The sequence below is a fragment of the Diadema setosum genome, chromosome 21, assembly GCF_964275005.1.
Source record: "Diadema setosum chromosome 21, eeDiaSeto1, whole genome shotgun sequence".
In the NCBI taxonomy this organism is placed as follows: domain Eukaryota; kingdom Metazoa; phylum Echinodermata; class Echinoidea; order Diadematoida; family Diadematidae; genus Diadema; species Diadema setosum.
The window spans coordinates 24,325,428-24,397,516 of NC_092705.1; the positions used below are offsets into that span (position 1 = coordinate 24,325,428).

Here is a 72,089-nt window from a genome sequence, read left to right on the forward strand (position 1 = left end):
TTATATTGGTCACTACAATATAAAGGTACATTTTTGAAGTTATGGTCAAAAGAAGCAAACATTTTCTTATTATTCTCTCTATTTTTCTTAACATTTAATCGAAATTATCTCCATTTGGCAAATATGGACTTATCGGTGTTTGCAAACAAACTCTTCAAATTTTCTAAACAACCCCTTATAGATTTAGGCCTTCGTCTCACCCCAACGCCCGTCTCTCCCCCCCCCCCCCCCCCTCCGGCTTGTTGTCTTTAGTAGTTACCCTAGGGATGCGGTAGATATATATCCCGCGTTTGGTGAAAATATGTCATTTTTTTTAACGAAGATGCTGAAAGTGTAAACATTCTTCCCGGGCATTCCCCACATGCCCCCCCCCCCCCCCCCTTAGCAGGGCACCCCTGGATCAGCCATAATTAGACATGAAATTTCAGTCATAAAAGTTTTCACAACACTAACTTAGCGATGTCTTTTTTTTTTTCGGTTCGACAAAATAAATAAGAAGCTTAAAAAAGAACAATCAAGTTTAGCGAATGGGAGACTTCAATCCCCCCCCCCCAAATAAAAAACCGGCCTCAATCTTCGAGGGGGGGGGGGGGGGGGGCTCATTTTTCAAATTAAGATTGTATCACCATAAAGATGCTATCTGTCAATTTTGGTGAAAATTCGTCATAGGTTTTCAAAAAGATGGAAAAATTTGGAAAAGAATTCAGTCATTTATAATATGTCTGCATAGCATAGTCATATTATGTCTGCATTGTTATAGCATTAACGTAGTTCTATCTTTTTCGGTTCGACAAAGTAAATTTATACATTCCAGAGAACTCCCCCCGGGGGTGGGGGTGGGGCTCATTTTAACAAGTTAAAATCTTATCACCGTAAAGATGCTATTTGCCAAGTTTGGTTAAAGATCTTATTAAGAAAATATTAATGGTGGAGGCTCATTGCGCAGTTTTGACATGGAATTATTATCTACCATCTTTATACACAGTATCAAGTTCAAGTTCAAGTTCAAGTTTATTCAAAGTAAAATCAAATGATTTGCACATTTCCCGGCAAAATTGAACTTTTGCACATTTCCCGTTGATGAAATTTGCACATTTCCCGGCGAGACATTTGCACATTTCCCGGCGTTTGCACATTATTTTCCCGGCGTTTGCACATTTCCAGGCTCCAAAGCCCTACTCAGCGTGCAAATTCTCTGGATATCGCCACCAAGCGGCGAGGAAAGTACAGGCGTCGTGTGCGAGACTGCCGTGCGTGTGCGCACATTGTGTAAAGCAAAAAGAGAAGCTTGCGCTTCACACAGTGTAAATACAGCTCTATGGATCGGAGCCTGAGGAGAACCCAATCAAAAACACCGACGTACCGCGGCGCGCCGCGCGGTACGGTCATATCAATCCAAGAGGTTCTCATCACAATCATAGTCCGGTAAACACAGCTAGCCCTGTCAGTGTAGACGTCGCTGTACACAACACACGGAGTCTGGTCGGGCCGCCGGTCGGGCTAGGTACGTCGGAACACATGAAGATGGACGCTGTTGCTTATGACCTGAAAGCTCCTACCGACGAAGGGACAGCACAGCCGCCGCGAAAGAAGAAATGTAAGAGCAAAAGTGGATCGGCGAAATACAGAAGTAAGTTTTGCGATAAATGGACGAAAAGATACCCATTCATAGTCCGAGGAGGGGACATATTTTCGTTTCACTGCAATACTTGCAACAGAAGCGTGTCGTGTGGACACATGGGTTTCGCAGACGTGGAGCGTCACATTCGCTGCAAACTCCATATTCGCAATGCAGACTGGGACGCGGCGGCGGCGGCGAAGTCACAGGACCCAACTGTCACGGACAAGGTATGTTGAGCTCATTGTCATGACATTACCTATTTAATAAAGTTTACTCAATTCTGAGTGATACACGCCATTAAAACCAAAACTACAACAACATTACTACTAGAGCGTCGACCTCTCTAACGTTAGTAGACTGTCGAGCTGTCTAAAGCCAAAGGTCAGTCCGCGAAGAAACTAGCCTGGGGATGTTTCATGAAGTCAAACTGAATTTAGTGAGTAACGTTAAAGATTGACTAAAAAGTTATGCCACTTTGTTTCTCTGTTCACCTTCAATTTCACTAGCTTAATCATCGCACACTTCAAATTATCATTAATGTTAACAGAATAATTTCATTGTTTTTAATGTCATTTATCTTATCTTGTATTTTCAATGGCTACATGACAAATGTCTCAAAATTGACAAAAATCTTCATTTTCATTAGAAAGTTATGAAAGTTTAGCAACATTGTCATTGAGGACACAGACCGCAAAGACCATATGTGGTTGGACCGGACAAGTTGTGGGACCGGACTAAAAATTTACTTCCACAAACACAATAAAATCCCATAGAATAAGCATAAAATACAATGGCTTTTGAATGAATAGTTCATACCAATTTTTGAGGTAACTTCTCTTTAAGCAGAATTCGGCGATTTGTTTCATGATATGTCAGCCAGAAGAAGCGCGCAATATTCTATCACACACGCGATGTGAAACTTGTGCGCGTGTTTGAGTCAGAACCAACAAACTTCACTTCAGTGTTAATCCATTCCCATAGTCCTAGTGCTAGACAATACATGCAGGCTGGCTACACAACGTTCAAAATATATTTGCAAGGGTTTCAGTTAAGTTCTCTAATTATGACAAAAATTGATTTTGTTCGCTTTGCTTTGGAAGAACTGTTAAGTATCATTTTCAGAACCTCATCATTGTGTATTGGAATATTTTTATTGAGAATGGCAATGTGAAAAATTCATCTAAATTTCAACTTCTTAAGTGTCCGGGTACACAATCCCCCATCATACCATAATATTTAGTTGATCTTAAAATTTAAGTTCGACTTAAATTCTTTCTACTTTGTGAAACACCTGGCCGATCATTTGATGACATAAATGGCTGCCATTTTGTTGAATTATTTATTTTTTTAAAAAGGTTGTACCCTGGGTGCCAAAAAGAGGAAATTATTTTGTTGCTGGAGCTAGCGCGCGCTAGCTACTGCACTGCACTGCACTAAAGCACATGCTAGTGGTATCGCAGCTTCCATGCACGAATAGCATAACATGCAGTGGCATGGGAATGACTATGTACACGCACACACAGTGCATGCATTTTTCTCTGGCTGTCCTCGAGTGGATGTGAGGTGGCGCTACACAACGCGGTTACCCGGGGTACTACAGTACCCCGGGGTAACGCGTGATGCATCATTTATAGGGGGCTCGATCCCCTCCCCTCATTAGCATCGTCATGTGGGGGGGGGGGGGGGAGGGGTCACCAGAGGGCCAGGGCGGGGGAGCTGCTAGCTGCTCATAATTACCCCTTGTCAATCTCATATTTGGCCTAACGTTTAGATCAAGGAGGTTTGAGAAATGGAGTCCCAACAGTCTTATTCGCTTTGATCCCATGCTGGAAGCTGCCCCTCAAAAATATTTGAAGTATGTGTCAAACTGGATCTGCCACTCATATACGAAGACAATTGACTCGTGTCTCACTGCATAATCACCAGCCACTTTCCAAGGAAGATATGTCTTTGTGATGGTAATTACTTTTCGCTATCCCTATACTTTACAAACAATGGGCAGTAGACGATGGTAAAGGCACGAATAGAAATTGTTCAAATAGAATAGAAATTGCTCAAATATTGCTGAAATAGATATCAAAATTACTCGAATGTACGTGTCTGTACGCTAATCTGACATATTGATTTATAAAGAACTAGGTTAAGAGCACCAGTATTCGGTCACTTATCACTAGCCAGTAAGTTCAACTGTCACAACACACGCAAATCACATCAATTCACATACATGCACACTGCTCATTCACAACAGGAAACTCCCTTAGCCCCCTCCAAAAATCCATCCAAAATCCCAAATTTTACCGTCAAAAGTGCAGAATCGGTGCTACTTTCCAAAAGTGTGCGTGATTAAGGCCCAGTTTTAAGAGTATGGGTCGCCAAAAAAGCACTAAAAATCGAGAAATAGGCCATTCTCTCGCGGGATTTTTTGCTTATAAATCACAAGCTTGGAGTGTGATGGTATCCTCAAAAATGCAGAAGAAAAGCAAAATTTCCGTACGTGCCGATACAGTGTCTCAATGTACAAGGGTTGAATGCAAGTGCCGATTCCCCAGTGTTCGGTCACCAACAGGTGCCGCAACGTCCCCGATGCAATTTTGCGCCAACAAGGTATATTTCACATGCATTGCTGTAGATGATGTATGTATGTATTATTTTAGTTTGAAAAATATTGCTAAAAAGCTTAACTGACCGCATACTTGGGATGTTACCCTATACTTGAAGATGATACCATATTAGTTTCATTTTGCAGAAATAAGGAGAAAAGTGATAAAACCGGCTTTCCATGAGAGTAAAATTTCAAACACTTTCACAAAATACAGCTCAGATTTACACTTTTGCACATATTTTCAAATGGAATTGACTTTTGTTTTATATGCTTTATCATTAGGTGAAATTTCATTGTATTTGATAATATAAACGAGCAGCATATACCCGATATGATGTTAGCGTTAAAAATGAATCTTCAGATTGCTCAGAAAGATGGTGGCTTCAAGCATCGAACATCAAAGGCCCAAATGCACCTGTGGAATTCTTTTGTCCATCCATAGAAAACTGACAGCTGATTGAATAATTATAGTCAGTTGTAACTCCATCTCTCGAACCTCCTTGGTTAGATCTATACAGTGTACAGCATTGTTGTAGACACTCTATATAGTATAAACTGTGTGGTAGTGTTGCGTGATGATTTTTCTTTTTTTTTAACTCGGATGTCCACATGTGCACACTCGATGATCAAAAGTAAACAAATTTGTGAACAAGTAAACTTTACTACAGCTAGTGTGTGCTTTTTTGGGGGAAAAAAAATGAGTTTTACTCTTAATCAATTGCTACAGTTTGTATGCAGTGACCCACTGCAGTTGGGTGCCAGTGGGTATACTAGTTTTGCTCAATGCTGGGCTGCAGCATGCATAAGATTTTCAGTGCTTTTATTTATTTATTTATTTATTTATTTATTTTTTGGCGAAGCGCACCTGCACCTCTCCATGCACGGATAACAAGCCCTGTGAAACTGAAGTCTGACATCTAATAAGAACTACTCTTAACTCTTTATGTGCCATGGTGAAACCCCCCTTTGTGCCACGTTATTCCGAGCCACGAAGGTAGTCATGCTTTGAGAAAGAATTCTGTTTTTCTAATTTGTATAACCTCTACAAATTTCTGTTAAGATGGGCATAATAGTAGGCAAAGTCAAAGAGGAATGCCAAACTTTGTTTCGATATAAATTTTATGACGAATCTATTTTCAATTTCTCTTTCGAATGACCAGTTGTACATTACTGTAAAGGCATGACTTTTGCACATAAAACCCTGACAGAAACTTAGAATGTACGAGCAAATCTACGGTAGTTGGGAACACCACTTGATAATCAATTACCACATAGAATGCAAGCCGTATATGAGAGGAACAAAAGAACGCTTTCATCGTGCCGCGGGATTAGCAGTGATTAGCGATTTATCGATCGGTTTTGGCGGCTTTGTTTGTTGAGCAGAATATGCGAAGTTGGCACGCAGTCGACTGAGCCGGACGTGCGAACGTGGCACATAAAGAGTTAAAGAAAAGATTAAAACAAGGACTTCACGAGTTCACTCCCTTCATGGATTCTGCCATCCATCAATCTTTGGGCACTTTTCCTGCAATTTACCCTGCAGCATCCAGTGCAGACAGTGCATCAGCTGTGGGACTTTCAGATTTTGTTGAAAATGAAAATAAAAACAAATACATGTAGACCTCTATACCCCCATCTATGGTTGGAGAGGTGGGGGAATGCACAAAAAGCAGGATATAGCAATTATGACAATGTTTTTATAATATCTGAAGGGATTTATATTAAGAGATTTTATTATCAATACACGTTGTACATTTAAGGATTCCATAGGAGATCTAGAGAAAGGTGGGCTTGCTATCCTCAATCCTAATTCGTCATGTCGTTTATTCCCTGTGAATTCAGTTTCATGTGTGATTAATTCTTCTACCCGTGTAACATGCTGTGCACAGTTCAAGATGAACGCCTTTCTTCAGAGGAAGGAAAGTCCAAGTACATGTAGAAGGAAGAAATACAGGAGCAAGTTTTGCGAAGCATGGACAAGAAGATACCCCTTCATCACAAAAGGAGATGACATGTTTACGTTTCACTGCCACATTTGCGACAAGAGCATGTCATGTGGACACATGGGGATTGCAGATGTGGAACGTCACGTTAGTGGTAAGCAGCACAGACTTAAAGCCAACAGGATGAAGTCTCAGGAGCCGCTTCATCGAGACCAAACAGTCACAGACAAGGTACATCTTATGCTCAGCTCATTGTCATGACACTGATACATGGAACAAAATGAACAAAAAACAACAACAACAAACAAACAACCAAACAGCTATTTGTGGTGTCTGTGTGTTTTTTTTTTCTCCTATGAATTTTATCTCATTCAAGCCATCTTTGCGATTGAGTGCTACAGCTGTACAAATTTACACTTTTCACCAGAAAGGCAGAGGACTCTACCCACTGTCCCAACATTCACATTGGTCCCCCATGTTGAAGGGAAAGTCCCATGCCACTTTCCCTTCCAAACCATAGTTTAGAGGCTCATCAGGAATTATCCCCTTGTCCCCGCGAAGTTAGTCAGGTCCTGGGACCATTTCAGCTTTTTCGAAGTCCTACAGTAAGTTTTGTATAGCAGTGTATTTTGTGTGTGTGTGTGTGTGTTTTTTTTTTTTTTTTTTATGGGGATGTTGGGCAATGAAATATGAAGAAGCAGATAGGAACTGTTTCTGATTTAAATTCCTCACTGCCCTTCATGGCCTTGTTTTGGTTGGCCGGATCCTGGCTGTCACATTTGAAATAAGCTGTTGTGCTGGCTGTTATGCTGTACCTTGTACATTAAAATGAAGCCTACATTGATGTAAAATTGTGATTATTGTTCATACCACAGGTTGGGCAAGCTGACGTGAAAGTTGCCACATTACTCAGTCAGAACAACATTCCCCTCGACTTGGCAGATGAGCTCACACCACTGTTTCCGGACATATTTCCCGATAGCAAGATATCCAAGGACTTTTCCTCCAAGCGAACCAAGACGGCGTGCATCACTAATACAGAAGTTACTCCTTACATCGAGGGGGAGATGATTCCCAACGTGGTTCGTCACCCGTTTTCCCTTGTCATCGATGGCTCGTCAGACAATGGCATGGAGGAAATAAACCCGATGAGGGTCCGTATCTTTGACAGTGGACAAGTGAGCATGCAATTTCTGGACTTACAGTGCGTGTCTACAGAGGACACGTTACAGACTCTGTTCCTCAAGATGGATGATGCTCTGTGTAGACACCTCATTGAGTGGGAGAATTGTGTTGGAGTTGCTGTTGACAACACCTCACTGACCGTGTGCGGGGACCCCATCGAGACCCACGTTCGGGACAAAAACCCGGCGACATACATCGTGGATTGTGGGTGCCACATTGTGCACAACACTGCCAGCAAGGCTTCCGATGCCTTTGAACAGGTGGATATCATACCAATCCCTGGGACAAGCAAAATTGATTTTTTTATTTCCAAAATCATCTTCAAGTAGGGTTGAAGGGAAAGAAACACGTTAGTACAGTATGTTATGTGTGTACATTTTTATAATTTTACTGAAGGGATTTTAGCACTAAGGATTAAAGATGTATAATTTCTATTGTTTTGAATACAACTGCATATTGTTTTGGGGGGTAAGGTTTTTGTTTTTGTTTTTTGTTATGGTTATTTTTACAAAAAAGTTTTTATAAATGTGGAAGAGATAATTGGGTCAAAACTTTAACAGTTTCCTTCGATGTGCTACATCATTGTAAAAGTGGCAATTTTTGCTCGTTTTACGCAACCGAAAATAATAACAGGAGAATGAGATATGACAGAAGCAACTGGAAGCTAAAATTTGCTGTGGTAATGTCAACCAGTTTCCTTGTACCATATTATGTACTGCCAAATTCCACACCCATGCAAGGCAACAATAACCCACTGCATTTTTCTTTCCTTTGCTTATCTTTACGCTTATTTTGATGGTTTATGTTGTAACAGAATGTAAAGTGAATAGTACAAAAAAATGTCGGTATGGTGTTTCATTCCATCACTTCCTCTTCTTGAATCCTTATCCCTGAATTGAATGTCTCTCCCTTCACTTCTTGCTGCACCATGAGCACGCACTGAGTGAGCATACTCAGTGAGCCTACCTCAAATATACATGTAAAGTTGTAAAAGCAGCTTGAATTCCCTCATTTTTTGGTCTTATTCCTTAAAAAAAAAAAACAAAAAAAAAAACAAAAAAGCCACACACACACACACACACACACACACACACACAAAACAACTATCAAATAGTTAATATCAATTCCAGGATCTTTACAATGATCCGGACCACTACCAAAATTAAATCATCTCTTCCTTATCATTATCAAAACTTCCCTAAAGTTTCATCCAAATCCCTTCATAACTTATTGAGTGATTACACCTGTATGCAAACAGACAAACAAATAGAGAGACAGACAAACCAACATGGACAAAAACATAACCTCCTTGGCAGAGGTAAGTGTAGTAATTGAATTCAAAGAATACACAGAATGTAAAATGATTGCTTATTATTCCCAAAAACATTTTGTGTTGAACTTCACAGGTGTCTGGATTTAGTGTTGAGGAGATGGCCACTGACCTGTTCCACTGGTTTGACAATAGTACAAAGCAGAAGATGGATCCTGTGCAGTACCACACATTCTGTGACATCACATACCAGCAGGCCGTCAAACATGTCGACACCCGATGGCTGAATCTCGAAACGACTGTTTCACGTATCCTGCAGCAGTACGGGAGTCTTAAGAGCTACTTTCTCTCAAAAGGTTTGCATACATGTACATAATGTCATTTTAGAAGGTACAGTTAAACTCGCGTAAGTCGATCTTCTCGGGACTGAGCAAAACACATCGACTTAGGCGATTTTCGACTTGTACGTAAGTCGAAAAAAATCGACTTACAGTTTCACCACACGTACATGTATAATGTACATGTATGTTGTCTACTCTGGAGCCGAGAGCTGGAGCGGTGTGTCGCAGCACGGGTCGCCCGACAGGGCCGCGGCTAACTTTGCATGGACAGTGCATTAGTATTGGCACAGGTCCGATTACTTTACACCCTTGTTAAACCTTGGGGAAGTGAATATGAACGATATTTGAGCAGTGATTGATTCCAGTTTACCATACCGTGGCTTGAAATGCGTGTAGAGGTGCAATTCTGATTTACTCGTGCCCGTAACTTTCCCCCTACTTTCCGCTTTGAAAACTCAGCAGCTTCATCCATTATAACACTCCACTGCACAGCGCTGCAAATGCCAAGCTACACTACAAGCTCAATACTGTACATGTAAATGAACGCATGTGTACTGAACGAACGCTGTACGTAGCGCGACAGCTCACAGGGCTGTACCAGCGGACCTCAAAACACGAAGAGAGTTCAACGATCCCATGATATCGCTTTGAATTTTGATTTTAGATCTTTTTTTTTTTTGTCAACTCAAACTCATCTGACAAACAAAATAATGATTGAGTAATAAATAATGAACAATAAATGACAGTGATTTATTACACAATAAAATCTTATTCGACTTAGGCACAGTGAATTCAGTGGTTTTTCCGTGAAAGTGTTCTTGGAATTTCATCGACTTAGGCGAGTATTCGACTTACAAAATTCGACTTGTGAGTGAATTAATACACGTAAGTCAATGGGGAAAAATCGGGACTTTTTGAAATCATCGACTTACGCGATTATTCGACATATGCGACGTCGACTTAGGCGAGTTTAACTGTAGTTTCATTTTAAAGGACAAGTTCACCTTCATAGACATGTGGGTTTAGTGAATGCAGCAATATTAGTAAAACACATCAGTGAGAGTTTGAGGAAAATCGGACAATCCGTTCAAAAGTTATGATTTTTTGAACTTTCTGCTCAGTCATGACTGGATGAGAAGACTACATGTACCATGGCTTGTGATGTCACATGAGTACAACGATATGAAGAAAGAATAAAGAAAATTCAACATATTTCCATTTTTCTCGCATAACGAAAGAACACTCAACTTCTTTCTTTCTGAAGGCATGGGGAATAATATTACCCTTAACATACATCAGTAACAAGTCGAAGAAATGTGCACTTTATTCAAAAAGTAAAGTTTTGTGAAGTTCTCTTTTTATTTTCCTCATATCGTTGTACGCATGTGACATCATACACTACCGTAGTAGTCTTCTCATCCAGCAGTGACTGCGCAGATACTTCAAAAATTCATTACTTTGGAACGGATTGTCTGATTTTCCTCAAACTTTCACTGGTGTGTTCTACTAATATTACCCATGCTGCATTCTCTCAATCCTTATGTATATGAAGGTGGACTTGTCCTTTAAGGGACATGTTCAACGTCATTATTATGTAGATTGAGTGAATACAGAAATAGTTATAGAACACATCAGTGAAAGTTTGAGGAAAAACCGGACGATCTGTTTGCAAGTTATGAGTATTTAAAGTATATGTGCAGTCTGTGCTGGATGAGAAGACTACTACACGTTATGTGGAAAATATTATGAGAATTCCAAAGAAAAAGAAAAATACAAAAAACCTTCAACTTGTTACTGATATATGTTATGGGTAATATTATTCCCCCTGCTTTCCAAAAGAGGCATGACAAATGTTTGTTTTGCGAGAAAAGTAAAAAATATGTTGAATTTTCTTTATATTTTCTATTATTTTTTAGCAAATGACATCACAAGCTGTAGTACAGCTGTAGTTCCCTCATCCTGCGATGGCGGCAGGGAAACTTTGAAAATTCAGTCCACGTGTTTGTTAAGGTGAACTTGTCCTTTAATACAATGTGGTCAACATAAGATTCTGAAGATTATGATTATTTAATTATAAAAATAGCTAGTACAGCATTTCTCTTTTGTTTTCATCGCTACGCAGATGACAAGGCCCCATATTTTGGTAGGCTCCGTGTCCTGTTCGAAGACCCCATGACAGAGGTCTACCTTCTCTTCTACCAGTCCGCCTTGCAGACGTTCTTGCAGTTCAACTCGTTCCTGGAACGGGAGGATCCCGTCATCCCAATCGTGCACGCCCAGATGCAGTCCTTCCTCCAGAAGTTGGCCAGTAAATTTGTCAGGGTGCAGACCATCAAGGCAGCAAAGGGAGACTTCATGAACATGCATTACAAGGCCCCGGATGTGCAACTTCCAGGTAATACCATCGTAGAGTCTGGATTGGTAACAGAACCTTTTCTCCTTATCACGTCAGCCCTTAATTTGCCAGGGACTTTCGACAGTGTGTACAATGCTATGGGATTTTTGTATGGAAATTGTCAGTCAAAGCATGCAATAAGTTATTAAAGTGAAACAGAGCATCTTGACAAATACTGTATACATCACACATTGCATGATTTTTGTTTTTGAATATTTGTAAATTTTACAAGTTGGGTGCTATTCACAAACAAATAAACACGCAAATAGATTAATTGTGATTGTGACGTGCATGCACACATTTCTCTGTTCAGCACTGTACTTCACAGTTGCGAATTCAGCCACTCGCATATTGTTGGAAAGTCCTGATTCACAAAGAATTAGACTCACTAGATATATGGCATATACAGTATACTGTTGAGTATCAAATTGTGATTACTGATTATTTCTTTATTTTTGAGGTCCTCTTTGGACATTTTGCGTGTAATCTGAATTATTTTTTTAACATCTTGTCATTCAAAAACTGTACAACACCATCCCTTTGCCCATCATTAAGTATACTAGTTTAAAAGTTTATTAGTGGAAAGTTGAGCAAAGATAATGGGATTCCATCGGGATTCGAACCCATGACCTCCGGATTGCAAGCCCGGTGCTCTACCGACTGAGCTATAGGAAGCCCTAGTTCAGTGTTCATCTCAGAAACCCTAAATTCTCAATGCTCAGATGGTCAGAAGCTTTAGCAGTGTGTTTGTGTGTGACACACAAGTACACTTAAACCTGGCATAAACCTGAAGGATAATTCAACTTGGGGATAAATGCGAGGGGTCACCGAAGTGATGCAGCTTTTTGAGTATGTAACAAATAAAGACAGAAAAAAGCTAACCAGTTTCTGGTCAGTTTCTTCATTTGTTACTGATTATTTCTTTACTTTTGAGGTCCTCATGGGACATTTTGCATGTAATCTGATTTATTTATTTTACATCATTTTACGTCATTCAAAAAGTGTACAACACCATCACTTTGCCCATCATGAAGTATACTAGTTTAAAAGTTGTGACAGAGAAAGGCTAGTTTCTATCATTTTGATTTTAACTCTTTGCGTTATCCATTCAAAATTTTGTTCACAGACAACAGCTTGTTCATTGGGTTTGGTGCAAAAACTCTGCTGAACAAACTCCTCAATGAAGGTTCAATCTCGGGCCATCAGGCATCCAAGTTCTATGAGGGTGTTCGGGCCTTCTATTCACGTGCCTTCTCCTATACTCTGGGGCAGCTTCCCTTGGACGACAGCCTTCTGAGGAATGCGGCATTTGTCAATTTCAGGCGCAGAGAGAATGCCGCCCTCTCTGAAGTGGAATACTTCATAGACAGGTATGCACAAGCATCCGTTAAAAAAAAGAAAAAAAGTCGCCGTTCGGGCAAAGGCCTTTGCCGAAGGAAAATCCTTTGCACCAGCTTAAACTATACTAATTTTCGACATTGAGGGGGTTAATATCCTGAATAGCGAAAAAGTACTGGCAGAGGGTTTGGAAGCCAGACTAAAATTTGGCCCAGTTTGCGTTTACACTGAGAAAAGGCTGGGCTCGGCCGCTGGGCTCGGCCGCAGCCGAGACCACCTCCAGAGCGTGGCCAAATGCGAGGCCAATTTTGGCCTCGTATTTGGCCTTTTGCGCGTTTACACTGAAATGAAGGCGGGCTCGGCCGTGGCTTGGCCGCGGCCGAGCCTTGCACTGTAAACGGGGTCTAGTAGTGCCCAGGGCAATCCATCATGAATTATTAACCCTATTCTAACTAGGCGGGTCAAATTGACCCCCCCCTCGACGTTTCGCGCCACGATTTCGCAACGCGCAAAGATTTTGCCGCGTCGTTTCACGACTTTTTTCATAGAAGTCTCCCGCATATTTTGAGACCAAATTTGCGACGTTCGGGTTCACCGTTTTGAAGTTACGTAATGTTTTGCATATGCATGTCAACCAAAAAACAGCTCAAATTCATGATATCGTGTGCAAATCCAATGCAAATTGTGTTTTTTGGTTAAATTGATATAAATTAGATTATTTCAACTTTTAACCATTGAAATTAATCAATTCTAGTTTAGATAAGCCTGAAAAAGTGCCTGCAACAAATTTTGGCAAAAAAACAATAGAAAACAAAAGGTTGAAAAAACAATAAAATACATAAGAAATTAACAAAACAATAAAAAACAAAAGAAATTGATTTCGATTGTGCTAATTTTTCAAGAAAATTGTTTGATGTGTCTTGAGGAATTCTGACACAAAAATTTAGCAATCCTCCAGTCTTTTTAATTGAGTTATAGGTGAAAATATGATTTCATGCACAAATTTGCATAATTAATTTATTAAAAATAGAAAGGCAATATTTTTCTATTGTATGACCATGTTATCTTGTAGTTGACATCCAGCTCTATCTTCAGGCAAAATTTCGCGGCGATCGCACGATCGGCGGCCAAGATCTGAAGGGGGGGGGTCAAATTGACCCCCCCTCAGTAAAAACTTGGTCTCAAATAGCCCAGTTAGAATAGGGTTAATAAAGCATTCATGTGCCTTGGAGCAAGAGTCCACAAGCCTTGTCGGCAGAGCTCTGAAAAGGTGGTATTTGTGGTATTCATGTCTATTGTTCAGGGTCATTTTAAGCACACACTCACATACACATCATTGGTTCTTGTGTAAAGTTCAGAGGGTTCAAATTTGACCAAAATCTGGAACTTAATTTTAAAATTAATCATGGATTTAGGCATTGCATCAAAATTATGACCAGCAGGATCCCTCAGGATCCAGCTTGAATAAGGATCCTGAGGGATCCTGCTGGTCATAATTTTGATGCAACGTCTTAATGAAACTGATTCATGCTCTCATATTCAAATCACATCCAATAAAACTGTACACTATTCAGCTTTTACTCATATCAATGACGGTGTTACATGATGTGTAGTTTCGAACTATTAAGAATCAAAAGTGGGAAATGTTTTTTGTAACACCTAGTATTACCATATTAAGGTTCCGTAGGGAAAGTTTTGAACCGAAAGATCAAAAGTCAAATGAAAATGCTAAAACATTTATTTTCCCCCTTTGAAAATGGCTCAAAGTATGTTCATGAAACTTAGTACATATGCATACCTGACCTTGTTCCTCTTTTGAAATTTTGGGTCATGTGCTCAAAGTTCAAATGTAAACAATCAGTTTGAAATGCTAAAATTACACTTTTTGATTTGATGTTGAAATTACACTATTTTCTCCATACCAAAGAAATGACTGAGTGCATACACTTACAGGGTAATTGTCCCGGCCGAACGAGTTCGAGCAGGGGACTATGAAACGGGCTCCGTACGTGTGTGTGTCCGTCCGTCCGTCCGTCCGTCCGTCCGTGTGTCCGTCCGTGTGTCCGTGTGTGCGTCCGTGTGTGATCAAAATCTTCAATTTGCTACTTCTCTGTCATTTATGAGCCAATTTTAATTCTGTTTGCTTTATATGATAGCACTACAAGGGAGCTTTGAAACTTCTACACAGAATTTCAGTCGTGACCTTTGACCTTGACCTTTGACCTATATTGTACATTTTGCTACAAAATGCTACTCCTTCGCCATTTCTAACCCGATTTCGATTCCGTTTGCTTTATATGATGGCACTAGGTGAGGGCTTCAAAACTTCTACACAGAATTTTGACCTTTGACTTCTTTGACCTTTGACCCTGATTTTTGACCTATATTGTACATTTTGCTACAAAATGCTACTCCTTCGCCATTTCTAACCCGATTTCGATTCCGTTTGCTTTATGTGATGGCACTAGGTGAGGGCTTCAAAACTTCTACACAGAATTTTGACCTTTGCCTTCTTTGACCTTTGACCTTGATTTTTGACCTATATTGTACATTTTGCTACAAAATGCTCTTCCTTCGCCATTTCTAACCCGATTTCGATTCCGTTTGCTTTATGTGATGGCACTAGGAGAGGGCTTCAAAACTTCTACACAGAATTTTGACCTTTGCCTTCTTTGACCTTTGACCTTGATTTTTGACCTGTATTGTACATTGGCTACAAAATGCTACTCCTTCGCCATTTCTAACCCGATTTCGATTCCGTTTGCTTTATGTGATGGCACTAGGTGAGGGCTTCAAAACTTCTACACAGAATTTTGACCTTTGCCTTCTTTGACCTTTGACCTTGATTTTTGACCTGTATTGTACATTGGCTACAAAATGCTACTCCTTCGCCATTTCTAACCCGATTTCGATTCCGTTTGCTTTATGTGATGGCACTAGGTGAGGGCTTCAAAACTTCTACACAGAATTTTGACCTTTGCCTTCTTTGACCTTTGACCTTGATTTTTGACCTGTATTGTACATTGGCTACAAAATGCTACTCCTTCGCCATTTCTAACCCGATTTCGATTCCGTTTGCTTTATGTGATGGCACTAGGTGAGGGCTTCAAAACTTTACACAGAATTTTGACCTTTGACATCTTTGACCTTTGACCTTGATTTTTGACCTGTATTGCACATTTTGCTACAAAATGCTACTTCCGGCGGGGACATATATTACGCGCCGCGTAATTTCTACTTTTCCTTGTTATACTTGATATACTAACTATACACATTCTTGTCGCTCTGCTCACCACGCTGTATACAGCAGCAGGGCTGTGTAAAGTTATTAGTATGCGTGCATTACCACACAGTGAAAATACGTCTCATCCGATCTCGTTATTTTGAAAACAGCTCAAAGTGTACTCACAGAGATTGATGTGTTATTACGATAATGATTATGTGCCAACCATATTGATTGTGAAATTGTCATCTCATATCCGCAAGATGGAAAGATGTACTACCGATATACACCCATTGGGAGAGTAATGTGATATGGAGGAGGCATGCCTGTCACCATAGTAACATTTCTAGTCAAAGTTGATACACCTTGAACTTGTTCTTTCTCGAACTGTTGGTGTTCCCCCAAAGACGCTTAACTAATAAGACACGAAAGTGCGCGCTAATCCTGTACAAAACAAATGGACAGCGCGCGGTCTTCAAGCGTATACGCACATCACCTGAGACGCGCTGTCTTGACACTTGATAAACAACAGCAGCGGCTTTGGGGACAGCGCGTCTCAGGTGATGTGTGTCTTTGCCTGAGACGCGCTGTCGTTGAAGATGTTGTTTATCAAGCATTTTTGATTGTGAGATCATGTTGTTGCCAAATTTTTACCTCCACGAAATAATCCTTATTACTCTAAAATCTTGTTCTTCAAAATTATCCCCTTAATTGAAAAAAAGCTACGACTATAATTTCTCAATCTTTTTAAGATGATAAGAATACTACTACCTTTGGAAATGAATGATGTTCCTAAGTGTACTGAGTTTGTACTTAGCTCTCTTTTGTATCGTCATGTAGGGTAGCCATTTTGTGTCCATTTTTATCGTGCGCCTTCTTTCTTGTTATCTACTATCTTTGGTGTTCCCCATTTCAGGTTCAGCGCGCTTCTTCCCTTCCAGTCGCCACAAGAAATGGATAAACTGGCAGACGAGTTTTCAGCCTACCAACTGATGAATGATGAAGTCGTCCCTCAAAGTGTCTGGAGCAAGGCAAAGGTGTCTGAAGATGGACTTCATAGATTGGACGTCATCTGGCAGCATCTTTCCCTGCTCAAGGCTCCAGATAACACCCTCCTCCTTCCTCGACTCTCGAAAGTGGCAACCCTCGTCTTGGTGATCCCCCACTCAAGTAGTTGAAGGGAACAAGTATTTTCCATGGTCCAGAAAATAGAACCGCTTTCTGGCCTACCGAGGTAGTGCTACCTGAAAGAAACTCTCTGGAGCATCATCACCACCAATAAAGCATATGGGGCAATCACCCATACCTTTCAGCATTCAAGAATTCCTAAAGATTGCTAAATTGGCAACATGAAGCTACAATCAGAAGCACATCTCTAAGGAGTTAGGTGCAAGATTAGAATTTTCTTTTCTTTTCTTTTTTTCGCTCAGTATTGCGATCATTCATTGTTCAGCATCTGGCATCCCCTGTGTGTAAACTTTTTGCATTTTCAGCTTTTTCTTGAAAATGCCCCAGACCGAATATACAAATGGACAACATGGAATTTTATGCTCTTTAACACTTCATAAAGTGGTTTCTAAGTATCTTGCAAAGAGTTAAAAGCTGAATCCTCACCTCAACCAATACTATATCATCCCTTTAAGAACCATTTGAAGCAGCCAAGTGAAACCTGGCATGTATGTATACGAGTGGACAAAGCTACACCTTACCATTTTAAAGATCATGGGTCAAGGCCAAATTCTACAATTTGACGCTTTTCCCCATATCTGTGCAGTGCCCAAAGGTATTTTCATAAAACTCAATGTATCAATGTACTAGCAGACTACGAGATTCTCTATGAAAAGTTTTGTGCCATGGGATCAAAGGTGAAAAGAGCGATAGTACCATTGTCCCCTGACCCCCATCCTTAAAAAGTTCTGCAGCCCCTGAAACTCTGGTCTCACATTGTCAAGACGTAGGCCCACTGTGTAGGTGTTGGGAAAATAACGCGATGTAGCACAGGGGTATCAGTGGTCATAGCAACATTTCTACTTTTTAATCAGAATCAGTCAAATTGTTACGTTCAGTGTGCACCAGATCACATGATTTATAGTTTGAAAAATGTCAAACCTCCTTACCATGATGAGGGGGGGGGGGGGAGGGATAGGAACACCCCTCACACACTCCCTCCCCTTACCACAAAATATTAATCTTACCAGCTCCCCAACCTAGGCATCTCTGAATTATTTGCTCTGCAACAAAATAATTATTATGGAAGAGATATGTTGTTTGTCTCCACAGATAGATAGTTACTCATTATCGCATTGAAATCGCATTTTCATTTACTAATGCCTCGTTTTTGACAATGTAAAAAGGCACGGCACAGGTCATGTCAACTATATGTAAGTTGCCTGGCGAGAACAAGAAGAGACAGAAAGGGAGTTCAAGGGATACCAAGAGAGGGGGATAGAGAGAGAGAGAAAGAGAGGGAGTAAATCCCTGTATTAACAGAGAATTTCTAACCAGAGATACTACGACAACGTCCAGGCAATCTTTTTTTTTACTCTGCCTGTTAAAACTGTCCCCACAAAATGTTGCTCAGATGATGTGGTGGTAAATTTTGCCAAAGTCTACCCTAGCCAACTTGGGTAATTACCCTGATATTACCCAGACATTACCCTGACAACCCTTCTGTTAAGATGCTCTCACAGTAACATTCCTTTGATACACTGATCACCCATGCACAATAGTCCAAATAGAATGACATGCCACTCGCTGATCACATGCATGGATTGTATTCACATTCCCCTGTGTGCATGAATGGATAGGTTGTTATGGAAATCTACCTGGAGAAGGTTTTTGGTGTGTGTCTGGTTTTATTGGCCAAGGCAAGGAATTTTGTTCTCTTGGACATTGTCCCAATTTTGTCAGGGTAAGGTCTGTTAAAACTGGGCTTGAGTTTTAAATATCAATTCAAGTGTACCAGGTTTAGTACAATGTATATGCCCTACAGTAGCTGCTCCTAGCCTTTTATTTGTATACCAGCTGTGTGGGATGTACTTTGACTTGTAAAGTAAAGAATGGTAATGCTGATTGTGTGTTTTGACAATACAGTGTATATGATGGAAGATTGGGAAATGCTTATGCAAATTAGAGACAAATGAATATTCATTAGCAACAAGAAAGTTGAATGTTCCATGTTTCTCTCTCTGCTGCTCATTTATGTATTCATTCGTTTTTAATCGATTATGTAAATATTTTTTCACCTTGTTTTACAGTATTTTTATGTAGAATAGATAATGAAAGCCAAAAGGAATTTTATCTTAGATTAAAAAAAAAGTCTTCCTGACAACAATTCTTGAAAAGCCCATACATTGCAGGTACACACACACACACACACACACACACACAAAAACAAACAATTTGAATCTGTCATTTTTTAAAACATTGGGCTATTTCTCCACACCAACACCCCTGATTGTCATATGGAGGGTCTTAGAATACATCCCTTACAGTGCACTCCTATTATAACGAACACGGTTATAACAAAATTCCGGTTACAACAAAGTAAAAATTCGGGCCAAAACGCTATCCACTTTATATATTTTTATTGTTTATTTGCTCGGTTATATCAAAATTTCGATATAATAAAAGAAAACTGCCGGTCCCGAGGACTTCGTTATAACTGGAGTCCACTGTATACATGAGATGTGAAAGAAACAATTCAGAACTCTATAATGGAGAATGGGAACGAGGACCTATTGGTGTCTGGCATGCATCTATACCCTGTAATGTACAACATTTCTCAATACATGTTTTTATCCTGACTATATTTTATATGTAAAAGGAATTGATGTTTATACTTGTATATATTTTGCATAAACCTCATTGCAATTTTGGTAAATGCTCCTTAGTGTATTGTGTTTGTGATGAGGTAATCAGTACAGGATAGTCAATGAGATTAGACTTGAGGTAGGTGTTCATGGACTGAAGTTGAGAGAATTGAGGATTGATCATGGAGAATAATTACTGCAAGATAAACATGACGGGTTGGTGGTGGCGTGATTGAGATATACGAGAAATGTTTTGAGTCTAGTTGAGTGTAATTTATTTATACCTGGGTTAAAAGGCTGCTTTCAGCTGGACAGCTGTTTTTCAGCGAGACCATGTATTACTGTGAGCAACAGAGGACAGACACACTGATATTGCAAACACACTTGTGTACAATGAGCTACATCCATTGAGCAAGTTACAATGCAGAGGGGAGATATTTACAAATATCAACAAACATATTGTAATCATAAAAAAGAACAACAACAACAACAACAACAACAACAACAACAGCAACAGCAACAACAACCACCAAAAACGGGCAGGTATACTTATGTAGATGCCAGGGAGCATGTGTATGTGTGTCTGTCTGTCCGTCTGTCTGACTGTATATACAGTATTTAGAATGGATGTATCCTACTTGCGATTGCCCAAAGTGCGACTTTGCCCAAAGTTTGATTGTGTGGATCCTGATTTCCCATCCAACGATTAGATGCAACTTCTGACAGAGAAAATCGGGGCACTGATTGGCTCATAAAAGTAGCGCGTCTGCCTCCAGATCCAATTAACAGACGCAGGTTCGATTCCAGAGTCTAACTGAGCAAAATATTGTGTGTAATCATACCGTCTGGTCTTCACATAAACTGGAGTTCTGGTGTGTGAAAGCAACATCTCACGCACGTACAACATCACACTTCATTCATTCATTCATTCATCACAGAGCAGGGTGCATAAACCCAATGGTCCCTCGTCACACCCAACTGGACCCCATGGAAGACCAGTTGGTGCAGCTGAATATGGGCTATCCAGCCATCTTCTCAGATGGAAAAATGAAACAAAGAAACTAACGATTTGACAATGATAAGCAAACACAAACTGACATTGATTACCAGTTTTTCTTTATTCATATGACTTTAACAGTACCATAAGGCAAGTACTTTGTGCTTTATATCGAATATACTACTGTTAAACAATCTAGCTCACGATTTTCATCTCAAAAATCCCTGCCGTCGACACCACGAAAGGACGACATTTTGTGCTAATCTTTTTGCCGTGTTATTGCTCTGTTATGTAGGCGTCACACAGTACCAAAATTGAGCAAAGATGGAGCCATGATAAAGAAATATTGTTCACAACCGTGCACTGTAAAAAAAAAAAAAAAAAGTACTGTAAAATTACAGCAAATGTGATGACAGCAGAGTCGCCAGATAACCTAATTTATGAAAGATACAGACTGCATACAATTATCCTGAATGATAAACATACATTCCAAAACTGTAATTCATATTACAGGTCGTTAATATTATGTAACCCCGACTATCAGCTGCACTGTAAAACATTTTACATATTCTTTATGTAGAAAGACATATGTTATACATGGCTCGGCTCGTATAAAAATCAGGGTCAAGGTAGCAAACAAGTCGGCAGTCACGCTTCATCTACTTTTATACCTACCTATCGCAAACAAGAATCAACAACAACAGTGACAAATTGAACCTCGCAACGCTTCCCGGTCATATACATGTTAATCACAATCTGGGTCCTTCTTTACTATTGAATAGCTGCAGATAAGTTCATTATTCTAATCATCATATTCTTAACATTTTGATTATTACAATTGCATAATTTCAAAAGTCAAACTATATTATAAATGCATTTCTCGTCATAGAAAATCACAAAAATTCGTTGTCGTGAGTTTTCAGGCTTGTTGGACTAATTAGATTAACAACAAATTATATATTACGTCAATTAGCTGAATATGCTAATGAAGATGATTGCCCAAGCATGCCAAGGTTGGCAAGATGGCAACCAAGCTTAGTCTACCGCAAAACTAGAACAAATGTTGTACCTATCTAAAACATGAATGTACCCCCACCTCCAGAATAAAAATGCACTTGAAACTTTCCCACTTTACATACATGGTATATGGTACCATCCACTTGAACATAAGAATAATGTTGATTATAATGTTTATGCCAATGATAACATTTAAGACAGTTGCACTATCTCAAACTACACGTTGGTGTTCTATGATTCCCCATCACAGAAATCACTTAAAAATTGTATTCTTAATGTTTCAGGCTTCCTGCGATGAAAATAACAACATGCCATATTGCGCTGATTAACTGAATATGCTAATTAGGCTTACAAAATAATTGCAAAATGATTGCCTAAAGTTGCCAAGGTGTGATGGCAACCAAACTTAATAGTTCAATGCAGTTCTGGAACACGAATCAACAACAACAACAATTACAAAAGCATTGTATACTTAACAACTTTTCTGGACTAGAAGTTTTATTAAGTTATGTTGGAAATATTGGGAAAGGTACATTTAACTCTCTTTTATCTTATACGATAAAAGTCTCCATGTTTTTTTTTTCACCCCTATATGTCTCTCTTTTTTTTCACAACTTTGATGTTCATCGCCGTTGTAAGCAATAAGAATAAGTCTTGATTTTGAAGTACAAACAACAACAACAACAAACAAACAAACACGAATTAACCGTCAGTGAATTAATGTTAGATAGAATCCTTAAGTTACAAATATTCGTCACTCTTATATCAGTCATCAATAGCACACCAGTCGGAATGTTATACTAAAAGGAAATTCAAACCTGATTACGCAAGTCGCCTTGTATGAAAACAGAAAACCAAAGAATACGTTCAGTGGAACTTTGGGGGGGGGGGGGGGAAGGGGGGGGGAATCACACACACTCACATACAAAATATGCTCTGTGACAGCTTACAGCGTACAAGTATTTTACTCTAACTACCAGTTTGCTTTATACCCTCTTCAATTCTATTACAAATCATAACAATTCAATTAAATTCATTCATTTTCATTTTTTTCCACAACAAATCATAGCATAGAAATCAAATAAGGAATCATATCGTAGGCATACATTCAACTGTGTGAAAAAAAAGATAATGATAGTTAACACATAGTTTTTTTTTCGTGTATCCAATTTTCGCAAGTTTCACTGATTACCTTCTCAGTTATTTTTGTTTTCAAAGTACAAAAACAAGATATCAAGATCGAATATTTTCCTTCAAAAATGAGATGCGCATCCAGACAATGGCTTGCCTTCCTTTCCGCGAGTATACTTTATCGCCATTCCTCTCGAGTATACTTCAAATGCGACGACTCCTTGCGTCATATGTAGTGGCCCCAGGGGTTTTTGATGTTCATGAACATAGAGAACACCATTGCTGAATGAGGAAGAAAAGGTTGGTGCACGGGGAATACACAAAGAGAGAAATATATTAAACTAAAAGACGGAACTAAATATCTTAACAATTAAACTGTATTTCACAGGAACTTTTGATATCCTGAGTGGATTTTGGTGATAATAATGCGGAACAAATCTTTCCAGTTTTCATTCAAATATCCTAGTTATTGATGCGCCCGGTCTAAAAAAAATAAAAAAATAAAAAAATAAAATAAAGGGGGGTCATTCTAGTACCCATATAATCTTGTTCAAATAGGGATATGTATAATTCATTTACCTAGTTTAGCACTTGAAAGATAAATTTTTGGATTATAGGAGAGTTATTGTCTGTTGCGTATTTGTTTCTGCCTACTGTTAACAGTGAAAATAGTACTGGTTTTTGTTATCGCACTAAGTACTTACGTGCGTGCACGTCATGGCACCAACAAGTCATACAATCCACAAGTCTTATATCCCGCGAGTCATACAGCCCACGAGTCATACAGCTCATGAATCAAATACAGCTCACGAGCTAGACACAAGTAAACAAACCCACGAGTTCGACATCAATTAAATTGAATAGGCCCACAAGCTATACGGTCCATGAGATTGACATTAGGCAAATAAGGCACAAAAAGGTACACGAGCTCAACATCATGGGGGCTAATTACGTTTAGCGTCGAGCTCATGGGCCTTATTTGCTTACAGTAACTCCTGGGCATGTTCTACTTTAAATGTTTAGCTCGTGGGACTTGTTTATTTGGTGTCTATCCCGTGGTATTGAATGACTCGTGGGCTATTAGTATGACTGATGTATGGCTCGTCACACTCGTGGACATTTTCCAGTGTCTATATAGCTCGTGGCCTCGTGGGCCGTATGACACGTAGGTGTCTGGCTCGTGGGATTACCCGTAATAATTGTTGCCGAAAACATTAAAATTGACAACGAACTGCGCTGCTCACTAGGTTTGCCGTGATTTCGAATGCTGTTTTTTTTTTGTTTTTTTTTTTCGTAAAACAGAATGGCTCTTTGTCAAAGGAGTATTCACATCACCAACAACTTCAAAGAGCGCATAGCCCTCCCTGCGGGAAGCGTGTTTTTTTTAGACGGCACAGATTGGGGAAACTAAAAATTTATCGGGGACCCTATTCATTCCGTGTCTTTCTCCCTCCATACTTCCCTGTTCACACGTGACTGTAACTCACCTCCACCGGGCAGACTGCCGAGGAAAATGAATATGCCGGGCCAAGACAACAGATCTTTAATCCAACTCAACAAAAAACTTCCAATGACGCCAAAACATATCCACGAGAAGACGAAAAATGACAAATTGGACGCGAAGTGCTGTGCACCGTACGCTCTGTAAATAGGAAACGAAAAATCATAGAGAGCAGAAATAGCAGAAAGTGCAACGACACATTGATGCTTTTGTTTCTTTTTCATATTAAGGAGAATCCACTCCAAACTGTCATCGATTTCATAAGAGAAAAAAAAAATCTGCAGAACAGTGCAAAAATGATCAAAATCGGAGAAGAAAGAAAGTTATGACATTCTGAAATTTCATGGTTTTTTTTTTTCCCCCGGAAAATACTTGCTGACCAGTCGTTATTATTATCGTTATTATTAAATTATTGGAATTAGCAAGTTGACGATGTCATGCACTCATACTATCTTTTTAATTTCAGATACAGAGATGTACGGATATAAATAGATATTATCTCTGATATATTGGCATGGAAATACGCTTTTAATTGTATTAGCTAAAAATAACATTTTTTTTTTCTTGATTTCATAATAACATACATTTGTGAGGGCATGACATCATCAACTCTCATTTGAATATTCATAAGGACTGGTCAAGGAATGTTTTCGAAAAAATGTGAAATTTTAAAATGTCAAACCTTCTTTTTTTCCTATTTTTTCCCCCATTTTTTCGGATCGTTGTGTAGGGATTTTTCTCTCTCTTTCATCCGGAGTTAAATCATTTTTGGGGTGGATTTTCTCTTTGAAGTCGCAAATTTCTATGGCAGAAACGTCGATATTTCAATAAATTATACTTCTTTCTTGCACTAGCAGAACATTTTATCAATTTGCGATGAAATTGTCCTTTTATATCAGGCTTATTAAGGGCCTGAATACTTTTACGTTCATCATGTGTACAAATATTAAGCTATACACGCGTGCATCTTTTTTTTAAGGTATATTATATTGATGCTTTAATGATGACTTCTCAACTATATTATTAACTTATTAATTAACTTTATTAACTTAATTACATATTATTAACATTGATTTTGCTACAACACGCATTTCCCATAAACACTCGCCCGAGTATACTCGAAATTCGCCCAGAAAATTGTGCTGAAGACTTCCCCCCCCCCCCTTCTTCTTCTTCTTCTTCTTGTCACCCGATATAACCTCGAAGTGCCACGAGAAACGAGAAGACAAAAAATGCACGGGAGCCTTTTTTTTCGCCTGTCAGCTAACTTAACCCGGAAGTGGCACCCGAAATATTTTTTTTGCCCCCCCCCCCCCCCTTTACGGAATTTGTGGATCCGTCACTGTCATAGCATTTTAGTCTCGTCCTCTTCCCCATCTTGCGTTGGTCCACAGGCTGACTGAAGTTTATCGTAACAATACAGAAACACATCAGCCAGCCATTTTGATATTGACGGGATGTACACTGATTATACTCACATTTGCACATTTTTAATGAAGTTAATGTCACACACTTGCACACAAACAAAAGCACAACATACACACACGAGCAACTGCAAGAAGTCTAAACACTACAAACGTATATCATAATGTCTCAATTAAAATAACGACGGGATCCTCCGCAATGATAACTTTGAAAATGGTGAATCAATCCTAATACAACTTCTGGGTATGAAACTATAATCTATATTACCCACATCTTTATACAGAAAACCCCATCCGGTTTGGTTCAGTGGTCAAAGAGAAATAAGGGTCTTTGTAGAGCATGTCAGGAATCCCTTCCCTCGAAGTTCTGTCCATTGTGTTCACACATTAATATGCAGTTCCAAGAGAACCCAAGTGCTTAACTTGGAAGGATCAGACCCATGACCTGCTTACAACGATCCACATTTCTCTGTGACCACTTATCTAAACTGAATGGGGTTTTCTGCAAAAGATAGGTTTTACATTTTTAGACGCTGAAATAGCATTCAGACATTTTAATCATATTGAAAGTTAGCAATGCGGAAATTCGATTTTTTTTTTCATACTCCACAATACACCCATGCATATATACACTTAATTGATTTCAAGATTCCTAAACATAACTCATTTACCTGATAACAAATATTGGGTGTGCAGCAAAAAACACACCAATTATGAACAGGATCCCACAGTTCCATACGAAATACATCGTTTTCCCACCGTGTACAGAGGCCGAAACGGACAAGAGTAGAGCAGACAGCACGGCAGGTATGGTGGGTAGCACGTCCTGAAAAACGAGGAGGGGAAAAGACATTGCAGCATCACTCTCATTTAATCAGAACTTCATTCAGTTTAAAGGGATGGTACAGTATTGGTGGAGATGAAAATTGGGCTATTAAATTTTTGCGACATACCACTGAGGAAAACACTTATACAATACAGAGCAATACAATACAGAGCATACCATGTTAAGAGGAATTCAAAGTTTATTTGATGAAAATCGGGTTTGGAATGACTGAAACATCCAAAAACAAAGTAAAACGAAGCGATCGTAATAAAGTCTGGGTCCCACACTTTATTAGCATTGCTCTTTTTTTTTTATATATCTCAGCCATTTCAAAACCAATTTTCATCAAATTAATGTTGAATTCCTCATAGAATTACATGCTCTTTCATATTCCATAAGAGGTTTCTCATTATCTCACTAAAAATGTTAGAAACCTGAAATTAGGTCTCAACCAAAACTATACGATCTCTTTAAGTAAGTTCATTTTGATTTCATTTCTGCGTATGTCTTTTTTTCCCCAAGGAAATCATACATGAAAATGAGACCTATACAAACATAGCAAACTTGGGGGATAGTTTTCATTTGTATGTTCTATCACACTGCTGTGGGGGGAAAAACTGATAAAATAAGAAATGATAGTCATACCTGCAAATCGCGAAGTAAGGCCTGCATGTATTTGGAAATTTTGACCATGCATTTTCAAAAAGAAGATCAAAATGTAAAAAAAAAAAAAAAAAAAAATGAACCCAACTCAGTTCCGGTCCCAATTATATATAGGGCCGCCCCTATCCAGATTTATTAAATACAAATGTTCAGTGTTAAGAATTACTGTAATGATGCATTTTCTAATATATGGACTAAAAGCATTGAAATTTTTTATCATTTTCACTTGACCTGATACTCTGACCCCATGGTACAAATCTTTTCATACAGAATTATTGCGTGGTAATGTGTGCATAAATTGTAGCAAGTGTAATTAAAAGCTTAAACACAGTTCCCAGAAGCCCCCATCTTCCATTATTTAGAATTAACAGAATGATGATGATCATACATCGAGACTTAATGTATTGGAATGTCTGGCTGGTGGGATTTGCCGTGATGAGTTGCTTTTTAGTATTTTTGAGATCAATCGTGTGAAATAATAAAGGTTGGTGTACCCGACTTTATTTCTGAAGCACACTCTCCATTTAAGTAGAGAGCTCAGTGGTGTACGCGATAAGCGAATCGTGCCCTTGCGGCAGTGTTGGATAACGTGCATGCATGTTTTACCAATTATTTACTGCATATCATACACTCTCGCCGGTGATAGATACGGTTACAGCTCGTTGTTCCGAAGGTTCGTTATTCCGAAGGCTCTTTATTCCTAAGATTCGTTATTCCGAAGGTTCATTGTTCCGAATTTCATTTTCGGATTAACCAATCTTCGGAATTACGAACCTTCGGAATAACGCAACAAGTTTTCGGATTAACGAACCACTAGGTATAGGGAATTTGCGTGTTTCGGATTAACGACCCTTCGGAATAACGAACCTTCGGAATAGCGAACCTTCGAAATAACGAACAGCGCCCACATGTACTGCTATATTGCCTTAATACGTATATTGTAATCGATGTAATTGATTACAAAACATGAAGTAGCAACCACGATCGAGTATGCTCTAAGCTCGCTTTATACTTCCGGCGCACCTTTTGATGAATTCATGAAGATGATCAACAGTATTTGTATAGCGCCATATATCTGTCATAGAAACATTTATATCACTTTGGGTAATATATTTCACTTTTCGTCATTACCCAACTGCCCGACTGCAATCGTGTTATCACGGCGTAAGTTTCACACATTTCTTATGCATTTGTCTTCATTTCAGAGCAAATATCGTAAGTTTCTGCAGTCAAAAAGTAAAATCATAGTGTATACACTGAATCATTTCAAAGGTATTGTCAGAATGTTATTTGCCGACGACATTTCGCAGGGAAGGTATATAAAAAGACACTATTGCAAGGTACACCAGAAATAAAGATTTATTACTCGAATCACAAGACCAAGGAACATCACATTGTGTGGTGTATGACCTGCAACACACAAACACCCACAAATGATTAAGCATGGTTACTGATATACAATGTGAGTAGTCGGCATTAAGAGGTTGTGTATAATCATGTACTATATATTGTTTAAGATGTTAAAGAGCACTCCATATTGGGCTCATTTTGGCAATATCTACGGGCAGGTCATTATTTGAAATCCTATTTTTTCGTTTTTAATGAAACATTGAAATTTCAATAAAAGTTGAATCAATGAAGAAATATTTGTTAGTCATGCATTCTTCTCACATCATTAATCTTTTGATTTATAACTTGTGGTGATTCAACAAAAGAAATACAGTTGAAAACAGGTGTAGATAACTCCTCGAAAAAAAAGTCCTGCAATTCCAATTTGATGTATCATGTTTCTCTTAAAACTACATCATTTCATTCAAATGTGACATCATAAGAAAGCCTGATTAATTTTCTTTATAACGACAACTCACTTGTTTACATTATGTATTCCTGGAATGGACAGTATACGACTGAGTATGAGGAAAGGTCAAATGTAAAATGTTGCAAAATAGAGCAAACGTATGTCAAACAGTATAATTCCCATTTGCTTTGTCGTTTCAGGGAAGGAATGAGCTTGAAAAGAATGCATTGTGAGATTATCATTAGATTCCAGGCCTCATCCATGAATCAAAAACTGCAGTAGTATCTGCAGATTAAAATGAAACGTAAAGGTTGACCAAACAGTCATCTTTTGTTTAGGAAATGGGAGTCTATGAAAGTGCTCTCATTTCAGCATTGCTTATTCCACTGGCCTTTTTTTTTCATAAAAAACAAAACAAAACTGTACATTATCAATAGCAGAATTGTTGCGACTTTTCACTTTTGATCTGTCGCCATACTCAGCTGTTTGCACAATCCAAGAACACCCAATCATAACAAGTGAGGTATCATTTTAAAGATAATTAATCAGGCTTTCTTATGATGTCATATCTAATGAAGATAATGCCGGAATAAGAGAAGTATGATATATCAAACTTTAATTGCAGAACTTATTTTGAGGGGTTTATATAGCTAGGCATACGTTCTGAAATCATGAATGATGATGGAAGCATGCTTCATGTCAAAGCTGCAGTTTAGTCCTTCACTCAGTTCTTCATTTCCTTTCTTTTTTGTCTTTTGTTCTGTCATTTTCGCTTTTTCCCGATTTCTGCAGATTTCCAAGCCCATAAGGAACCACTACTGCAATGTGACATGCGCTCTCTCTCTCTCTCTCTCTCTATCTATATACTATACATGCGCATATATACATATATAGGCAACAAGCATTATTATTATTGTTTTATTATTATCATTATTGTTATTATTATTATTATCATCATCATCATCATTACAGGCTATCATAACTCAAATCTATAGAATAGATGCCCAATGCATAGACAAAATATCAGGATTTTAGTGAAGAATGCATTCATGAGGGTTAAGTAAAGAACGATTAGAAAATTGCGCCTATAGATCAGAAGACGTGCGATATACCTTGACGCGTAGATAGTCCATAGCAAAGCCGCCAAGGATGTGACCCATCACGTTGCAGATCGCAGAAACCGACCCAACAACCGCAAGGAACATATCGTCGTGAATAAACGTCTCACCGAAAGTCTATAAAGAGATAAAAACCGATCAAACAAAACAAATAAAAAGACCACTAGGCCTACATAGTCATAAAATACATCACAATAAACAACTTTCTCAAAACATTCGTAACGTGTTTCCTTCACCACGAGTGTTCATCGTGCTCTAGTAGATTTGAAAAGATGTCCGCCTCCTTATCAGGGCAATTACCCCCGAGGACAATTATATATTAAACATTGGTTAGTGATATTAGGTACAGGGTTAGGTTTAAGTTCAGGATAACAGGGTTAGGGTCAGGGAATGGGTCTTGGGTAATTGCCCAGGGGCTAAATGCCCTAGACCCGTCCACCGGCTCATATTGTCACAGATTTCCAAAAGTGCGATTTAATGCAATTTGATTCTGAAATCTACCTTGTGGCGCGCTAATATTGCCCTCTGACCGGACAATGTCAATCAACACGTCCGAAAAAAAAAATCAAAGTGTGTACAAGGACATGCTAGCCTACGTCGGGGGGGGGGGGGTAGGTAAAAACAGCCCACGAGTTCGACAGATACAACACGGGGCTTTGGGGGAAATCGGACAATCCGTTCAAAAGTTACAAATCTTTAAAGTATATGCACGGTCACTGCTGGATGAGAAGACTACTACCGCGTATGATGTCACATGCGTACAGCGCTATAAGGAAAATATAAAGAGAATTTCAGAAAATTTTACTTTTAAAAAAAAAGCACATTTCCTCGACTCGTCACTGACGTATGTTAAGGGTAATATCATTCCCCTTGCCTTCTGAAAGAGAGAAGTCAAGTGTTCTTTAAAGGAGACCTCCGGATGATTTTCAGATTTTTACATTTGCACAACTATAAATCAGTTATACTGAGGACAGAGTTTCAGAATTTGTGATGATTGGGATGAAGAATAAGAATATTTTCAAAATTTAGAACAAATTGCAATGAACAAGGATGATGACATGGCAGAGTCACCATAAGAATGCACGAGTTGGGGCTCAAGGAAGCAGAACAAAAGAAGAAGGCATGCATAGATTATACACAGGTGAACTCACAAGCAAGCGGTATTGTCATGGAATTACACTGCCACATTTCTGAAATATGTGAACCTCCTATGTCATCATCCTTGTTCAGTGTAATTTGTTTAAGGGTTTTCAAAGTATTGTTTCTCTGCTCAAGAACCACAGTAAATTCCACAAATCTATACATGGAGTCGTCGATTTATGTACTACATGATGTGAAATTATGAAAATCGTCTGGAATGTCCCTTTAATTATGCGAGAAAAATGAAAATATGTTGAATTTTCTTTATATTTTCTTTATATCGTTGTGCACATGTGACGTCACAAGCTGTAGTAGTCTTCTCATCCTGCAGTGACTGAGCAGAAACTTCAAAAAATCATAACTTTTGAATGGATTGTCCGATTTTTCTGAAACTCTTGCTGATGTGTTCTATTAATAATTATTGCTGCATTCATTTAATTACATCCACATGTCCATGAAGGTAAACTTGTTAATGTGTCGGTCTCGTTGGCCTTGTTAGCTTATATAGTGTCGAACTACGTACTGGGCTGTATGACTCGTGAGCTGTATAACTCGTGGGCTGTATGACTATTGTGAGCTGTATGACTCGTGGGTGTCGGTCTCGTGACATGCACCCACGTCGGGCGTGTCAAACCTTAAACTTATGAGGCGTTCTTTTATTCCGCTACAACCTAAATGTGAACAAAGTGGTTCGGGTCCCATCTTATTAGGATTCCTTTTTTTTTTTTTTTTTTTTTTTATACCTCAGCCACTTCAAAACCAAATTTCACCAAATAAACTTTAAATTTCTCTATTGTATAGTCTTTAGCATCTTATAGGAGATTTCTCATTATTATCTCACAAGCAAAAGTTGGAAACCTGAAGCCGCATATCAACCCAAACTGTACCATCTATTTAAGGAAATTATTCTATGTTAGATGCTGTTGTGGCAGTAAGGAACACGGACATTCTATCTCCATGTTCCTGCTTGGATTCCGTTGACAGCAGCTGTTAAATAGATGTTACAGTTCTAAGCACGCTACTTTATTGTCGTATATTATCGCATTCATTACGGGACCTTATGTCATGCTCTCTTGTTCTATGCAGGTAAAATGCATTCAAACTCTACTTCCTACGCTCGCAAAAGGAAGCAAGTGGCAAATAATCCAAATCGGAGTTGTTGATGTCGTCAGATCAGACCAAGGAGGTACGCCTAGTACCTCCTTGATTAGACTGAACACGTTTCCTTCGAGTATGAAGTTTTTGCGTAGTCATACTATGCATGATGAAAACATTCTACGAAGAAAATATTCACTGATTGTGTTAGAGCACGTGTGAAAACGGATACATTCAGCTCCGTCATTAAGGAACAGATATCATTTGTCGCTTGTTTCACTTTGCCGAAGAAGGCAGTCAGGTTTTCGTACCTTGTAAACAGAAGCAAATGATAGTGCACTGATGATAACTGAAGCGATGACAGACAAGACCTGCCACGTGTAGAGATGGTTAAATATATGTCTGGTGTCCACAGAGAGTCCAGAAAAACTCCAGCTGAGATCTCCCGGAACATTAATTGTTGACCCCTCATTTCGCGCTTTGGCAGTCTGGCAGGCGGTCATCGACGAATTCGTCAGTGTTGACATTTCGTTTACATCGCTATGGCGCCCCGTCTCTTGTCTTAATGTTCTGTCTGTGTAGTGGTTGAGTAATGGTCCTTTATTGTGGTTGGAGTCTTTACAGGCACTGCCAGAATTAATCAAGGCGAAATCTTCTTCACTGGTACACCCAGATGCAGCTGCATGCCCCTGCTCGTTGAGGGCGTCTGACTCGTCGAAGCGGCTGCCGTCCTTGTCCTCGGGATTCTGTGCCCCACGATCAAGTAAGGTTTCCATCTGTCGAGAGCAGTATTTGAGTGCAATATTGACATGTTTTCTACTATCAAACAGGAATCATTTACCCGGCGATCACATAAGAACGTATTTGAATTCGTGGGAATGCAGTCAGTTGTATATAGTAGCCGCTTGGAGCGCTATATCTGACAATGATTATTTCGTTTAGACGGTAACGTCATATCCTCAGATTCTTGTTCCAGGGTTACACGCTATGCTGTCTAAAACTGAAAAGTATGAAACTGGCTAAAATAGATTTTATACGAATAGGAAAAGATTGAAAATATATATAGTGAGAGATGAAAATGAGAAAGTGGTTTAAGGAAATTAACGATGATTCTGGGACAAGAACTTGTCGATCACATGCTGTCGTGTTCAGGATGTACAGGTGATACCATAGTGATATTCCCTTTCTAGGCTGACTATATTATCGCTCGATATAGTTTTCGGGTTTTTTTTTTTATTGAAGCAATAATAAGATTTGATTATGTTGTATTACCATTCTCATCACTGTCATCGTAAATTCAAGAATTCATGCTGCTGAAATTCTACGCGACCATTGTCTAAGAGGCTCATGAAATGTTTGTGTGTGCGTGTGTGTGTGTGTGCGTGTGTTTATTGATGATTAAATGATAATTAATCTCATGACCTTGCCCTGCATGAGCCAATAGATTGTCACATGAAATCGCTGCGAACTGGGGGGTTCATCGTAGATTTTAGTACATCCATAGCATTCTTAGATCTCTTGTCGTAGATGGCGTCCGGACAAGAAAGTTTTTACCTCTTTCTGTGCGTGCGGGGCACCTTTATGGGGTGCCGAGTGTCGCACACGGAATTCTGTCACGAAATCACCCATTTCAAAATATTCCGTCACGTGTGAAATCAACATCCCTAATTCATTCAATCACGAAATCAATCTCATTCATTACAAAATCTACTGCATTCAGTGATTTCGCGACGAAGTGACTTGCAGTACATAATTTTGTGACAGAATTATAATTGTATAGTTTGTATGCCTACTTAGGTCGATTTCTTGATAAAATCTCTTATGCAACACTTGGCTCCCCATACACTTTCATCTGTGATCATTCTTGAAGGGCTATTGGTCTTTTTCTTGACTGTGTATGTGCGTGTTTGTGGTTGCGTGCTGCTGTGTGATCGTGTGTGTGTGTGTGTGTTTGAGTGTGTGTGTGCGGTCTGTGTGTTTCTGGGACTGAGTACAATGGAGTGCATGTATTGTGTGTGTGTGTGTGTGTGTGTGTGTGTGATTAAAGTCACCTTCATGGGTGTTGTGGTCACATTCAAAAATACATTTGTCATGATGAACACTGTAAATCCATTGTATTCTGTAATCATTATTGATATAAAAAAAAACAACCTTCAAACAAGACCAGGGGGGTGTTTCATAAAGCTGTTCGTAAAGTTACGAACAACTTACGAGCGACTGGTGATCAGTTCTTGTGCTGAATTATGGAAATTCTTGTAAGTGTAGCACATCAGAACTGATCACCAGTCGCTCGTAAGTTGTTCGTAACTTTACGAACAGCTTTATGAAACAGGGCCCAGATTACTTTGCGTATCTGTTAATGCTCTGGCTGGTGATGCTCTTTATTCCGAAGGTTCGTTAATCCGACAATGTAAAACGGTTTGCTAACGAGAACATTTATGGGGTTATTCCGAAGGTTCGTTTTTTTTTTTAACGGTTCGTATAATTCCGAAAATGAAAGAGGTTAAAGAGCGTACTAACGAACCTCCGGAATTACGAACCTTATTTCGTTTTCGGAACAACGAACCTTTGGAATTACGAACCTTATTTCATTTTCGGATCAACGAATCTTCGGAACGTCGAAATGTAAACACTCTTATGACTGCATTGAAAGTACATCTGATGTATTTTGTTTGATGTTTCTACTCGACAACAAAGAAGAAAATTCACGTAACCTACCTCCCCTTCATCTGTGTCACTTGGTGGATCACGGATCAAAATGAGTCCGATGGCCAAAAGAATTGCTGATATGCCAGCCTGAATTACGAAGCAGTACGGAACTCGTCGTAGTATAGACACCTGTGTGTAGTACCTGTTTCCGTAGAGGGCAGGAGATATGAAAGAGCGCGTTAAATAGTGGATGTATGGATGACTGATCAGCGTTAAGGATAGAAATAACAACAAGAAAAGCACACGTAGAGCGCGAGGCTATGCCAAACAGCTCATTTTACAACCATATTGTAATTTCCAGCCTATATATACATATATATATATCAGTATATATATATATATATATATATATATATATATATATATATATATATATATATATATATATATATATATATTTATTTATCTATTTATCATAGTCCTACAGTCATACGATTTGCGTTGTTAACTTTCTTGACCATCAAACCATACCCTAACTCAAATACATGTATGTATTTCGTTTGTTTATCTGTTGTCACTTGTACTGTCTAGCAAATGCCGAATAAATGATGATACTAGTAATAATGATAATAAAAGTAGTAATAACGATAATGATAACAATAATAACAATGATAATAATAATAATAATAATGATAATAATGATAATAATAATGATAATAATAATAATAATAATGATGATAATAATAATAATAATAATAATAATAATAATAATAATAATAATAATAATAATATCGCTGCCTCCGCCGTACTTTTTGGCCGCCAGTGAACATAATATTATGTCTCTGAGGGTCTCAAAACCAGGCGCACCATCCACCGTTATTGATAGACCCCACCTAGAATCATCGGTAATTTACTCAATGTTATGTTTTGATGGAAAAGAATGAAAATGAAATGAATGAATAAATGAATGAATAAATTACTGAAAGAATGACAAACAATCCTTCACTAAAATCTAAAACTTAAAATGTTGCCATGGCGACTGGTATGTCTCAGCGTTCACATGGCTGGCAACATAATTATTGAAATGACATGATTGAATATTGCCCGGCACAACGGGGTGTTCCCACGAGACCGACACCCACGAATCATACAGCTCACGAGTTCGACAATCGAAAAAAAAGTCCATGAGTCATACAACCCATGAGTTCGATATTACGCAAATAAGGCCAATGAGTTCGACAATAGGTAAAAACAGCCCACGGGTTCGACATTACAACACATGCATGACGCTATTGGCCTAGGGCTTTATTGCGTCAGTCTCGTGAGCCTTGTTTGCTTAATGTCGAACTCATGGGCTGCATGACTCGTGGGCTGTATGACTCGTGGGTGTTGGTCTGGTGACGTGCACCCGGCACGAGCCCATGTGTGTTGAGGATTTGAATACATTCCTTGTACTATGTTTCATTTAAATGGCTAAATTGTTAAAGACAGCAAGAATAGTACACTGTATTTTGGAATTTGAGCATTTTCACTGAAATTTTGAACCTTGCCCTTTAATCCCATGGCCAACAACTTTCTCCAAATAATCACAATTGGTTACATATCTGGTAACATCCAATTGTAACAACACTTTCAGCTCTATTTAAAATATGGGGAAAAAAGTAACATCTCAACCTTTTCACTAGACCTTTGAACCCATGGTCTAAATCTTTTCCACCAGAATCATTGAACAGTAATGCATGTACATATTGTATGCATTGAATAATTTTCAGGGTATGAAGAATACAGTGTAATTTCAGCGCTAATAAGAGGAGATGAAAAGGTACAAAACTTCGACATGTGTAGCAGCGCATCTCCACTTAGATTCAGTGCACCTCTATATGGAGCCTAGCCCAACATTAGTGATAGACACTGTGTGGTGACAATAATAGGGACGTTATGGCATAATGTGACCACCCGCGTTCATCTTGTGACGCGCGCACCGTTACGTACATAACGTATCCCCCTTCATGGCCGACAGGTGCTAATTGGTCTGGAGCTTCGTTTGCTGGATTAATGAACCAAGTTTCCAGAGGACTGAAGATAACCGAGTACAGGGCATACATCCCCTGAGAAATTCCACTTGCCAGACCTTTCCTATTTGGCAGCCACTGCAGAACAGAGATAGAAGTAAAGAGCAGAAAACCATGGTTATAATTCATATCTCGTTCTGAAGTAAACGTAGTCAAGTGAAAACAAAACACACAAATACGCACGCACACACACACACACACACACACACACACACATGCATAAAAAAAAATGCAACTGCTGTACTGTAATCTTGGCTGCCCCCTTCTCGCGCAGTGGCTCCGCGCAGTTACTCTTTGCCGTTCATGTGCATGGCACGTCTACGTCATTGATCGTGAATACTGACCATACAAGCCTCGACGTTTTAACCTCCCTGCAACCTCCAAGGAAACAGTTTTCAATTTATTGCTATAATATTACTCTTTGATTTCCCCTCATTGAACTGGAGACATGAAACTGGCATTCTAGCCTATGGATGGCCACTGATTTTGCCCTCCGAAATTTTATTTCTGTAGTTCCTATAGGCAGTCAGATAATTATTGTCATCCAATTAATTCTTACCCTGATTCAAATCCTCTTACCAAAAAAATTATTTTGACTAGATAATCTTAAAAAGCTGAATTTAGTATGGCTGGAAATACGATTTTTTAAAGATATAAAGTGATTGATTTTAGACCCTGATCTTTAACCTGTTACCACCATTTTGTTCAAGCAAATTATGTCAATCTATGAAAAATGGAAAATTGGTCAATGTGTTAAATATTCATAATTTTCGTTAAATCTGTGTGCACTCATCGTTAATCAATAAGATAAGTGGAACCGTTGATCTACTTCCTTCAGGAGACAAAGGGAACATTATTACCTCAACTGCCTATCTCACACAAAGGAGGAAGCAAAATGCTAGTACATGTACTGTCAAATAGAAAAAAAAAAAGGTATTCCAGTGCGACGTCCGAGACGCCTCCAAAACGAAGTGAAAACTTATGCGCCCAGAAGTCGCGGAGACGTTGCCGCGACGTCTCTCGGAGTTGCGGGGACTTTCCCGAGACATATTTTCGGTCGCGGAGACGTCTTCGCGACGTCTCCACAACGTCGCCGTTACGTCGTCACGTGTCATCTCGGAGACGTCTCGGAGACATCGCCGACAAAAGCCGAAACTATGGAGAAGTCGCGGAGACGTCTCCGATGCCAGTGGGAGTATGGAAAAAAAAATTGGACACGTTCGATTCTCCCGCGACTTCTTGGAGACCTGGCTACTCTCCAGAAGATGTCGCGGAGAAGCCGCGGAGACGTCTCCGCAATCAGCGAGACTTGAGTCGCCACCAGGTCGCCACCTTAACCCCGTTTAGAGTCCCCCTGTCTAGGAGGACCTCTGGAGGACATGCTAGATGAAAATTTGCATTTTTATACAAACTTAGTGGGTGGTAAGAGAGACCCCCGTTTAGAGTCCTCCTGTTCAACTAGAGTGAGGTCCGTATGCATTTCTGTGGAAACAAGTGGAAGGGCATTTTTTCCACCACAAACAGTGCTGGTCACTGGAAGTGTTCACGCTAGTCTGGTTTTCAGACGGTCTTCTCACACTAATTTCCTTTTCAGAATGTTAACACCTTCTTACAGCAAAAGAAGCGGCAGGTTTAGCTGATGGGCCTTAGCTTTTGGCAAAGCGGTGACTTCGTGAAGGGGGGCGACGAAATCCGCGGAGGGCACATTTTGTAAAAGGAGTACAGATGGCAAAGGGTCTGAAAACCAGACTATGTTCACGCTGTGTTTGTGCCGAGACCGATTAGAGTCCCCTCGTCTGGCGTGAACACAGCACAACCTCTAGAGGTTGTGCTAGACTCGTGCTAGGCTGTCTAGCACGACATTCACCCCAGACTCACGCCAGACTCACTCCAGACTCGTGCTAGACGCTTTGTGCCGAGACCGTTTAGAGTCCCCATCGTCTGGCATGAACACAGCACAACCTCTAGAGGTTGTGCCGTGTTTGGTGGGACTCTAAACGGGGTACTAGTCTTCAAGCCAACGAGATGCCCACCTTAACATCGTGTCACTGCCATTTCCAGGGAAGCCGCAGCCTTCTTATTCAGCGATGACGGCATGTGGGTTCGACCAAAAATTTTAAAACTCAACGGTTTCTTTATGGATTGTAAGATTTTCCCTAAATTTCACAGATATTGATATATTCTAATTATATTATTCTACACACACCGAATTCACATCGTTGTAAGAGCTAGCCATATAGATTGATATCTAAAGAACTGTAACACAATTCAAGTACCAATTGATTCTGTCACATACTAATTAAGTTAGTCGCTTCGACCAACCGAATTGCAGGATTCATACCGCAGGAATCAGTGCTAATGCGTACGCTTCGTCTACGCTTTTCTGACTGGTTTTGATTGTCGCTGCTAAAAACTGGAAGGAAAAATTCGATGATTCAAAGGAGTGGGTTAGGAAATACGGACAGGTTTATCAGGGCCCCGTTGCAAGAAAGTTGCAATCAATTGCAAATAATTGCTAGTTTTGAAACCACCATTCTGATTGGCTCAGGGTCTGCCCTATTAAGAAGACATGCATGCAACAATGATTTTGATTGGCCAGTGACAATCAGTTGCAAGTTGCGTTTAAACGCAAAGTTTCTAGCAACGGGGCCCAGAAGGCCCTTTTGTCAGAAGAATTCACTCTCGCTAGTAACTGATTCTGGGTGCATGTAACGAGACCGACACCCACGAGTCATACATCCCACGATTCATAGAGCTCACGAGTCATACGGCGCATGAGTTATACAGCTCACGAGTCATACATCCATTTAGTTCGACACTAAGCTAACAAGGTCCACGAGACCGACACAAGCCCCGTGTTGTTTCTGTCGAACTCGTGGGCTTTATTTACCTAGTGTCGAACTCATGGGCTGTATGACTCGTGAGCTAAATGACTCATGGACCTCTTTCCAATGTCGAACTCGTGGGATGTATGACTCGTGTGTGTTGGTTTTGTGGGATGACCCCCCCCCCCCCCCGATTCTCAGCTTTTCGTGACGACTCTCTGCTTATACTACCTCTCAATACATATGGGGCCTTCGACAAAGGCTGGCTAGCGAAATATACAACGTAAAAGTGGAATAATAGAAAAGAATACTTCCCTCTTGTCATGATCATTTTTTTTTCACTCTTAAGGCACCCTTTCCTGAAATGGGAATCAGCTTCTACGCAAACACTCTAGACGGGGGTCCTTAACTTCGAGTATAAGCTAACTTTGAGGATAAGGTCGCAGGTAAGTATGGGGCGCCAAGTGTCGCATGGTCTCATCTTTTGTCACGAAATCGGTCATTTCATCTAAGAAATAGTGACAATTTCGTCTAGGAAATGACAATTTCGTTGACAAAATTGCCATTTCGTGACGATATATAATGATCATCCTCGTTCATTGTTATTTGTTATCACTTTTGAAATTATTCTTATCCCTTATCTCAACCACTAGGCAAATAAATTCTGGAAACTCTGGTATTAAGTATAACTAATTCATAAATGTTCAAATGCAAAAGTCTGAAAATAATCCGGAAGTCTCCTTTGATTATAATTATGTTTGATATGTGTCCAATGACGGAAAAACACGCAAACTAATGACTCTCACCGATATTGCAAGCCATATTGCCGGGCCGTTTCCAAGTCCACTGGTGAAGCCCATGACCCCGGAAAACATGAAGAGGAACAACGTGAATGAGACTCGAAGAGACAACGCCAAACCCAAAGTCGCCAATCTGAGGGTATTTTGAAAGTAAGAGTAGTGGACGATGAAGAAGAAGAAAGAATACAAATGAAGAGTTTGGTCGAGAAATGCGTTTAGAGCCATTTTCAAACATTTTAAAGTAGATTCATCATCACATCAAGCAAAATAAAACCCTTTCGGTGGTGATGCCTCTTTGTGCGTAATTTTAAGGAATATTCTACGAGTTATATCTAAAATGGATTTTATATTGGCTACCCGGTAGGATGAGAAAGTTCATGTTGGCTGGTCAGCATGTGCGCGCCTATAAAATGGTTGCGACTGGCTGGAATGCTCCCCCAGGGAGTAGAGAGTGAGCACTGTCAGTGCTGGTTGGAAATAATGCGTCCCCCCCCCCCCCCCCCCCCCACTTTTTGTACCCCGGAAGTGCGAAAGTGGCACTTGAAAGAACCTTGAAGTGTAAGCGCGGTATATAAGGCTTGGTCAGCTGAAGAAATCCGGAAGTGGCACCAGAAGTTGGGTTGAAGGTGTTTTGTTTTTATTTTTTTTTTTTTTGCTAGCTCATGAAACCCGGAAGTGCCCCCCCCCCCCACTTTTGAAAACGTGGCGCCGGCGGTGTATAATACTATAGTAGTCTGTAAAGCACACTTTGAGATACTCAACAAGTGTGACAAACGTTACATAAAAACTTGCTATTACTTCTACTACTACTACTACTACTACTACTACTATTATTACAGAGCGTATAAAAAAAAGGTTATCCAACTTTGGAGGTCTACTATTTCATAATTGTCAGCTAATAGAGAGCGCAACGTTGGTTGTGTGGAGAGAAGAACTCTTCATCTTTCCATTGATACCTAATTTTGTTGACTTATGTCATGCATGACTGAACACACGAACTTTAAAGACAACAATGACAAATTGCACTTTTCCAAGTTTCACTGTCACATGAAGGAACAATGAATGTTTCGCTGAATGGACGAGATCTATTAATGAAAAAGATCGAATAAATAGGCTAGCTTGCACGAATGCAGGTTTGTGTTTGTGTTTTAATTCTTCTAACATTGTATAGTCCATAACCTTTAACATGTTAACCTGTCTGATAACTTGGTCACTCCCACAAAGGCCAACCCACACAGTCCATTTTTCTCTGTTCATATTCAACACATAGCTTGCAGTGATAAATCATGTTTTGGATATGAAGAGAGTAAAATGGATAATGGGTTAGCCGTTCCTGGACTGACCAGTTATCAGTAACGTGGTCATGTTGAAGGTTATGGACCATAAAAAGTTAGAAGAAACCCTAAACACAAACATGCAGTCATGCAGGCTGGCCTGTTAATTTGACCACTTTCATTGACAGGTCTCATCCATTCAGTGAGGCATTCATTGCTCCTTCATATGACACTCAAACAACTTGATAACTGCACTTTGGAAAAAAGTGCAATTTGTCATTGTTGTCTTTAAAGGGATGTCATAGTATTGGTTGAGGTGAAAATCCAGCTTTTACCTTTTTGCGAGATACGAATATACCACTTATGAAATGTCAAAAAGCATACAATACCAAGAGGAATTCAGTGTTTTGATGAAAATCAGTTTGGGAATGTCTGAGATATCCAAAAACAAAGTGAAACACAGCAACTGATCCTAACCTAAAAATAGGTGGGTCCCACCTTTTATTGGGATGATGGGATCTCTTTGTTTTTGGATATCCCAGTCATATCAAAACCAATTTTCAACATACAACTGTATAAACTTTGGGGGTTTAGGCTAATTCCTCGTAGAATTACAATGTATATGCCTTTTCATATTTCACGAAAGGTTTCACCACACACACACAAAACACACACACACACACACGCACACACACACAAATAAAAAACTCGTCGAAAAACGTTGGAAACCTCAAGCCCCATCTAAACCGAAACTGTAGTATCCCTTTAAAGGGACCGTATAGTTTTGGTTGAGACCTAATTTTAGGTTTCAAACATTTTTTTTTTTTTTTTGTGAGATAATGAGAAACATCTTATGAAATATGAAAGAGCATGTAATTCTATGAGGAATTCAACGTTTATTTGATGAAAATTGGTTTTGAAATTGCTGAGATATCCAAAAAAAAAAGCGATTCTAATAAAGTGTACGACCCACACTTTATTACGATCGCTTTGTTATACTTTGTTTTTGGATGTTTCAGTCATTCCAAACCCAATTTTCATCAAATAAACTTTGAATTCCTCTTAAAATGGTATGTTCTGTACTATATCATAAGTGTTTTCTTGGTATCTCGCGAAAAGTGAAAAGCCCAATTCTCATCTCCACCAATACTGTACCATCCCTTTAAAGTTCATGTGCTCAGTCATGCATGACATTTGTCAACATAATTTGGTATCAATGGAAAGACAAAGAGATCCCCTTTCCTCTCAATCAACATTACGCTCACTATTGATGACAATTATGAAAGAAATAGTAGCTCTGTAAAGTTGGATTACCTTCTTTTTTGATACGCTCTGTATTATTATTATTGTTATTGTTATTTCTATTATCATAAAATTTCATATCATCTTATTTTTTCTTTGTTTTTAGCACACTGATAATGAACTTGTTGCTGATCGGACTGAGTGGGTTGAGGGTCTACGTACGTAAGGATGAGACTAGCAGCAGCAATGACCTTCCGACAGCCGAACCGAGAGCCAAGTAGGATGCCGACACACATGCCCAAACCAGTGCTTCCTATCCATAACGAGCCGCCGATAATAGTCTGGGGAAATAATGACGTCACAACTTGATAAGCAATGATTATAGTTGAAAGAAAAAAAATATGCAAATATGTTCTTAGACTATAGATGTCTTACATTTTTATAGATGGCTCATTAGCAGGTACTGGACGTCAAGCGTTTGCAAATAAAGCTAAGATGAAATGTTAATGTCTTTATGAAAAATGATAGCGCGTTGACAGAAAATAAATTTTACTGTTCCTTTGGGAAACTACAATTAAATCATACCCAGCTTGAAGCAAAGCAAGTTTTTGCATCGACAATTTGGAACGTATTCCTACCTTTGATTGGTGCTCACTAAGAGACGTCGTAGAGCTGCACTGTAAAACGATTGGTGTTCGATTTAACACCACGGGTGTTAAATGTAACACAAACTCAATACAGGACCACACCGACAGTTGTAGAAACTACGTTGTGATGGTATTGAAAAGTGTTCACCTTTCGCGGTGTTAATTTGGCACTGCAGCTTGTCCTGCTTGTGATGATTTTGACACTGCGCTGGTGTTAATTCAACAATGACACTACATGGTGTTGATTTGACATTTTGCTGGTGTTAATTTCACTGGGATAACACCCTCCCAGTGTAAATAGGAGACCACATCCTCTTGTGTTACCGTGGTGTAAATGTGTTCATAGTTAAGAAAAAAAAAGTAGTTTATAAGGGAAGTTCTCGTTCTCCTTGTAGAAGTTCAAAATCAACAAGCAGAACAGGGACCAATTACCTATTTAAAAAAAAAAATAAAAAAAATGTGTATATATTTTAAAATGACACCTGTGTGTGCTATTGTAACAACACAAACGAACACCGGAAATTTAACACAAACTCGGTGTCTTATATTTCACACCGACTATTTTTAATGTTTCATTAAATTGGTAAACGTTATAATGTTAATGACTCCAAGCTATACAGCTGATAAAATACTCTGTTAGTACTTTACATATCTTGGTTGGCGAGTTTTCTTCAAAATCCAAAGTACATTCCATAAGCAAACAAAAGGAGTAGTGAAACTTTCATCGAATCTGAACATGAAATAAGAACTGAACGATAACTTCATTCATTAGCTCATTTCATACCTTTACTCAAATTCAAAATTCAAAAGACAGCAGCATAACTTCATACAAGACGCTTTATGATTGTGCCCATTTATCACACCGAGATGAAACATGTGCACAAATTTAGAATTCAGCAACCTTTTTACGCCCTTTAGTCAGATATATTGCGATTTTTCTGATTTTATTAGTCCGTTTTTCTTTTTCTATCTTTTGTCTTCATCCCCAAAACGTAGCGGGGGGGGGGGGGGGGGGAGGAGTACCCCCCCCCCCCCTTGGTTCTGTACTCCTACTTATATTCGGTCGCTCATTTACCTCATTCGAGGAACGTCGATCTATTGCGTATTTTCTGATGTACGAAGCGCTGTATGGAGCAACATTACCTGCAGAGAGAAACGTAAGATGTGTGAACTTAATATAAGTGCATGCAGAGAATAAACCAGTTCGTAATTCCACTCCGAGCAAGAACAGAATATGGTCTTTTGGGATGAAATGCATGTTTGTTTTTAAATTCACTGTGATAAGCATCTGTGTGATGTAACGTTTACTTATTAATTCTAATATAAATGGTGATTGCAAGCACATTTACCCGACAACAATAGAGTTCATTGACGGAACATTCCAGACGATTTTCATAATTTTACATCAAGTAGTACATAAATCGACAGCTCCATATTGTATAGATTTGTGGAATTTATTGTGGTCCTTAGCAGAGAAACAGTACTTTGAAAAACCTAAAGAAATACACTGAACGATGACGATGCCATAGGAGGCTCACATAATTTCAGTAATGTAGTGGTGTAATTCCATCACAATACTGCTTGCTTGCGAGTTCACCTGTGTGAAATCTATGCATGCCTTCTTCTTTTGATCTGCCTCTTGAGCCCCAACTCATGTATTCTTACGTTAAGGCTGCCATGTCATCATCCTTGTTCACTGCAATTTGTTATAAATTTTGAAAACATTCTCATTCTTCATCCCAAGCAATATAGATTTGAAACACTGTACTCAGTATAAAACTAATTTATTTGTTCAATTATAAGAATTCGAAAATCATTCGGAGGTCTCCTTTATAAGGATAATATTTGGCAGTGATAATACATGTTAATGCCTATGATGTATACATTATGGAATGGATGCTTCGTTTCGGTCATCTGGGCCCCGTTGCAAAGAATTCGAAGTGCGATTGTAAAAAACGAAACTTCACATCAAACATGTCAAACGCAAGTATCTCCCGCAAATTACATTCGATCCCTTGGTTAACTTTGCTTTGCTCGAAATAAAGAGACTTCCGTTTGATTTTGCTATTGGGTGTAAACGCAAAGTTTCTACACTGCAAAAAGTCCGGTGTTAAATAGTGAACACCGAGCTGGTGTTAAATTTTCGGTGCTCATTTATGGTGTTAAATTAACACCCCCGGGTGTCATTTCCAAATTTTAAACTGTTTTTTGAAGAGTTTCTTAGTAACTGCACTTCTCGTTGATTTTTAATTTAAACAAGACGATCAAGAATTTTACGTTGAAATACTAGATTTTTGAAAAAATGTGAAAATAATTTTACACCAAAGTAACACCAGCTGGTGTGGTCCCTTATTGAAGCTAGACGGGTGTTAAACCATTCATATTAACACCAACAAGTATCAAATCAACACCATGTGGTGTCATTTTTTAATTAACACCAGTACAGTGTCAAAATAACACCTGGTACAGTGTCAAATTAACACCACGAAGTGTCAGGTGAACACTTTTCAACACCATCACAGTGCATTTTTAACACCTGTGGGTGTGGTCCTTTATTGAAGTTTGATCGGTGTTAGATTTAACACCCGTGGTGTTGAATCTAACACCCATGTTTTTACGGTGTAGCAACGGGGCCCTGGTGTACGCAAGTTCATTCTTTGTTTAATCATGAATTCCATAAATTGTTACGTCGGGGCAGGCTTGAGCATTATGTCGCTTTGAAAACGAGTGAAGTGCATGATCAACATCAATTTGTAGTGACGAGGGAATAAAAAAAGGTCCAACGTGCCCTATGCAAATCCCACGGCTACAGGTGACAATGATCTCTTTATTTACTTAAAATGGAGGGGAACTATAGAGTGCACGGGCTCATACATTCACACAATAGAACTTGTAGAACTTGTGTTATGGTTTCATTTTAATCATATATCCATGTTCATTACAATAACCAACTTCGGATTTTTTCCCCCACATTTCACATAATGATAATCCACTTAAGCGTTAATGTCAAGGGTCATGTCAATATCAACTTCGCGGTATTATTCGGGAACTGCGAAACCGATGTAACAGTCTTATCATAGCCGACAGCTCCCCCCCCCCCCCTCCCCCATCCGAATATTAATTTCAATAGATTCATCTGCGTGGAACACAGACGTTGTTAGCTCTCAGTGTATGCGATCAATATATATGCATGCATGGTTAATAAATGCTTAAACGCATTGGCCCGAATTCTCAAAGCTGGAATAACTATTCCGCGGAATAGTTATTCCGGGGAATAAGTTATTCCACCTTTGAGAATAGATTCCGGGGAATAAATCGCGTCATTTTACATCACGAGGACCAGATTTGCATAAGAGGCGTAATAAATCGGCGGAATAAGCAAGCGGTGTAATAAAGTTATTCCACCTTTGAGAATTCGGGCCTTAATGAATAAAGTCTGCATAATTTGGTGATTTTTTTTTTCTTGGTTTGGCGAGTTCCTTGTCTTGTTGATTTTAACATGTTGCCTGGACTGGAAAAACAAAAAGACGGTGACCAAAAGAAGAAGAAGAAGAAGAAATAGCTGAGCAATGATAATAATATATTAAAATGAGTTTGATCACAAAACGAGTTAATTCTTGTTAATTTGAGACATTATCATGTTAAAGGGATCGTATAGTTTTGGTTGAGACATAATATCAGGTTTCTAACATTTTTGATGAGATAATGAGAAACCTCTTATGAAATATGAAAGAGCATGTAATTCCATGACGAATTCAACGTTTGTTTGATGAAAAATGGTTTTGAAATGGCTGAGATATCCAAAACAGAGCGATTCTAATAAAGTGTGGGACCCACCTTTTATTACGATCGCTTTGTTTTACTTTGTTTTTGGATGTTTCAGTCACTCCAACTCCGATTTTCATCAAATAGGCTTTGAATTCCTCTTCAAATGGTATGCTCTGTACTATTTCATAAGTGTTTTCTTGTTTTTTCGCAAAAAGTTAAAAGCCCAATTCTCATAATCAACCACCAATACTGAATACCATCCCTTTAAAGCTGCTAAAGCACAGAAAAATGATAAGAAAATATGGACCATTCTAAAATGGGCCATTCTAAATCTTATAACTTCAGGAATATTCTGTGTTATGTAACAAGTCAGGCATCACTGGCAAGGTTTTATATTGCTCCATCTGACGATAAACTTACTTTGAAATGTTTCAACATGGCCCTTAACCCATTTGGCTATACTGTAGTGTATCAATCTCTTCGTAATAATATGTCACATTGTGTACAAAGGTTGGCCGGTGAAAAACAAGGTGTGCATTGGAATTCCAGGATCTTTACCGTAGCAGTACGTGATGCCACATGGAAAACTTATCAACGAGACTCCAAGTAAGTTCAGCCAGCTGCGGTAGGAATCACGAAGGCGTGGTGTCGGCATGATAACGTGGCGCCTGGCTCATGTATACACCACAGTTCGGTTTCCTCCTTCTGACATCCACTGACTGAAAAAAAAAAGTAAATGGAAAAATACAAAACGAATAAAGTTGAAACACAGCAAAATAAAACATGAAGCCCTGAAAATCAAGTAAGAATCCCTCATAATGACATATTCCCAATCATGATAATAATTATGACGCATGGGCAACCCTCACTGTATTTGTCGCATCGGGTGTTAAAAAAAAAAATCCCACTTTTGATCTTTAAGAGTTCGAAAACTATAATTAGGCTTATATTATCAGACAACGCTGTAATCGATATGAGTAATAGTTGAATATAGTATACAATTTGTTGGAGGTGATTTGAATATGAAAGCATAAATTAGTTAAATTATACATGATTAATTTTAAAGTTACGTTATAGATTTCGGTCAAATGTTATCCCTCTGTACAAAACTTTACAAAGGAACCTCTGATGTGTAAGTGAGTGTGTGCTTACAATGACCCTATTTCAATGTGCTTGCATACTCTACATTATAGGACGAATAAAGACTAGCTGTACATGTGATAGTGGAATTCCTCATGAACAGGCATTCAAACCATGGCCATTGTCTGGGTATGGCAACCACACACCCCCATACCATAGCGCATTTCATTGGTCTCGTTGTTTCCATTTTCGGCGCCTGTCTACTCGGTAGGATACATTACGGTCAGCTGGAATTCGTAAAAATTCAGGCATTTCGAGAATCGAACAACAACTTTGCCTTTTCTTGCATTCTTAAAGCCTCGGTCCAGAAGCAGTGCTCTGAAAAGGTGGTATTCGTGGTATTCATGTTTATTGTAGGGTCATGGTAAGCACACACATACACATCATTGGTTCTTGTGTAAAGTTCAGTTTTGTACAGAGGGTTCAAATAATTGACCAAAATCTGGAACTTTACTTTGAAATAAGGCAAGTGCCAAAATGTGTTCCGCCCATTCGCGTAGAAGAAATTAATGTTCTTCTAGCTCCCGGAAGTTCATTGACCCCACCTCAAGGAAGCAGAACAAAAGAAGAAGGCATGCATAGATTATACACAGGTGAACTCGCAACCAAGCGGTATTGCAATGGAATTACACTGCTACATTTCTGAAATATGTGAACCTCCTATTTCATCATCCTTGTTCAGTGCAATTTGTTTAAGGTTTTTAGAAGTATTGTTTCTCTGCTCAAGAATCACAATAAATTCCACAAATCTATACATGGAGTTGTCGATTTATGTACTACATGATGTGAAATTATGAAAAGAGAAAAATATTACGAGTTCAACGGATCTGAGGTAACGTACCTCACAAACGCTGCTATGAATCACCTAGACAAGGCCCAGGAGACTTTATTCAAAACCCTGCTGAGGATTTCCTCGTTCCACAGCCAAGACGAATCTGTTCACATAATGACCGAGCTTCCCAACGTTTCTGACAAGATAGCCATACTTCGGCTCAGGCTGCTCGGGAAGCTAATCACACTAACACCCAACAGGATTGAGTACCGTCTGTTCCAGAACATGCTGTGTAAGCACCCAGACTCGCAAACAGCCAAATCCTTCAAGACCCTGCTTCACCAGTACAATCTATCGACCCTTAGAGGATGTCATGAATATGCCCACTACTTTCCAGCAATGGAAGAGCAGGACCGGCGCAGTGTTTTCAAAAGTGGGTTTCATGAGCTAACAAGCAAAAAAAAAAAAAAAAAAAAAAAAAAAGGTCCTCAGCTCATCTCTCCCCGTCCACTTCCGGGTTTCTTCAGCTGACAAGCAAAAAAAAAAAAAAAAAAAAAACAGAGGATCCTCACCTCATTCTCTCCCCTCCCATTCATTTCCGGGTGTTCTTAAAAAAAAAAAAAAAGTCTTCAGAGACAACACATAACCTTACCGCCGCCATACTTCAAGATCTCTATCTATTTCTATTTTAGTGCCACTTACGTACTTCCGGGTTGAAAAAAGTGTAGGGGCCCAAAGTGATGACATGTATTCCTTTGTATGGTGCACAAAAAGTGTGGGGGCCCGAGCCCCCACGGCCCCCACGGCTGCGCCAGCCCTGAAGAGGATCACCACTGCAGCAGTCCTGGGTCACAGTAACTCACACAGCCCAGTCGCTGTATGTGCTTTCGCACGGCGTCTGGTCGAACTAGGACCACAGAGAAGGCAAATCCAAAGAGGCAATGGCCACCAAGTCCACACCTCACCCCCTCATTGTGAAAACTTTCGCCCTAATTCACGCAGAAAATCCGAGGTAGCAGACGCTGGCGAAAGTGAGTGCGTATGGGGCATCGTGTGGCCAGTCGACACGTTAATGGGGGTGGCCTGCAGCACCGTGCGTGGAGGGACATCATTTACACATAATTTCACGCGTAGTGTGTTGTGTGTGTAGGCCGCAGAAATCGGGTTAAATCTACAGTTGAGATATAGTCTAGGACCTTATCACTCCTTTACAACATTATTTCAGTTGATTACCTGTGTACAACACGTGTATATAAGCGCCCGATTGCAGACAGCAGGTGGCAAGCGACCGTTGCAACTACTTACATTATTACCACCTCCGAAGGAAATGCACCAGTCCGACTAGAGAATATATTTGGTTGTTTTTGCTCCCAAACTTAACAGTTATGTAGTTCATAAGGCTGCTACGTATCTAGGTCTCACATAAATAAATACAACTGTATCTGGATATTGCATTGAAAATGATATTTGGCGAGAAACAAAAGCTTGAAATAACAGGAATTCACACTGCTGACGACGGCAGACAGTGAAGGTCAACGGCTCAAATTTTCGTTGGTAGTCTCGCCACGTGATAGTTCTGTATGGATTGTACACGTTCCCTATGACAGCAATTGTGACTGGGTAGTCTAGCTTTACTGCAAATTTGCGTCAGGACTGCTCAACCAATGAACAAGATAAAAGCGTGTTACAAATCAAATCTGTTCGACTGGACTTACTTGTGAAAATCACGGAGAGAACAGTTTCGTGATTCGTCCGAGTCATTTCTTCAGCTCTGGCTGGCTGGCGAGCATTTACCCGTGGAGGATGAATGGGCGATGTTACTACCTTTATTGTCCGCACGTCGAGGAATTTTGCGGATCACCGACTTGTACTTTGGTAAAAGGTTTTGTCAGAGTCCCCCTCATCTGTTGAGAGAAAGATTTTCCGCATTCACATACAGAGCTTCACGGACTCCTCTTTCAAACCATCTGGTTTCCTTGTCGATGATGTTCATGTCGACCTCTTTGTCCTTAAAGTGGTGCCCCGTGTTCTTCAGGTGGGTGAACACAGCCGACTCGTTCCCAGCTAATCCGGATCTGCGATGTTGATAGAGACGTTTGTGGAGAGGCTGTTTGGTTTCACCGATGTAATTGTCTTTACAGTCCTTTCCTTGGCACTGCATCGTATATATTACATTGTTCCGTTTGTGTTTCGGGATTTTGTCTTTGGGATGTACCAGTCTCTGTCGAAGAGTATGTTGGCAGGTTTGAAGTACACGGGAACCCGGTAGGAGCTAAATATCCGTTGGATTTTCTCTGACAGTCCTTGGCAGTATGGGACCGACACTCCTTTACCTCGTTGTTGGGTTGTGCTACTGGAAGCCCTCTCTCTGACGTCACGTTTGCGGGGGTGAAGGGCTTTCTCAATGCTCCAGTTCCTGTATCCGCAGTTATTCAGGATCGTGCGCAGGTGTTGGGGTGTTCCTTTTTCTTCGTTTCTTCAGAAGAAGGGAGGTAGGATGCTCTGTGAAAGAGAGTTCTTACAACTCCAAGTTTGTGGATAAGTGGGTGGTGCGAGTCAAACAACAAATACTGGTCTGTGTGTGTAGGTTTGCGGTAAACGGACGAACACAAAGTGCCGTCCTTGTTGACCGTTATCAAGCAGTCCAGGAAGGGGAGATTGTTGTCCTTGATGTTCTCCACGGTAAATTTGATGAACGGGTCACAATTGTTTATGTGCTGAAAGAAACTGTGCAGTTCAGCAGACTGTATCTTGACCCAAGTATCGTCAACGTACCTGTACCAGTGAGAGGGACCTGTTCCACTAAATGAGTCTAGAGCTGATGTCTTAAAGTGCTCCATGTACAGGTTGGCCAGAACTGGAGATATGGGTGAGCCCATGGCACAGCCATGCTTCTGTTTGAAGAAAGCGCCGTTGTACACAAAATATGTTGTGGATAAACACAATTCTAACAGCTGGCAAATTTGATCCGGGCTCAGTTTGGTCCTTTGCTGTAGACTTGTGTCACTTCTTAGGCGTTCCCTTACTACTTCAATGGCTTTGTCGGGAGGCACACTCGTGAACAGTGCAGACACATCAAAGGAGGCAATGGTCACATTCTCCTCAACCGTAATGTCCCGCACTTTCGCGATGAAGTCCCTTGAGTTCTGGATGTGATGTTCGGGCCGACAAACCAACTAACGGGCTCAAGATGAATGTAAGTTGTTTGGCGATGTTGTAAGTGACACTGTTGATACTGCTGACGATGGGTCTGAGGGGTGTATCCGCCTTATGGATTTTTGGGAGTCCATAGAACGCTTGGATGTCGTCTCCAGGGTAGAGACTATAGTACAGTGGTTTGCCGATGTAACCACCCTTCTCTAGTTGTTGTAGACATTCAAGTGTACGCTTTTTGAAGGCTGCTGACGGATCTCGTTTGAGCCGTTCATAGGTGTTGTTGTCGCTCAACAGGCTGTTTACTTTCTTAGTATAGTCATCCTTGTTCAAAACCACGGTACATCTGCCTTTGTCTGCTGGTAATATGACAATATCCTTATCCTTTGAAAGTTGATGTAGGGCCTTCTTTTCTTCTTTGGATATATTGGATGTTGGAGGTTTGGCGCTAGAAAGACAAGCCGTTGCATTAGCTCTCACTTCCTCGGCTGTAGTCTGGTCGACCTTGTTAGACCTAATGGCCGATTCTGTTGCAGTTATGTAGTCTACGTATGGCACGGAGTCGGGAGAGACAGCAAAATTTAAACCCCGAGCTAACACTGAAATTTCTGATTTGTTGAGCTGTTTATCTGATAAGTTTTTCACCCACACGTCTGTTTGAGAATGGGAATCACGGTTCAACTTACGGTTCCTCCAGTTTGTGTCGGTGTCTGCTGAGCGTTGCACACCGCCTTTCTGAGTTAGAAGTCGGGTGTACTTGCGTTGTTGGCGAGCTTTCGAGCGGTCATGTTAGCAAAGCTGCACATTGTGTGAACTTCGACACTCTCTCGAAAACCTCAGCTGGTAATTGTGTATGTAACTGCTGGCGTATATCATCTAACTTGTTCCGTAAAATGTCGATTGTGAAGTTCGTTTGTCTGATCCTCTCGTTGAGAAGTCCGCGTTGTGCTTTGTGAACGATGCTGTTGGCGCGAAATCCTTTCACTGGCGACCTAATCCATAGGCTGCGCGGTATGGTGTCCGAATGTAGACAGCGTAGATTAAACCGAAGATGGTTACGTTAATCGGCTACTTTGGCCTCGACGTCTTTTCATAATCTCGCACAAGAGATAGGCAATCCTTGCCGAAATGAGTTTCAGTATATCGATGTAGATTTTGATTCATCCAGGTAGTATGCTAAAAGCGTGTAAATTAAATCTGTTCGACTGGACTTACTTGTGAAAATCACGGAGGGAACAGGTTCGTGACTCGTCCGAGCCACTTCTTCAGCTCTGTCTGGCTGGCGAGCATTCACCCGTGGAGAATGAATGGGCGATGTTACTGCCTTTATTGTCCACGTCTCTGTCTGGCTGGCGAACATTCACCCGTGGAGGATGAATGGGCGATGTTACTGCCTTTATTGTCAACTAAGTCCAGTCGAACAGATTTAATTTACACGCTTTTAGCATACTACCTGGATGAATCAAAATCTACATCGATATAATGAACAATATTCTTATATCACAAAAATGGGCAGAATCTCTACTTTCTGAAACCGTCCGCCTCAAGTTTGTGCGACCTTCCGCTCTCGAGATATCCCGTGTGGAAGAATTGCAAGACGGCAAAATATGCTCAAATTCGTCAAATTTGGACTGTTCGCCATAGACAAATCTCCTCATAAGGTACTTTTCTGATCAAAATTGCGTCACTGCTATATTTAATGTTATAATAATGATATATACACATAAATAATCCCTAAGGTGTCCACTTTCAGAATCCGGGCGCCCCAAGTTTGCTTCTTAAATAGTTTAAAAGTTATGGCAGATTTTGTGGAAAGATGCGTCGATTTTTGACCCGTTTTACTTGTTGTACCGTTCGCGCGGAAGCGCGGCTTCGCAGATGACCGAAAGTTTTCAATATGAGTTCCCTGGACCCCCTCAGGTAACTACCCTCCTCCCTGCCCGACTCGACTCGCATTCACTCCGACAGGCAATACCAACTCACTGTAAGCTGCTCTGTGGTGCATGTCTATCCTACTAACACCCGTCTAGCCTTTATTGGGAAGAAACAGAACACCAGATGCCCCGTCATTCCAAAGATGAGACCATCACTCATCTCCTCGGGGAAAGCGTGCTCTATACCAAGGAGAGGAAGACATACATCTCTCACCTTGCAGAAAGAATACAGAAACTGCTCTCCCGGACGCCCTTAGACAAGCAAGCCACACTCACTGCCAGCCTAGTACTCATCGGAACAAGTGACCCCAATATTTTCCATACAGGAAGAATCCGCATTTCTCCATATCAATTCCATTCGATTCTTCGCTGCTGATATGCATGTGATTCGTTCATCTATGACATTGTAACCTCTTCATACCTGCTGCTTGATCTGTTGCTTTGATCTTGTCTTCCTCACATCTATACTCTAATTTATTGTGTTGATTCATGTCTGTTGTCTCCGGATTGCTTGACCCATGACCACATTAGTATTAGTACATGACAATCAGTGTATGGCTAAAATTTCTTTCTGCAAATCAAACGCAGTTCTCCAGGACTGGAGGAAGTCAACAAAAGAAGAAGAAGAAGAAGGTATAAATTTGATCGAAATCGGATGGAAAATAAGGAAGTTATGACATTTTGAAGTTTCGCTATTTTGGGGGAAACAGTTCTTGAACAGTCAATATGAATATGCAAATAGCAAAGTGAGCATGTCATTCCCTCACAAGTTACCATATGAACTAGTAGTTTGTACATAAAATTTTGAGATTTCCAGTTTTTTCATTCAAACGCAATTATGCCCTAGGCTCAAATCCTCATAAATACTAACTGATCAACATTCTGGAGTTATTCAACCAGGAATATAACATCATTTTAAAGACTTCAATGACAGAAAGATTGAATATTCGTCAATTTTTTTTTTTTTTTTGTACACGATAAATGGAAAATTGTGATGGTATGACATGGTTAGCTTACTCATTTGCATATTCATACCCATCGTGGTACAAGAACCGTTTTGGAGAAATTATAAAAACATCCAAAATTTCATTTTTACGTTTTGGTTTATTTGATTTTTGATTTTAGTCAAATTTTTATCCCCTCTTTTACTTAAAAAAAAAAATCAGACTATTATATTGAACTGGATTTCCCCTTTAAGGTTTAAAGTGCATCTCATCTGCAGGTCATGCAACCAAGTGAATTCCAGCATAAATGCCCATTCAACATTTCAAAAGATCAGCTAGGTTTCAGAGTATCGCTGCGTAACAATCATTATAAAGTCTACAATAAACATTTAGAAAAAAAAAAAACTAGATACGCAGATGCACAAGACACTTAGGCCTATACTTGACAAAATGGTGAAAGCACAGCGGAGGACATTTTTATACCACACAACATCAATCAGTAGTAAACACTATAGAAATTAAAAAAAAAGCTTCATTGCCAGATTATAGTTTTGTTTTTTGTTTGTTTCAACGAGGAGAGGGTCCGTTTCAAGTCGTGTGAGAGAGTTTTTGCTCGTAAGACACAATGAGAGACTTCATAAAATGGATTTGCAAGTCTCGTAAGTATAATAGCTACATCATGAGCAAATTGGCCGGCCATTCTGAGAGATTTAAACATGTAAAGACTTTTTGATGTGATGACTTTAGGAAACGGACCCCTGGACGCTGGCCCCTGTAGCCCACAGTTTCCCTTGGGATGGGTAGGCCCCTATAATCTGGCAAGACGGTCAGTGTTTGATGTCCAGTTCAGAAAACTCTTGACTAGCATGGTTACCATCTTTAGGACTTGTTTATGACAAGAAGTGTCGGGATAAACGATATCTCGCGCGGATGATAAATACGTTAAGATGAAAAAAACATACAACAAACAAACAAACAAACAAACAAACATTCTCATATCGGCAGGACGTACGTGCTTAAAGGTCAACTTGTGCGACTTTTCTTCTCTTCTCCTGCGCTGGCTGATGGTTGTATCCAACTCGGGTGAATGGTTTGTCACGCTGAATCTGTTCACATGCCTTCTAAAGTATCCACGCAGTCACAACTGCACTTACTCCGGCTCATGGCTATTATTATGTCTTCAATAAAAATGAATCAATAAGCAAACAAGTTCCTGAATGAACAACAACAGCAACAAAATCCCAACAGAAGAATATACGGCCTTCTTTTATATTACCAGTTGGCTTACAAAACAAAGAGCGAAATAGATATAATATAGGTATAATCTTGTTCTTGAAACGCTGCTTACTTCGACCACTCGGACGTCGATTTGGAAGTTTAGTATATATACAGGCCCAGTCAACACGAACACTATAACGGGGATCGTATACGCTATCCCCCCTTCATGAGGACATAACAGCTTGTGCACCGTGGCGTTACGTGTACTGCAGCATGACACGCTGTTCAACCACTCATGGACCTTCACCAATCCAGGACTATGGGACGTGAATTCTTTCTTTCTTTGGTTGTGATTTTTTTTTCTTTAGTGCTCATTTGAGTGCTCCTCTCCCTCCCTCTCTCGCCCTGTCTTTCAGACAGTATTGTGGTACAATGCCAGCAGTAGGCTCCCGTCTTTTCACTTGAAAGAACAACATTGAATAGAACGTTCATGATTGTAGTCTCTGCTGATTCATTTTGACTACATCAAACGCAACAGGTCCAGAATAAAGCTGAATGAACATATTATTCAGTGGAGCATCTATGGGGAAGGGGGGAATTGGGGACCCCCCCCCCCCCATGCTTGTCATGGCCCATCGCCATTGGGTCAAACCCCCTTAGTAAAAATGTGGATCCGCCCTCGATAATACGTCTCGTTGTGTAGTATAGGGGTCTTTTGATGTTTGATATACATTGTACCACTGATTCGTGAAATCATTGTTCATCTTTAAAAAGCTGTAACTTTGTTTTCTATGTGATAAAACAAGGTTTCTTTAACTAGATAGTCACTCTATACTCCAGGATGTGAGACAGAGTTACACAATTAAGACAACAAAGTGTGGGCATATAGGCTACTTCAGTGAAGCAGGGATCAAGGTGAGGATTCAGCTTAAAACTTTTTGCGAGATACATAGAAACCACTTAATATGAAACGTTACAGAGCATACTATTCTAATAGGAATTCAAACTGTATTTGAAGAGCTTGCAACCAATAGGCGCTAAACCCATTGAAAATGATGGATTCAGCGCCTTTTGGAAGCAAGCTCTTCATTTGATGAAAATCGGTTTTGAAATGGCTGAGATATCCAAAAGTGAGTCTCACCTTTCATCGGTTTTCCCGCCCAATTTCATCACATTTGCATTCGAATTTCTGACAAGGCGTTCAAATTCAAGCGATTTTGCTATACTCTCACAGTTCATTTTAATTCTTTGAGTATTCAATTTCTTTTCCTGTCATTTCTTGTAGATTTTATTTTATTCAATTTTGAGAGAAATTCATTCAATTCAACGGCTCGAAGTTGGCATTCAATTTCGAGCCGGCTGGATATAAACTTTCAAATTCGTGCCAAACACCAGTTTCAATTTCATTTATAGGAACACAACTTTGTGCTTTGAACGTTCTAATTCAATCAACCTACACAACTTATGAAACGCCATAAAACGGGCCTTTATTTCACTGTCATACTGGATGATACAATTTCAAATTTCATTTCAAAGTCTCACTTGATAATCTTTATTGTATTATATGTATTTTTAAATTCTTCCTCGACATTTCTTTCATTTTCATTACTATTCATCTCTAACAGTATGGTTATATCAGTCAGGAAATAGCCATATCCAAGAATATCTTAGAAGTGCTATACGTCCAAATCCATATTGATCCATTTTGATTCCATTCCTTAGTTCCTCGCATAAAAGCATGAGGATGAAAGTGGTCTTTTGCGAATTAAGTGATAATTTGTTTGCCCGTATCCACTGAAAAAAAAAATGAATGAGAGTGTAGAAGAAGATTGATGAAATTGTTGATAAAGATATAAAGTGAGGACCAATAAACTGCCTGGGGGTTTACCACAAGAATTATAGACGACAGAAACAAACTGTTGCCTTTTTGTTAGGTAACTCCTGAACCACTCCGAGACCTTTCCACGGAAGCCGTAATGGTGTATAGAGTAAGATTTCATGGTTAATCGTGTCAAAAAAACATTTGAGAAGTCCAAGAATATATACTAATCGTATATGAAAAATTTTCTGAAGAGATGTTTTTTTTTTAATGCAATACTATAGTAGAACACATCAATGAAAGTTTGGGGAAAAACGGAAAATAAGGAAAGAAGAGAATTTCAGGAAATTTATTTCTTTGAAAAAAATGCACATCAAAATCCTCGACTTGTCACTGACGTATGTTAGGGGTAGTGCCTAATATCATCCCCCTGCCTTCTGGCAGAAGCAAGTCAAGTGTTCTTTCATTATGCGATTGAGAAAAGTGAAACTATATTAAATTTTCTTTATATTTTCTCGATATCGTTCTACACATATGGCATCACAAGCTGTGGTAGTCTTCTCATCCAGCAGTGACTGAGCAGAAACTTCAAAAATTCATAACTTTTGAAGGGATTGTTCGATTTTCCTCAAACTTTCACTGATGTATTCTCTCGCTGCATTCACTCAATCCGCATGTCTATGAAGGTGGACTAGTCCTTTAAGTTACATTGATTGTACTTAGGGTACGATACGGGAAATGGCATGGGATATACCTACTCACCGTTGTGTTCTTTCCCGTGCAAGACCTACAATGTCAAAAAGCACTGTGTTGGAAATACGATATTTCCAGAAAAAAAAAAAGTCACTTTCACTTTCTTCATGAAAAGGATCATATCTTGGTCTCCTCGTGTAGTCATCAGCAAAATCTACGTCGCCCACTACCAGCCACATTCTTAATTAGGTCTATAATAAGGTCGATCTATTTTGAAGTAGGTATTACCTACGTCCTTATATGGTATTAAAGAAAAGAGGAGGCAACTGATGTTACAGCGCACGCAAGAAATTATTTACTAAAGACCGTGTCACACCTTTCCGGGTAAGATACGAGGGCTGACTCACTGAGTTCCGAGGAGGATTTTCCATGCAGCACGCAGAGAATTTTCCGCGGGCGGACAAGAATGTTTGCGAGTTTCGCACTTGTTTCTTACCTGCTGGACGCGTGCTACTTACCTTCTATTCCGTGTGACCTGCGTGAGAGCTTTGAAACCGATCCGTTTTCTGGTACGAGCGACTTACGGGTACTGAGAAGTACTTGCGTTGGCGTTACCTGCGAGGTGCTGCCGGTAAGGGTCTCCTACTGGTGTTCTGCGTGTACATCTGCAAGCAAACCCCTACGACTCACACGGAACAAGTTTTGAGCATGCTCAAGGCCTTGCCATATACCGTATCTGGGGAAGTTTTGCGGCTTGACTTGCGGGGAAACAAATTTGCTACCCGGAGTTCTCCGCAGTTGGTCCGCACCTGACAGTACCTAGCGCGCATCTCGCATGTAGTTGCCAGGAGGTGCGCACGCAAGTCCGATTTAATCGCAGCCAAGTTTTGAGCATGACCAAAACTTTTTTCCGCGTGAGTCGCGGGGATGCCCGGAGAGGTCCACGCAGAACGCCAGTATGAGGCCTTTAGCGGCAGCACCTCGCAGGCAACTCTACGCAGGTACTTCGCAGTCCCCGTATGCAGCCAAGATAATGACATTCTGTACAGGGGCTTCTGCCATTCCTTTATAGGAATTCCTGCACTGAGTTGTCAGCCCCACGCGCCTTGCACACAGGTCACACAGTATACTCGCAAATAGAATTTAAGTACAGCGTCCAGCAAGTAAGACACAGGCACTGACTCGCCCAAATCCTTGTCCGCCCTCAAAAATTTTCCGGTATGCTGGAAATCCCTACACGCAACAAGCCCGCGTAGCTTGCCCGGAGAGGCGCGACAGGGCCTAAACATGGTTGCGGGCAAAAAGATTTGCGTGTGCATCTCCGGGCGACTACGAGTGAGATACGTGCTAGGTACTGTCATGTTCGGGTCATCTGCGGGGACCTCCGGGTAGTAAAAATTGTTCTTCGCAAGTCGCACGCAAGTCTTGCCCGGGGGTGTGACACGGCCTTAACATCACGCTTCTGTGCGGCCAAATCATCGCTATCGGTATACTGTTAGTCAGTGGCGTATCTAGGGGGGGGGGGGGGGGGGGGCAAGGGGGGCAAGTGCCCCGGGCGCCACTCCTTGGGGGCGCCAAAAACGAAAAAAAAAAAAAAAAAAAAAACGACGGAGAAGAAGAAGAAGAAGAAAAGGGGGCAGAAAACCAAATCAAACAAGATAAAAACAAAACATGAATTCCATGTTTTGTAAGCTGAAATACAAACATTTTCGGCTCGCTCGCTGCGCTCGCTCGCCAAAATTTATCAAAAAAAAAAAAAAAGAAGAGAAGAACAAAACGTTATAATGACGCGGAAATATACAAATTTCGGCTCACTGGCTCGTACTAATTTAGAGTACAATGTATTTTTTGAAGTCCTCAGTTTCTTGGTATAAATCGAAGGCCGTCTGATTAGACTTGTAAGATTTAGTAACCAAAAATGACAAGAATTCCATGTTTTGTAAGCTGAAATACAAAAATGTTCGGTTCGCTCGCTGCGCTCCCTCGCCAAAATTTATCAAAATTTATTACACTTAAATCACCCTCAAAAGACCCATTTTAAGTGCTTGAAAAAGCATATCATGTGGACTTTTTTTAAAATCCCTACCGGGATGGGGTTGGGGTTGAACACCGTTGGTGTAAATCGTTATCTATAAGGCCGTCACTATATCTTGATTAGAATTGTAATTCGAAGATTTAATAATCAAAAATGACAAGAATTGCATGTTTTGTAAGCTGAAATACGAAAATTCTCGGCTCGCTCTCTGCGCTCGCTCGCCAAAATATGTCAAAATTTATTACATTTAAATCACCCTCAAGACTCCTTTTAAGTGCTTGAAAAAGCATATCATGTGGATTTTTTTAAAGTCCCTACCGGGACGGGATTGGGATGAACACTGTTGGTACAAATCGTTATCTATAAGGCCGTCACTATATATTGATTAGAATTGTAATTCGAAGATTTAATAACCAGAAATGACAAGAATTCAATGTTTTGTAAGCCGCGCTGAAATACAAAAACTTTAGGCTCGCACGCTGCGCTCGCGCGCCAAAATTCATCAAAATTTATTACATTTAGATCACCCTCAAAAGACCCCTTTTAAGTGCTTGAAAAAGCATATCATGTGGATTTTTTTAAGTCCCTACCGGGATAGGGTTGGGGTTGAACACTGTTGGTATAAATCGTTGTCTGCAAGGCCGTCACTATATCTTGATTAGAACTGTAATTCGAAGATTTGATAACAAAAACTGACAAGAATTCCATGTTTTGTAAGCAAGCTGAAATACAAAAATTTTCGGCTCTTCGCTGCGCTCGCTCGCCAAAATATATCAAAATTTAGGGTTGCCTATTACATTTAAATCACCGTCAAAAGACCCCTTTTAAGTGCTTGAAAAAGCATAACATGAGGACTTCTTTCTTTCAAGTGAAAACATAGTTTTGGTAAGGGTTTGAGAACCCGTCTGGCACCATTTCATATTTGCTTGTAATATATCGAAAGAGTTTACAAAGAAACTTACCTGTTAGTGCGCTGTTAGCGCTAACAACGTTTCTGTGCGGCCGGTGCAGATCATTACTGTATTCAGTAATATTTCTTTCAATTTGTTCTTTCAAGTGAAAAGACTGCTGGCATTATACCAATATAGGCCCATTGTCTGACAGTGAGAACGAGAGAAAAAAAAATGCAAACCAAAGAAAGAAATACCATCCCGAATTGGTGAAATTGAATGCGGCATATCATGCTGTGCACAGTACACTATATACTATAAACAATGTGCATAAAGTGTATGAGTAGGGCATAACATTCGATCCTTCTAGTACGGACAAGCCGATGGGCCTGCAGCTCCGAAATCGAAGTCAGGAGTCTAGGCAGCGTTTCAACCTTCAGATGTAAGAATAAGAATTGCCAGTTTATTCGCTTTTTGTTTTGCAAGCTAACTGCATGGAAATATATTGGAAGTGCAATTCACCCTGCTGCTGGAATTTGTTGCGGTTGTTTCTGTTATTTATTCAGGAAGTCATTTACATATTAATCATCTATTGTAGACGTGAGGCGGAGTGGGTGCAGCTGTGATAGTCCATGGGCCAGGCCAGATGTTGGTACCACCTGAGGTGGCAACACCTTTTTGGTGTCATTTTGTTTGTCGGGCATAGATATGCTTATCAAGCTATGATAGCATTTCCAAATGAGTAGCTTAGTCATAATAAATGAATTTTAAACCAATTTGGTCTCGTTGTTATATCCCTATACTTCTGAATCGAGACCAACCGCTATACAAAGAAGAGCACTGTCTTCTGTATGTTCACAGGTGTTCTGTTGTAAACGCGGTGCGCTTAGTCTTTATTCAAGGCAGCGAAGGGAATATCCAAGGATTATGATGTCCACAGCGCTTAGTCTAATATTCAAGACGGCGAAGGGAATATCCAAAGCTTATAATACAGTGTACATCCCTTTATCTAAAAACAACAACAACAACAACAAAGCAATTCCTCCTGAATTTTACCGTATTTTTCAATTATTTATCATTTTCCGGTGAAAACGTTACGGTGAAAACGCTAATACCACGCCAGTGTCGCTTTATTTCCATCCAACAATGAAAGATAATGCAAAAACAATGTACCGGTACACTACAATACATTATAATAAATAATGTTGTAAATGAACAGAGTGATTTTTTGTTTAAAACTGATGTATTTGTTGAGAGGGTGGTATAAAAACAGTATAGATAATCCCTTTTATTAGGAACTTTAGATATGATAACGGTACATTGGTCTAGATGAAGACTAAGCGCACCGCGTGACAGCTGTGGACATCATAACCCTTTGGATATTCCCTTCGCTGCCTTGAATAAAGACTAAGCGCACCGTTTTTACAATGGAATGTGTCCGAACTGTCCACATATTTTTGAAACAGTCACTCATTTTTTATGTGAATGTCCAAAGTATATAATAGAAAGAAGTATGTTATTAGCAGAAATAGATACCACTGACGTGCGTCATATTTTGCTGTTGGTAGGAACTACTAACTCAAAGCATATGCGTGCTTTTGTTAAGTAAGTCCAAAGGACAAAAAGATTTACTCAAACACATAATTTTACTAGATAAGTATATGTTTTGATTTAATTTTGCACATTGCACACAGCCCAGATGTTTGCTTTATATCTTAGCGTTGTTTTGTTTTTCTAATTTCATGTACATTTGTGATAAAATTCGCGTTAAATACTCCCGATTAATCACGAGCACCGATCGAGCCCCTCTCGTGTATTTGAGTGGCCTAGGCAGGTGGACAGCCAATCACGGCCCCTCCTTGCCGAGAAGTCTGCTCAAGGTACCGAGCCGGACTGGCCAGAAAATACGATCGTCGATTGGGCAACTCGAACCGAGGCCAGTGAGGGAGATTTATTTGATTTGATATGATATATTAATTTTGAATTATTTGCAATAAAATGAAAATAATATAGGGTAAAATTTGGAAGTTTATAGAAATTTTATGAATATAGATTTGGCGTAAATATTCCTCGAGGAATGATAAACGCCAAATAAATTCAAATAACAACAACAACAACAACAGAACACCTGTGGACATACAGAAGGCAGTGCTCTTCTTTGTATAGCGGTTTAGTTTCGATTCAGAAGTACAGGGATATAAAAACGAGACCAAATTGGTTAAAAATTCATTTATTATCACTAAGCTACTCATTTGGAAATGCTATCATAGCTTGATAAGCATATCTATGTCCGACAAACAAAATGGCACCAAAAAGGTTTTACCACCTCAGGTGGTACCTATAACCCATTTTTCAGTTCTTGGCCCATGGACTAAGACCGGAGATATAGAGTGACAAGTCGCACATGTCGTCAGCATAAACACGCGTCCGTCCGGTATATGAGCATGTCTTTCATTATTTATTATATGCGCATTATGAATTATGATATCGCTATATCCTGACCTTTCTAGCTATAAATATGCTGTCCTTATAAGGTTGTTAATCTGCGCCATGTTAACTGATTTTCCTGAACGCGTCATCACTGACCTGGGCCCTGTTTCATAAAGCTGTTCGTAAAGTTAAGAACGAGCGACTGATGATCAGTTCTTGTGCTAAATCATTGAAATTCTGGTAAGTAGGCCTATATGCACATCAGAATTGATCGCCAGTCGCTCGTAAGTTGTTCGTAACTTTACTTTATGAAACACCCCCTGTTTGACAGTATACCCATCTTGTGGGAAACTCTGCAAGTGTGCAAGAGGGGCGTCCTGGGGCCCGTTTCATAAAACTTGTCATCAATGACAACTGCCATATTTCTATGACAAATTTGCCCTCAGCCAATCAGATGCAAGGATTTCAGTAGCTTGTAACATCTATGACAACTTGTAAGTCACTGATGACAAGTTTTATGAAACGGGCCCCAGGAGTCCGTCTACTGAGTGAAGTCATCATATAAAAGTCTTTACACAAGCCTCAGAATGGCCAAGCCAGTCGCTCATTATAATTATGTATAGACTTTCAACTCCATTTCAACGAGTCTCTCAGAGGTGTGTCTTATAAGCAAAAAGTCTTTCATAAGACTATAATATGAAACAGACCCCTCATGTCTCGTTCTCGTTGGATAACAGAAACTTTATATGGCAATGAGGCTTTTTCTATTTTCATCCCTGTTCATGATTAATGTTGTGTGGTATTGTGTATAATGCGATAATATAATGTGCCCTTTGCTCTGCTTTGGCCTTTTTGTGCAGTACACGAGTCGCGTATAACATGAGATGCTATATAATTATATAGACAAATGCTGACCTTTCAATGAGTATTTTTTTTCAGGGTATAGTGATTGTTAAGCAAGCATGAGCGTATTCATTGATAAAACTGACCTTTTAATTGAAATGGACATTTACGCTGGAATTCGCTGAAATATCCTTTTGCAAAGGCAGCAAGCAATAATTAATGTGGACGCGCACAGTCACAGCGAGTGTTGCGACCTGCGAGCGTAGCTGAGCGAGCCTCGATCCAGATTGTCGTTACTATTGTTCTTATTCACATGGCACGGAAGAGCATTGAATTCACTTTGCATTGGTATGGCATTTATTCCGATTAAATATCAAAGAAACGCTCACCAGCGGAAAACAGTTGCACATTTGGATCTGTGCATTACATGTCTACAGGACGTTTAGTATGTTTTTGCTTGCTGGTTCCATTTCGTGACATCACAAATATCAGTCGTGTTCGGCGAGTTTCGGTAGGTTGAAAGGCGAATGGTATTCTCCTCGCTTTTAGTACGTTGCACAAATCTTTTCCGTGAGGTCGGGAATTAACTGGTGCTCTTATGGCTTAAACTCATTTTGCAATAATCATGAAATGTTATTCATGTTTAATATCTTTGAATGGGCAGTTCAATGTACAGTGAGGACTGTCAACGCATCATAATAATCATCATTATTGTGAGTGTGCCTTCGCGAGGAATCAACTCCTTACTCGATTTTCAGGGTTTCATGTTTTATTTTTGCTTTATTAGGTGATCCGAGCATCCTCTCGGATCACCTTCTGTTTCTGTACGGATTCTTTCTTCTTCTTTTTATTTCTCCCCAAAAGTTGTGCATCGATTAGCTCCGAAAGTCTTCTTCCTATCAATTTCAAACTTATACCATACATGTATCGTCTCCCAAAGACGGCAATCGAACTAAAATCAAAGTGATCAGTCGACCGTGACGTCACTATGACGTCATTATATGAAAACACATTCTCAATAATATCTCATTATTGGAATGGAATTTTTCAATGAAATTTACGTCACATATATTTCAAGTCAAGCGCATTCTACTCATATTCTCAAAATTCATCTATACCTTAAGACGTGCGCGTACGCGCGCGTTGAAATATTTGTATACTCAAATCGAGCTCAAATTTTTTTTGCACACGTTTCAGACCATTTGGAGCATTTTTTGAAAAATTGAAAAAATTGGACGGACGCGTACGCGCGCGCACATATTCGCACGCACAGCTCATATGCAATGGAAATTTCCCGTTTTTTTACATTTATCGGATGCCTAAAATGTCAAGAAATATTTCTACCAAGTTTCAAGTCAATCCGACTCAATATGACGTCATACGGGCCCGTCAAAGTTGAAATTACGCGCGCGCGTCAATGGCGATATACAGTGCAACAATGCCAAAAAACTGCCAATTTTAAATCCGATTTTACTCGTCAGGATGGACGGTGACCCCCCATTTTCTTTACATATTCTGAAAGCTGATGAGTTGTAGATGTTATTTCATGGGTTGGCGATGCTGGCAAAATGATTAAAAGATATCAAATTTCTTAATAAAGTAAAAAAAGTAAATTTTGAAAATGACGTCATCAAATTTCAAGTTCATTCGAGTGTATCTCACTTATCCTTGGCCAATTTACACCTAGATTTCAGTATGTTGTAGCTTATTAAATTATCTTTCATTAAAATAATAACAACATTTTGATTGGATGACGGCATCACCTCGTAAAAATGGATTGAAAGTAATATTGTCAAATTTGACCAGTTTACGTGTTATCTCTATGGGAGAGCAGTTTTTCTGGCAGTGAAAATTGACATGACTCTCTTTTTCGAGCACTAGCTCACTTATGCTTCGGTGAATTTCTCCCAGATTTTAGTATGTTGTAGCTGAGACTTTGGGCTATCGTAAGTGTGCCCTCCATTTTTTCATACGATGTCGGCATCAAGTCGAAAAACTTCGTTGAAAATGGCACGAGGCTTCGATGCAGCGTCATTTTGCTTAATACACAGGGCCTATGGAGAATGAAATAGGTCATTGCGTAGCGCATCCGACTCGTAATCCTAAGGTCCCTGGTTCGAGGCTCACTCCTGCCAATATTTTTTTTTCAATTTTTTTAAACACTTTTTTCTTCTTTTTCTTTAGTTAATCTTAATCTCCCTTTCCTTACTTTATCTTTGTCTGATTTTTTTATGCTTCTCCTTCAAATTTCTATAAAATAACATAATTTTTTCTTTATTTTTCTTTCTTTCTACTACTTTCTGTGCAATAGATGAACAACAACAATGGCTATCAATCCCATATTTTGCACATGTCTAGTACATGTCACGTACATTATTTCATAAAATAACAACTACTTGATCGGACACCATCTTGGGTATGTAAATTAGGGTCAAAGGTCATAAATGTTTCATCCTGTATCTTGGTGAATACATCTCCTATCTTTCCCATATTTTGCACACTTAAAGACCATGTTACAAGAATCATTTCATAAAATAATCACTTTTTGCTTAGACGCCATCTTAGGTGTGCAAAGTGAGGTCAAAGGTCAAATATACTTAATTCTGTATTTCCGTTAGTGTATACGGAATTCGGTACCAAAGATGGCAGGTCTCACTCTCTTTTCTAAATGAGAATCCAAACATCACACGGCCAATGTCCCGTCAACACAGATGGAACCTGTATGGTCATGAATATTTGGATCAGGACTCAAATCATTGATTTTCGAAGAGATCGGATCACCTAATTTGTCAGTCTTGACAAATTCCGAGTCTAGTTCTATTTCATTTTGTTTTGATTTGTTTATGTCAGTGGATCTCAGAAAGAGGAATCCAAATTGTTGTACACATGAGCCAGGCGCCACGTTATCATGCCGACACCGCGCCGTCGTGATCCCTACCGCAGGTGGCTGAACATACTTGGAGTCTCGTTGATAAGTTTTACATGTGGCATCCCATACTGCTACGGTAAAGATCCTGGAATTCCTATGCACATACCTAGTTTTACAGCGGTCAACCTTTATACACCATATTGACATATCATTGTGCAGATGGGTTTGATGGCAAAATGGGTTAACCCTAAAAGGGCCGGAGCGGAATCCACCCCCCCCCCCCCCCGACGTTCCGCGCTATAATATTCTGTAATGCGAGAAGGCCTCGACGCGAGGCTTCTTGACTTTATTTATTCAAGTCTCCCGCAACTCTTGAGACCAAATTTGCAACGTCCGCGCATACTTTTGTGAAGCCACGCCCATTTTTGTAACGGAATGTCGCCCCAAAACAGGCACAATTTTGTGATTTTGTGTACATTTCCTATGGAAAACAGTGCTCTGTCATGAAAGTCATAAAAACCTGATTATATTTACTATTAATCACTTTCATTTATTAATTTTGTGCTAATTATGGTAGAAAAATGGTCAGTGACAATTTCCAATGAAAAAACAAAGAAAAAAAGCTGAAAAACAAAGAAATACATAAGAAATTCTGAAAACAAGAAAATACATAAGAATTGAAATGAGTTTTAGAACTTTTTGTGATGTACAATTGTTGAATATGCTAAAACAGATACACAGATCAAAAATTAGACTCGCAATGCTTTTAATTAGGCTAAAATATGATCTTGAGCTTAATTTGCATAATTAATTAATCAAAATTAGAAATTGATTGTTTCCAAAAATCTTATGACGTGGGTCTCACGCATGCAAAATTTCATCACGATCGCACCACCGATGGCCGAGATGTCGGGGGGGGGGGGGCGGAATCCACCCCCCCCCCCCCGGCCGGCCTCGGTCTGAGCATAGCCAAAAAAGCTCGGCCCCTTTAGGGTTAAGGGCCACGTATATTGATACATTTTAAAGTGAGTCTATCATCATGTAGAGCAAAATAAAACATTTCCGGTGTTGTCTCACTTCATTTCATTTTCATTTCATTTATTTATTTTCATTTTATTTATTCCTTCTTTCTTTTTTTTCGTCAAACATAACACTTGTGATATAACGCGGAACATCCCTGACATTATGAGATTTAAAATATCCCTACTTAAGCAGTTTTCACAATGTCTCAAATTAACAAGAGTGACGTTAAGTCGTTTTGCGATCAAACTTATTCTATGTAATTATCCATATTACATGTACTTATGTTTTTCTTTATATAGGTCTACATATATATAATAATACACATATTATCATGATTATTCTTTTTCTACTGCTTTTCTTCGACCCCTTCTTCTTCTTCCTCTTCTTCTTCTTCCTCCTCTTCTTCTTCTTTTAGTCACCGTCTTTTTTTTTTACAATCCAGGCAACATATCAAAAATTGACAAGACAAGGAACTTGCCAAGCCAGAACAAAACGCAGACTTAATTCATTATTCGCCTACCATTTATTAAAACCTTAATAACACACGTTGCTCGCGTATACTTAAAGCTCACAACGTCTGTGTTCCACGCAGATAAATCCTTTGAAATTCATGGTCGGACGGAAAAAAAGAGGGTGAGGTGGGATGTCGCCAATGGTAATGCTGTTAACATCGGCTTCGATATTGAGATGACCTTTGATATCAACGCTTAAATGGATTACCGCTATGAAAAAAAAGATTGAAGTTGGTGATTGTAATGCACATAGAGATAATTATAATTACAATGGAACCATAACAATAAATCTACGAGTTGTATTGTGTGAATGTATGAGCCCGTGCACTCTTAAGTTCCGCTCCGTCTCGATGAATACAAAGATTATTGTCACTATTATGTAGCCGTGCGATGTGCATACTGAAGTCAAAATGCAAGTCGGTCTTTCTTTCTTTCTTTTTTTTTGTCAGTAAATGTTGATAAGGCACTTCGCTCATTTTCAAAGCGACACACATGTAGTGCTAAAGCTTGCTCGACGTAAGGATGTATGATATTCATGATCAAATCTGCGTAGACCAGGGCGCCGTTAATTGCTAGAAACTTTGCCTTTAAACGCAACACGAAAAATCAAATGCGTCGTCTATACAGCAACGGAACACAAGGATCAAACGCAATTTGCGGGCGATCCTTGCGTTTCATGTGAAGTTGCGTTTAAAGGGAATATAAACCCCAGAACAATGTGGATTGAGTGAAAGCAGCAACATTAGTAGAACACATCAGTGAAAGTTTGAGAAAAATCGGACAATCGATGCAAAAGTTATGAATTTTTAAAGTTTTGGTGTTGGTACCGCTGGATGAGGAGACTACTAGAGGTTATGACGTATGAGTGGACTACAATATCAAGAAAATATAAAGAAAATACTACAAAAATCCATTTTTCATGAAAATTACAAATTCCATCAACTTGATATTGACATATGTTAAGGGTAGCAATTATTCCCCCTGCTTTCTGAAAGCGGTTGGTCCACTGCTCTTTCATAATTCTAGAAAAGTGAATTTTTGTTGAATATCCTTTATATTTTCTTTGTATTGTTGTCCACTCATACGTCATATCCTCTAGTAGTCTCCTCATCCAGCGGTTCCAACACCAAAACTTTAAAATTTCATAACTTTTGCATCGATTGTCCGATTTTTCTCAAACTTTCACTGATGTGTTCTACTAATGTTGCTGCTTTCACTCAATCCACATTGCTCTTTGGGTTTACCTTCCCTTTAATCACAAGTCGAGTTTCTAGCAACAGGGCCCAGGTGACCAAATCGAAGCATCGCATTTCATTATTGTGTACACCAAATGCATAAACACGCATATGTATCTATTATTACTGCCAAATACAGGCTTTAATGAACACTGTTGTTGTCAGGCGGAAGTGCTGGCAAGCACCATTTATATTACGATTACATAACAGATATGATTATCTCAGTGAATTTAAAAACCAACATGCCTTTTATTGCAATGCAATTTAATGACCTTTTTCTGCTCATGCTCAAAGTGGAATTACGATCTGGCGTAAATTGGATTATTTTTGCAAATGGCCACAATTGCGTTCACACATCTTACGTTTCTCTCCGCAGGTAATGTTGCTCCATACAGCGCTTCGTACATCAGAAAATACGCAATAGATCGAAGCTCTTCGACTGAGGTAAATGAGTGACCGAATATAATAAGTAGGGGTGCAGAATCTTAATGGTTATGGGTGCATCCCCCTACATTTTGGGGGCTAAAAAGGAGAAAAAATCGACTCAGAAAATTGGAAAAATCGCAATATCTCTGATTTACGGGCGTAAAAAAGGTTGTTAAATTCTAAATTTGTGCACATGTTTCATTTCAGTGTGACAAATTGGCATAAAGGGATGAAATGAACTAATTAATACATCTCAGCATGAAGTGATCGTTGACTTCTTATTTCTTGTTCAGATTCATTGAAAGTTAAATACTCTGTTTGTTAACTTAAGCTCCATGGAATTTACTTAGAACTTTGGATGAAACTCGCCAACCATGAAGACCAACCAACCATAAAGATAGCATAATGATGCACTGCAAAAAGTCAAGTGTTAAAT

General features: G+C 39.5%; 2 protein-coding genes, 1 long non-coding RNA gene and 1 other non-coding gene across 4 annotated transcripts; 1 reads left to right on the plus strand and 3 right to left on the minus strand.

Moving 5' to 3' along the window:
- Nucleotides 1–6,149: 6,149 nt before the first annotated feature.
- On the plus strand, nucleotides 6,150–19,801 carry LOC140244263 (uncharacterized). Its single transcript, XM_072323902.1, has 6 exons — nucleotides 6,150–6,397; nucleotides 7,042–7,611; nucleotides 8,758–8,977; nucleotides 11,085–11,357; nucleotides 12,484–12,727; nucleotides 16,835–19,801. Exons 1-6 carry the CDS (start codon nucleotides 6,236–6,238, stop codon nucleotides 17,094–17,096), a joined length of 1,731 nt encoding a protein of 576 aa, XP_072180003.1. The 5' UTR covers nucleotides 6,150–6,235; the 3' UTR covers nucleotides 17,097–19,801.
- On the minus strand, nucleotides 11,959–12,034 carry Trnaa-ugc (transfer RNA alanine (anticodon UGC)). The gene has a single exon. It is a non-coding gene; the product is annotated as a tRNA-Ala (tRNA).
- Nucleotides 19,802–22,869: 3,068 nt separating the features above from the next.
- Nucleotides 22,870–35,275, minus strand: LOC140244767 (uncharacterized). Its single transcript, XM_072324385.1, has 6 exons — nucleotides 35,159–35,275; nucleotides 32,752–33,216; nucleotides 30,200–30,322; nucleotides 26,472–26,626; nucleotides 24,363–24,517; nucleotides 22,870–23,157 (listed from the first exon to the last, which is right to left on the minus strand). Exons 2-6 carry the CDS (start codon nucleotides 33,214–33,216, stop codon nucleotides 23,102–23,104), a joined length of 954 nt encoding a protein of 317 aa, XP_072180486.1. The 5' UTR covers nucleotides 35,159–35,275; the 3' UTR covers nucleotides 22,870–23,101.
- Nucleotides 35,276–40,846: 5,571 nt separating this feature from the next.
- Nucleotides 40,847–45,093, minus strand: LOC140244591 (uncharacterized). Its single transcript, XR_011902293.1, has 3 exons — nucleotides 45,025–45,093; nucleotides 43,525–43,643; nucleotides 40,847–40,919 (listed from the first exon to the last, which is right to left on the minus strand). It is a non-coding gene; the product is annotated as an uncharacterized lncRNA (long non-coding RNA).
- Between the last annotated feature and the right edge of the window lie 26,996 nt (nucleotides 45,094–72,089).

What these genes read in the sequence shown, in the direction of transcription:
- LOC140244263 (XM_072323902.1), top strand. Translation starts at nt 6,236, where the DNA reads ATGTTTACGTTTCACTGCCACATTTGCGACAAGAGCATGTCATGTGGA. An exon ending in ACCAAACAGTCACAGACAAG is followed by an intron (nt 6,398 to 7,041) that starts GTACATCTTATG and finishes TTCATACCACAG; the next exon opens with GTTGGGCAAGCTGACGTGAA. An exon ending in CTTCCGATGCCTTTGAACAG is followed by an intron (nt 7,612 to 8,757) that starts GTGGATATCATA and finishes TGAACTTCACAG; the next exon opens with GTGTCTGGATTTAGTGTTGA.
- LOC140244767 (XM_072324385.1), bottom strand. Translation starts at nt 33,216, where the DNA reads ATGGAAACCTTACTTGATCGTGGGGCACAGAATCCCGAGGACAAGGAC. An exon ending in CATTTGCTTCTGTTTACAAG is followed by an intron (nt 30,323 to 32,751) that starts GTACGAAAACCT and finishes ATCTCTTTATAG; the next exon opens with ACTTTCGGTGAGACGTTTAT. An exon ending in TGGACTATCTACGCGTCAAG is followed by an intron (nt 26,627 to 30,199) that starts GTATATCGCACG and finishes CTCGTTTTTCAG; the next exon opens with GACGTGCTACCCACCATACC.